General features: G+C 30.6%; 4 protein-coding genes across 6 annotated transcripts; all 4 read right to left on the reverse strand.

Moving 5' to 3' along the window:
• Positions 1–8,066: 8,066 nt before the first annotated feature.
• On the reverse strand, positions 8,067–10,814 carry LOC114915465 (putative disease resistance protein At4g19050). The gene is made up of 2 exons (XM_083069614.1): positions 9,315–10,814; positions 8,067–8,825 (listed from the first exon to the last, which is right to left on the reverse strand). The coding sequence occupies exons 1-2, from the start codon at positions 10,812–10,814 to the stop codon at positions 8,067–8,069; spliced, it is 2,259 nt and encodes a 752-aa protein (XP_082925740.1).
• Positions 10,815–11,337: 523 nt separating this feature from the next.
• LOC114915463 (uncharacterized) lies at positions 11,338–15,381 on the reverse strand. The gene is made up of 2 exons (XM_029270268.2): positions 14,725–15,381; positions 11,338–11,916 (listed from the first exon to the last, which is right to left on the reverse strand). The coding sequence occupies exons 1-2, from the start codon at positions 14,825–14,827 to the stop codon at positions 11,492–11,494; spliced, it is 528 nt and encodes a 175-aa protein (XP_029126101.1). The 5' UTR covers positions 14,828–15,381; the 3' UTR covers positions 11,338–11,491.
• Positions 15,382–18,501: 3,120 nt separating this feature from the next.
• On the reverse strand, positions 18,502–28,608 carry LOC114915464 (uncharacterized). 2 transcript variants are annotated; one of them, XM_083068231.1, is made up of 7 exons: positions 27,297–28,608; positions 26,886–26,951; positions 23,909–23,963; positions 22,936–23,224; positions 20,509–21,786; positions 19,120–19,870; positions 18,502–18,896 (listed from the first exon to the last, which is right to left on the reverse strand). In XM_083068231.1, exons 5-7 carry the CDS (start codon positions 21,394–21,396, stop codon positions 18,877–18,879), a joined length of 1,659 nt encoding a protein of 552 aa, XP_082924357.1. In that variant the 5' UTR covers positions 21,397–21,786; positions 22,936–23,224; positions 23,909–23,963; positions 26,886–26,951; positions 27,297–28,608; the 3' UTR covers positions 18,502–18,876. The 2 variants fall into 2 exon arrangements, with proteins under 2 accessions (XP_082924357.1, XP_082924358.1); XM_083068232.1 differs by having other exon boundaries at positions 26,886–28,608.
• A 22,852-nt stretch (positions 28,609–51,460) lies between these two features.
• On the reverse strand, positions 51,461–63,817 carry LOC145954270 (putative disease resistance protein At4g19050). Of its 2 annotated transcripts, XM_083068233.1 has the most exons (6): positions 60,379–63,817; positions 56,277–56,316; positions 55,304–55,592; positions 53,317–54,594; positions 52,022–52,772; positions 51,461–51,799 (listed from the first exon to the last, which is right to left on the reverse strand). In XM_083068233.1, the coding sequence occupies exons 1-6, from the start codon at positions 60,479–60,481 to the stop codon at positions 51,780–51,782; spliced, it is 2,481 nt and encodes an 826-aa protein (XP_082924359.1). In that variant the 5' UTR covers positions 60,482–63,817; the 3' UTR covers positions 51,461–51,779. The 2 variants fall into 2 exon arrangements, with proteins under 2 accessions (XP_082924359.1, XP_082924360.1); XM_083068234.1 differs by lacking the exon at positions 56,277–56,316 and having other exon boundaries at positions 60,379–62,584.
• Between the last annotated feature and the right edge of the window lie 8,272 nt (positions 63,818–72,089).

A 72,089-nucleotide genomic window follows, 5' to 3' on the forward strand; every position in this document is an offset into this window, starting at 1 on the left:
GATTAACCCAATATGTCTCAATTAGCCCTTCTTTCCAAGTGTAATGGCTTGAAAAAGAATTATATCTAACCAAGGATTAACAATCAATCAAGAGAGAGTAGAGACCAAGAAATTAAAACTGAAAAGCACAATTAGAACAGGCTACACTCTTATAGGAATTAATGTGACAAAACAAAGAGAGCAAAGAAGACACAAAGCAACAATTAAAGGCTAATTTCAAAAGCTAGCACACAAAAGATTAGTCCTAGGAATGGCACTAGAATGGATTACAAAAACCAAAAAAAAAAATTGTGCAATTGTTGAGTGTTTAAAAGTCTTTTTCCAACCACTGGACAGCAAGCAAACCTCAAGAAAAATCATACAAAAATTTCAAGGCCAAGTGCTACTAGTGATGTTTTGTTTTCACCTTTCTTTTTCTCTGTTTTTCTCTTTTGTTTTTCTTTTGTTTTTCTTGTATTTTTGTCTCTTTCTTTTCTTTATTTTATTTTAATACAGAGAATTAGAACTTAAAAACAGAGGCCACACAATTAATAAAGAGGTTTCCAAGTGGTGGAGAAAAGAGAAGTAAGAAGAGTAGAAGTGTAAGTGTACTAGTCAAAAATTTCAACACAAATTGTTACTAGTTTTGGTACTAGTTTGTTCACATCTTTTGTACACTTTGATTTTCGTTTTCAAAACACTTCTAACTCTGTTTTATTTTTTCAAAACAAGCACAAGACACACAAGGAATTGCTGGTCACAAATTTCTAGGAAACAAATAGCAATTGAAGTTCACAAAAATTGACTCTAGAACATGTTAGGTCTAATAACATGCATTGGAATCATTTTATGAGCACTCTAAGATTTATTAATGTTCAGCCAGCAATGACACCATACAAGAACATATATCAATTCATATAGATTCAAAAATAAAAAGGCACAACAAGGATTTAATGACAAGTAAAACAACTACACATGACTCTAAGAAAAAACTAGAAGATTAAGAAATGTAAAATGCTTGTATTCTTGTTTCTTTTTGGGAATTTCTTTTTAGTCCGAAATTAATAGGAGTCCAATAGAAGATAAAAGCAATCCTAAAAAATTTAAAAAGACATACAAAGAATACCTAAGGCACACACAAAGTTTGATTCACAAGAATTTAGAACATGAACCAAAAACAAGCAAGACAAAGTGAGTGTGTTCTATAGATTTATAGATGTGACACAAGAACCACTCAAGGCACACAAACTCAAGACAATAAAAGGAAATACATGTAGGAACAATATAGACACATTTTTATATGTTTTTGGACGAACAAGAATGAAGGACAAAAGCTCAAGAACGAATTTACCAAGGAAACCTAGCTCTTGATACCAAATGATGGAAACTTGTTTGGAGAATTCGGATTGATGTGAATCCTCTTCAAGTTCCGCCCTAGATCTTCGGCTCCTTGATTCTTCCTAAGCTTTGCTAAGGTCTCCAATGGAGGAGGAGACCTTAGAACCACCACGGTTTGGTGGAGAACACTCCCAAGAGGCGCCACTCCTTGATGAAGAGATAAGCCACTTCAATTCTCACCACACTCTTCTAGTGAAGGCATAAGAGAATTGGATGAATATCAAAGAGGTTTAGGGACTTTTAGAAGAGAGTAATCTGAACAATATTTCAGAAATGAAATCTCAATATATCCAAAAGTGTTTTACAAAGAAGGAAAAACGAAAATATAGGAGTAGGAAGCTTGGAGAGCAAGCTAGCCTTAACCATGGTTCACTAGGAACCATGGTGAGGTCTAACTAACCATCCATGGTCTAGAGGCTTGGAGAGCAAGCTACTCACTTAGCTTGCTTGGTAAGGAAGCTAAGGAGAAGCTTGTACTTCAAGCTTCTAAGCTTGAGTGTGAACAAGCAATGTGAACACAAATCAAGGTGGGCGGCTCATGGACTTTATTTTACTCCAACCGGTTTTGAAAAAAATGTTGATTTGGTTTAAAATTTTGCCTAGGCCAATCTCTAGGCCCAATTGCTAGTAACACTCTCTAGCTTGCTAATGCCACTCCCAATCCTACTACTAGAAAACTAAGAAAAGAGTGTATTTCTAGATTAGGTTAAATGGAGTCAAAGTGTCCAAGTAACCTACCCTAGAAATAATATACAAGAACTAATAAAAAGAAATAAAGTGTCTCACAAATACAAAGGCAAAAATACACCTATACAAGTATCTACTATATACAAGGTACAAGAAATCAAACTATACAATGAATGTACAATAGAGACTATGAGACTAAAAAGAGGAATCATACTCAATACGCATATTGAGCATAGGTCTAAGAAGCACCTGCTCTCTAGAAGCCTCCTCTAGCCTCCTAACCATGGACCTAGTTAAAGGCCCAATGGTCTTCAAGTGTGAGCCTCCTTAGATCAACCTTCACCCTTCTTGGTCTTACCTCTTCCAAAGGGATCCTTGGGGATTAGATTTTCATCATACTTGTTTGATGCTTGAAGCTTTGTTTTGTCTTGTCTATATGAAGCTTTTGTTTGTCATCTTGAATTGTCTGATGCATATGCTTGTTCTTGAACTAGCCTTTTGTCTGTCTTGGGATCATGCATAGTCTCAATGCTTGATCAACTGTCTTCATATGCTTAAAGCTTCGTTTTACATGTACTTATGTTCTTGTAAAACACTAACACACTTGTTAAAAATAACAATATGTATTATATTTGTCTCATTCAAAACCTTTTTGGGAATTTCTTCGTCTGACTTAACAAATGGAATGAAATACCTAAAACAAAGAGAAAGAGAAATAAAGAATTCGTTCGATAAAAAAGATCAGGAAAGATTATTAATGCTATGTCTTAATACTAAGGCTTACTACGTTTGAAAAGGCAAATAGCTTGTGCTTAACATAGAATATTTCTAAGTTAATGAAAATATTTTTCTCTCAACAATCATGTGAAAAATCGTCTTCGTCTAACTAAGACCAAAATTTTCTTACAAAATAGTAAAATAATTAAGCTTTATTCAAAAAATGTGTTTCTCATCATCAAAAAGAGGGAGATTATTAACTCAAAAGATGATTTTAGATCTCTCATGTTTTATAAGTTTTAATGATTACAAACACTATATTTTTTTATTAAGAAAATGTGTTGTAAAAGACAAATTAGACAAAACATACAAATTGTTCCTAACAATCACTATTTGTTGTGATTGACGATTTTAAATGTTCAATTGAATGCTTTATATATCAACATATTAGAGTTGTTGCCTTGGAACTCACATTCTGTTAAAAGTGTATAAAAGCATGAAAAGTAGTAGAACAAAGGACACATATCCTAGATTTTATGAGAAAGGCATTGAAAAAGAACTGCATTCTTGCCTGCATATTCACTTTGTTTCCTGTTGTTCCCACTATGCTACTCTGCTCTAATAAGTAGTTTGATCTATCAAAAATAAAGAGTATGTTTGGGTGAAAGGCATTAATTGAAGCATTTAATACACCAATGGATACTTCCTTTCTATAAAGATCAGAAGAAGGAGTAAAATAAAGGAAATGTATGAATTAGACTCAAGAAGTTGCAATGGTCATTTCTTTCAAAGCTAGTATATAAAAAGTTCTAGAACTAAAAAAAGAATAAGATACACACATAAAGAATAGAAGTGTAAATATAGAAAAATACACATCTCTTAGAAATTCTTCTTTAAGAGTTTTCTTGTACTTAAACGATTTGTTGTAATCATGTCTAAAAGAAACGACAAATAAAACCTTGTAATACCTTCATAATCATTTTTATAAGGTAGAGCCTAAAAAAGCTTGACTGAGAAAGAATACTTGGGGTTGAACTTGGAGAGACTTGTATCTAAAAGAATAACTGTGATTGAGTCTAGAGAGACCATGTCTATAAAAGAATACTTGGGTAGTGGCTTGAAGAGGTCAATCAAATAACACTTGTTTGAGCCAGAATTGGTTTAGTAAATGAATACTTGTAACTTTGTTGAAAGTTAGTGGAACACAATCTGGTTAGATTGAGAATTGGATGTAGTATCGATGGTTGAGGTGAACTAGTATAAAACATTTTATTCATTGATTAATCTTATTGAGTCTTCGTTTGTTGTAGTATTACTTCACATACTTGAAACGTATAAATTTTTTATATACATTATTCAACTCCCTTCTGGTATCTATCTTTTCTCCACACTAGCTCTAACACAATCACTACAAGAAAAACGCAAATTTTCAGCGGACATAATCCATCAAAAAAAAAAAAGAAGAAGGAATATTCGTTAAAAATTCTCTATTTCTGACAGATGCAAATCCAATTGGAAAAAAGGGTATCAAAAAAAAATCTATCTGAAACAATTTAATCCGTCGGAAGTTTCTAACAGATATATCTATTAGAAATTGTTTGAAAATCTTTATATGATTTCGACGGATTTATCTGTCAAAAATTTTTTGTTTAATTTTAATAAATTTATTAATGTAACACAGAAGGTTACCCATCCCTATATTACTCCAAGTCAAGTACGCTTAACTGTAAAGTTTTGATGAGATAAGCTATCGAAAATCTGATGCATGTTGTTAGTATAAGTAGTATAAATTAATTCATTTAAGTCATCCTCAACTATACAATCTCATACTTATACTATCTTTGGATATATATCTCTCATTCTAGTGTGTCCGAGTAGTTATAAAAATATAATAATATATAATAATTATATTACCAATAATAATAATTATATTATATTTAATTAATCTTTATTTATATATATACACTTACTTTAATAATTAACAATCTACTTATTTTTATTTAAAATTAATATTATGATATAATTTAAATTATTTATTATAAATTTAAAAGTTTAAATAATAATTTATATATTTTAAAATGAGAAGGGTTATAATAACACTAGTGTAACTTTTACTAAGTATTAAACTACTCAATAACCTTATATTAAATGTGAATTTTGTAAATCCAACCGTTAGATTAAAAGTTCATATCACTTTATATGTTTATATCAATTATTTTTATTAAAATTGAACAACAACTTAAAGGTAATCAAATTGTTCATATTTTAGTATATTTTGAAATGTATATATTACATCAATTTTATTTTACAACAATGAAGTATCAAATCATCTTGAATTAATATAAAATTTTGTATATATGATCTAAGAGTAAAATACTTTTAATCTAACGGTTGAATTTACAAAATTCGCATTTAATATAAAGTTATTGAGCGATGTAATACTTAGTAAAAGTTACACTCGTGTTATTATAATCTTTCTCTTTTAAAGTATTATTTTTATAAATTAAATTTTAATATTTTAAATAAATTATTAATTAACTTAATATATTTCTTCATCTTAAATCTAAGATATAAAATTCAAAAAAAGTATTTATTCTTATTTTATTTTCTAATTATCAACCATTAATAAAATACTAATTTAAAATCTTATCTAATTATATCATAATATTTTCATATCAAATTTAAAACCAGATATTAGTTATACAAAAATATCAAGATCATATAGTAAATTCTCAATAAGATTCTAGTTAAATAATTTAAAATAATTAATTTTTTAACTATATTGTTTGCAAATAATTTATTCCAAAGCTAATCATTTTTTTAACTATATTGGATCATGAAGGTTATCTATAGGGTAGTGAGATTGGCTCCTCAATCCTATTGTTTGTCTTTGAATGCATAAGGGACTAAACCCAAATCTTGTTTGTAATTATAATGTGTATCTTTGATTCTCTTACTTTCTAAATTATGTTGTAATTGTGTTTTCGATATGTGAATTTATCTCTAAATGTGAATTTGTGAATGCTTGTGAGTTCTTAGAGGAACTTTAATATTTTTTAGATTAAGTAAATTATGGGAGAAACAAATACAAATAGGAAACCCCTTAAATAATAATGAATTAATTAGGCTATAAAGACCCTTTTCTATTATGTGAATTTTTGTAAGTTGTGAAACTTAATATGAGAGTGATTTGCAAATAACTCAGAAAAGGTTTTTACTGATATCATATTGAGCGAAGGCACCCCACATTAGGTGTTGTCATGTGCCTACAACTAAAAAATGTGTAATTGATTAATTAATGAGATTATCCTTGATTAATAAAACATGTGAATTAATTGATTGAGATAAGCAAATTATATGTATAGTGTGGAAAATTGAGAAAGTATGTGATGCCAACATAAGTCCCTAAAATTGTGAGATATGTGATATGTGACAAAAGTGTAAGTGATTGTGTGACTATGCCTAAGTATATTTTAGTAGTGTGAAAGTATAGGTGAATGGTCTAGTAGTGATGTGGCTCATGTAATCTAAAACTGTATAAATGTGAATTATGTGACCTATATAGAGTTTGTATGACATACATCATTTGCATCATGTGTTTTGTGATGGATGTAAAATATGCTACTAGGGAAGATCGCCTTGTGTAAAAGCTTCAGGATTCATGACCTTGGAGATAGTTAGGTTTGGGAGCTCCAATCTTGCCACATTATGTGTGGGGGGTGAAACTTGGCCAATCTAGTTATTCTAACATGACACTGGTGTATTATCACCTTGTGTATAGTGTTGTGATGGCTTGACCCAACATAATCTCCTAGGCTATTTAAACTTCAATCAAAGATAAAGTGATTTTACCGATGCCACACACATATAGTTTTTGGAGAGTCTTGTCCATTGCATGATCATAGCATATTCATTGCCTTTTAATTATGAATTGGATGGATATTGAGATGTGTGGAACAAACCTTGTTTCATGTGATTAAGTATGTTGTTTAGTGTGCCTAGATTATTAAGAATTAGAAATATGATTAATGATATTTGTGGTTGTTTTATATGCATAGTTATATATGTGTGACTATTTCATCATTTCTACACTGGTAGCTAGAGGGATTCTCACTCTTCTTTTCTTTCGGTGTTTTGTTTTTTTGTGTATGTGTAGGTGAGTTTAATTATGGATGAGTTTAAATTTTATGCTTGAAATGCTATGATAGGAAATAACATTAGGGCATTAGTTAAGAACTATTTTTCCATTCTTATTGTGTTTTGAACTTAAGTTTCTTTCCTTAGAAGATGTTTCTATATTAGTTGATATTCTATGTAATTTACTTTAGTTTTAGTCTTGTTATTTTGGAGATTTGAATGTGATACCTTTATCCTTAAGTTTCCATTTAAAAAACAAAGTATTTAAGAAAACTAGTATTATATTCTTGAATTTATATATGAGGGGTAGAGGGTGTCACATAATTGACATCAATCTACTTGAAATCTAGATCAAAAAATGTAATTCATAATTACAAATTATGAAATTAGATCTATAAAAGAAGAGAAAAAGATAAAGAATTTGTATAGAAAAATTAAATCATAATTAAAATCAAAATTTTATCAAAAACCTTGAAGCCTTGAATTGATTAAGTAGATTAGCTAAGTATTTCCATCAAAGTATTGCAGCAAAATCAAAAAGAAAATATGAGAGAAATTTGCAAAAGAGATAGGGGGAGAGAAAGAAAGAGAATTGAGAGAAACTTACATGAGAAACAAGTGTAAAATCTAAAAAATGAGGATTATGTCTACAACTCAAGCTACTAACACTTATTTATAGACATTGAAGTTATTGAACCTAAATCCAGTTAATTACAAACCCAACCCACTAATTACATATGTTTAAACTTCTAAGTTTTACTCTTAATGAGAATTCCCACTCAAGTGTAGAGGTAGAAACTTGAAATGCATTTTGGCGCCTTAAACCGTTAGAACTAGCTTTGGCTTGTGAGTGACACTTTTGTAGATCTTTATCATAGCCTTTCAATGATAGCTAGATTATCAAATTTCAACTTTAGAGGCTCAACATATGATCTGTGAAAGACAATTTGTCAAGGAGGGGAAAATTATGAAAATTAACTAGAAATTAGAATTTAAAACATTCAAGGCCACTAAAGTGAATCACAACCAAATTACCAATTTAAAACACTCATTAAAGCCAATGAGAACAAAACAATGCAAAAAATGATGTACAAATATGCCCTCATCAATGTGTTTTATAGGAGATATTTTTTAAATATTATTAGAATTTACATACTTGGATTGTCGTACATATATGATATGGTATTATTCAAACTTCCAAGCCAAATTTTCTTAGCAAATGTTATATGAACTGATCTCAACAATGGCGTGTTGAGATTACCACTTGAAAATGTTTCCATACTTGGAATATTTATTGCCCTCACTATTTGTAAGTTAGGCCAATTCAAGGTTTCATTTTGCTGATAAAAGTTAACTAACTTTGGAAGATCTTTGAGTACAAGACATTCCATTGAAGGGAAAATGGTAGACACATTTTCATGTTTTGCATTGGATATTACCTCTTCAATTTTCTTACAGCTCTGCAATTTGAGTAATTTGAGGTTTCTAAGATTTTTAACAGAAGAAAGTGAGAATAAACTTTTGAGAATACCACAGTAGACAATGTAAAGAGACACCAAATTGGTGAAAAATGGAACTTGAGGTTCCTTGTTCCATAAACATTTCAATCTGCTTAAGTTACTCAATGTTAATGCCTTGAGTTGAGGAAGCATTTCTTGGATATTATAATCTAGTTTGTCATCTTCGAGGTTAAATACCTCAATCAATAACTCACATTTGTCTAAAGTTAATTTTTTCAAGTTGATGAATTGCCTGATCATGCTAGAAGAGATGGAGCTCAACACTTTGTTTTTGCTCAATATCAAATTTTCCAATTCACAAAATGATTTGGAAGGGCTATTGTAGTGCAAGAGCTTCTCAACATCCTTATTTATTATATAAAGTTCCTTTAATTTATCCAATGACAACTGCAAGAAACAAATAATGATTTCAATGCTTAAGAACAAATATGAATACAATACTTTAAAATATAGTTTATGTATATAATAAAACTAACAAAAGTGGACAATATTGCACTATTTCATGCCATTCAAATATATCACTCAAATCCATACTTCCAATCCATCATTTGTACAAATATTAAATAAAACTAATATAAATAATATATATAGAGAGAGACACACATATTCACATAGGTGTGTGTTGGGGAGATTTATCAACTAAGAAAGTATATTTAAGTTATATAATCACATGCGAAAAATCAAGATGGTCACTTAAAAACATCACATGACTTATTTGTTTTTTTAAATCTTGGCTATTCATGATAAAATTGAATGATTAATGTTATTTTCTTTTTATTTTGATGTAGAATTTAATTTCACTAGATATATTCCCTACATATTTATCATATACACACACATGCTTATAAATATCAAAAATTTTAATTCGAAACTTACAGAATTTGGAAAGAAATAGCTTGACACACAAGATTCTTGAAGATCTTTCAGCTCATTGGACACTTCAACAAAAGTCATTAGTGTGGGGCAATTTTTTATTTTCAATATTTCTAAGGATGGAAATTCAGATGCAAAAGGAAAGACAATCGAGAGGTTTATTAGGTTTTCAAGGAAAACAAACTTCAATTGAGAAAATGTAGCGTTTCCTTCTTCTTTATCGAACATGAGGATTTTTTCCAAGGCCCCACAGTTAGAGATTTCCATATGTCTTAGCATTAGAGATATTGGTAACCAATCAATGGACTCACATTGGCTCACTCGTAAGATTTGCATCTTTTGACAGAACCTAACAACTTTCTTGTTGATGATGTGAGTTAATTTGGGTAGATTAGTCAAAATCAATTCATCAAGATGTTGTAGCAACTCTGTATTGGAATAAGATATTTCTCCATGAATGTTGAATATCATTTTCAATGCATTACATTGACTAACCATGAGCTTCTTCAAATTCCCCAACTCTTGTAATGTCCTAGAAGAGACAACACAAATCAACTTGCCACAACTATCTATCTTGACTTCATTCAACTCAGAGAAAGACTCCCCTTCAATTGTGAATGATTCATCTGTTGTTGCAAAACCAGATGTGAATTCTTCCAACATAGGGCATTTTTCTATCATTAGAGTTTTCAACCTTGGGAATTCTACATGGTGGTAAAACCTGATCAAACTTGAGAGGGACTTGAATTCCACCTTGCTCAATGTTGGGAACTTAATTGTTTTAGTGATACCATTATCAACAACGGTCTCTAACATTTCACACCCCTCTAACTTTAATTCATTTAATTGGGAAAGTTTCTCAGCTGCAGAAGGAGTGAATAGGTATTTCAAAGAGGAGCAACTTTTGATGTGTATAATTTGAAGATTTTCAAGGACAAAAATTCCTGTTGGATCTTTGTTCCATATGTGTGCTAGCTGATGTAGTTCTATTAATACCATCGTCTTCATTTGTGTGAAATATTTACCTAATTCATTTAATTGGGAAAGTTTCTCAGCTGCAGAAGGAGTGAATAGGTATTTCAAAGAGGAGCAACTTTTGATGTGTATAATTTGAAGATTTTCAAGGACAAAAATTCCTGTTGGATCTTTGTTCCATATGTGTGCTAGCTGATGTAGTTCTATTAATACCATCGTCTTCATTTGTGTGAAATATTTACCAAATCCATTCTCATCCGGCATAAGTTCCTCGAGGTCAAACAAATGTTCCAATGTTTTGCATTGCTCAATGATGATAACTTGAAGCTTTTTTGATCTCTTAATCAAAAGTGAGAGAAATTTATTTATCCTTTCATCGCAACTTTTTGCTGAGAATGATATCAAGTTGGTGAAATGTGAAGGTTGAAGATTATCTATTACCTTGCTTAATTCCTCAGTATCGCCAATATTGTACTCGATAATTGTTGAGAATAAATCCTGTAAGATTGTGCATGCTCTTGTTATCATCTTCGCTCAACTTTTATAATTTTTAATTCATGTGTAGTTTCGCCAAAATATAGATATTATAATATTTATTATTTTGACTTAATTACAATTTTTCTGCCTTTTACTCTAAAATATTTGTGATTATAATCATTTAAGTTTTTTTTTTTTTAAGTTATGTCTCTAATTTTAAAATCAAGTACATTCAATCTTTATGTCAATTTTCATATTTTTCAAAATACTTCAAAGTTTATTACGCTAGGATTTAAAATAATGTTAAAAATTTAGAAAAGAAAACATTAGTGTAAAATGAATTAAATTCGAAGGATTTGTAGATTGTAAAAACATTCGAAGAAGAATCACTTCGAATTATTTATTTCATTTAGTTTTGGGTTAAATTTGATGTTCTAAGATTGGTAAGTTTTAAAATAAAAGGATTTCAATATTTTGAAAGAAAAGCAAAGTTTGAGTATTTTAATTAAGTAGAAGAAATTAATTAAAATAAAATTTTCTTAATGTTAAATACAAAGGAGTGTATTCACTAAAACAAAATAATTTTATCAATATACATAATTTAGACCAAAAGCAATGAAATTTATAATTATGTCTGAATTCTTTTTTATTGTGTACTTATATTATATCTATGTTTGTATTTTTCGGTACTTAACAAAGTGTTTTAGGAGAGGAGAACTGACCAAAAATTAAAAAATATGGGCAATCTTTGTATCAATATTGTCTTCACCTTGAACTTGATCGTCTAAGATGAGTGACTTCAGTTGTGAGCTTTTTATTGTTCCCAAACCGAACTTCTTCAAGTTGGGGCAGTGATTCACAATCACATGCTCCAAAGATGGCAGTTCGATAGTTTCACCAGATGATAAACTCCTCAAGTTTGGTAAGTCCTCAAAATGTAGTTTATTTGTTTCAGAAAATTTGGTTGGGATTGTGGCTTCTTTGGCTTCTTGAAGTAGTCTAGACGCTACTCGTACCATAGGCAACTCTTCCACACTAATCAAAGGCAACTCTTCCACACTAATCAAAGGCAACTCTTCTTCTTCATCACTATAAAGATACGGTACGTCTCCATTTCCGCCTCCATTTCCGCCCCGGTATACAGGAACAATGCCTTCATCAATAGAAAGCAACCATTCAAGACTAGTTAATTACTTTTGAGATCGTGGGGATGTTAAAAATAATATTCTACTCTTTCGTGATAAAAATCACTGTAATTATTTTAATTAATTTTAAAAAATAAAATAAAAATTATGACATTAATTTGGTTTTTCTAACTTATCATTAAATTATCATGGTAGAGATGAAGATATTATTACCCTATAATGTATATCAAAATTTATGAGTCATTGTCAATAAAATTCATAACCAATAATTGAAGAGTTCAAGAGGTGAAAGTAAACATCTATTTTTCAACTTTTCTCCTTGTTATTGAACAATTAGAGATATATATACTCACAATCCTTATAGAAATTGCAAAATACTTAATAAAATGACCATCATTATTTTTTTTCTCTAAATTATGACTTATAATAAAGACAAAAAGAGTATAAAATGTAAAAAAATAATTTTTTTAAAAAAAAGAGAAAAATAAAATACAACAAAGTAAAAAGAGCATTAACCTTAAGGTATCTAATATTGTATTTATTTAACCATCAATAACATCCACATACTCATTGATGATCATATTTCTTTCTATTATAGTGGGGCTAGCTACTCATATGTAAGCACACATATTTTTCCATCCTTGGATTTCACAAGTAACACTCACGCAGTCTGGGATCACGTTATAACATCCCAATTTTTCATAAAATTATATTAATATTATGTTATATAATTATTTAATATTTTAGATATGTTTATTAAATAATTTGGATATTATTTAATTATCTATATGAATTTTATTTTATTATAAAGTTTGATTTATAATTACTATTTTAATTAATGGAGTAGGAGTTATTTTTAGGATCAATGACTAACCGCATAAACTAATACAAGACTTTTCAATGTGCTTTAGTTTTACTTACACACTTTCTAGAAAACTTTCCGGAAAGTCATTCATCTCTAAATTACCCTAAGTCAAGCACGCTTAACTGTGGAATTCTTATGGGGTGTGGTTTATTTTATTGAGTTGTGATATTTGCATAAGAAAAAAAATGGTTTATAATATCTAATGATTTTTATAAAATAAAACTTTAATTAGATAAATGTATTCATTTGTTTTAGTATCTTTTCTACATATTATCCATAATAATATAAATATAAGTAACCTAAATATTAATTAAGATTAATATATGTAATTTGGAAAGGGGTCATAAAATAATTCTATCAAAAATTACTCTCCAAGGATAAATCTTGTTAATATTATCATATCCAATAATTCATAGTGTATATTGAATTTCAACAATCTAACAATTAAATTAAAAAAATTTAATAAATAAACCAATTCTACAAAAGTTTATAAAATTTAAAAACTATTTAATATTTCATTATAAAATATTGTAAATTTTATATATTTATTAAAAAAATTTAATTTAAAAGTTAAATTGTTAAAATTTAATATAAAAATAAGTTATTAAGTGAAATAAATCAAGATTAACTAAAAAAGTGAATCCCTGTTTATATGTGTGGCCTTTATCCAAATTTACTTTTAAGTTTCGCTCATCTTGAAAAAGGCATCACTACCGCTAAGGAATCAAATGTGTATATATTTTTATTCAAAAATATTATTACTCATATAACAATCCGATGACTAAAGCACTTTCATTTTGAACTTTTGTTTGCTAGATTGTCTTCTTTGTTCTATAGTGTTTGCATATGCTCAGATTACATAGAATTAGGTTTTAATTATTACTTTTACCGTTAGATTTTAAGTTAATCTGGGTTAACTTCTGTTCCACATACACGTGTGCATATATATATATATATATATATATATATATATATATATATATATATATATATATATATATATATATATATATATATATATATATATATACGTGCACTAATATCAACATGTCAATTCATTTTTTTTATTAATAATTATAAAAAGTATTTTATATTGATTTAAATTTGTATAATAAAGTATTAGATAATTTTAAATTTTTTCAAAATTTGAAGACTTAATTTATATATTAAAATTTTTTTAATTTAATAACTAAATTATTATAATTGAGATATAAAATATGAATTATTAAATAAAATAAATCTATTAAATTTATATTGATTTAAATTTGTATAATAAAGTATTAGATAATTTTAAATTTTTTCAAAATTTGAAGACTTAATTTATATATTAAAATTTTTTAATTTAATAACTAAATTATTATAATTGAGATATAAAATATGAATTATTAAATAAAATAAATCTATTAAAACTTATTCTTGTGGATCTTTCTTATATATAAAGATCCACTTATAATAAGAGTAAGTTTTATTAGAAATATTTTACTTTATAATTCATTATTTACGATAAATTTCAACAATTCAACTATTAAATTTAATATTCTTAATGAATAAACGAGTTTGCAAAATTTTGTAAAATACGAATTCATTTAATGCTTTATAACATAAATTTAAATTAATAAATATATATAAAATTATATTATACATTGTTTTGAATTGAAATATTAAATAATTTTAAAATTTTATAAAAAAATTATACACTTAAATCTATATGATAAAGTTTTTTAATTTAATTATTGTATCTTTGAAATTTATTATGAATTAATTATGACTTATTGAGTACATGAATATATATGTATATATGTATGTGTGGTTTTCTGAGTTAAACTGAAAAAATATTTATCAAAATTTACATGTAAGTTGGCTCATCTTTGAGCGGCAGAAAGCAGAATGCATATTAATAGGTTTACTCAATAAATATTATAAAAGAACATAGTGGTTCAAGAATTCTGACCTTTTATGACAGTTCGTAATATAGTAGCCTTGACGCGTCCCCTAAGGGGGGGTCTAGCTTTAGCAGTGGGATGACCGGGAGGTCTAATAGTGACATGTTCCATTCTATAAGTGTTGAAAAATTCTGACCTTGCGTTAGATCTAACTTGATGGGTGTTCCTTCAACATTTTCACGTCTTCCTCTTATTTCACTCGGAGGTCTAATAGTGATATGAATGTAACTACAACACAATCTATCAATGTCCTTGCTATATATTATATATATGTCTGAATCTTCACTTCAAATCCAACAAACTTCTCTCTCTTCAAATAAACTTGGACTTCCTTTGTTAATTAGTCTTTTACCCTATATGAGTTAATAAGGATCTTATCAACGATTAACATAAAAGTACTTACTAATTTATTAGTATTGTGTTTATTAAAATCATAATAAAATTATATTTAAAATCACAATAAAATTAAAATATTGGAAACACTGTATTAATTTACTTTTATTTTATTCTTTAATTAATGTCCTTCAATTACTAAAAATACAAAATTCAATGCCCTTAGAATTGTACTTTTTCCATATTTTTCATTAACCACGATAATCCTCATTTAAGTTCTAGGTTTAGGCTTGTATTACATTTTTAGTTTAGTTACATTTTTATTTATCTTATAACTTTAATTAGTTCGAATTGCTTTGATCCCTTTAGTTTTTTCTTTCACGAATTTCTTCCCTGCTATCTTTAAAATTAAAATCAATTTGACGTCTTTCTTGGTTGTTTTATAATGCCAAGAAATTACAAGAACATGATATCTTTCTTGATCGGGACTTGAATGCTTAATTAAAAAATTAAATGGATCAGGTTACTTGCTTCTTAACATAAACCTGGTGTCAAAAACAAAACATAAGAAAACCTTGGTGAAAAAAAAAACATAAGAAAACCCCACTGTCAAAAAAATATATGAAAAATCTTGCTGTCAATAAAAAAGAAGAAAATCTCTACTTTTAAGATATGTAGTTCCAATGAATGCGTACTCATTTTCATTAAAACCAAAACTTTTTTTAATTGCTATGGGTTAAAAATAAAATGTTTAGTCTTGTTTTATATTTTGTTGCTTAATTACTATTTTTGTCATTGTTTCTTGGTTCAAGACTTATATTTGTGTTTTTATTGAGTTTTATTGGGAATATATAAATGACAAAGAAATTCTTTTATTTTTATATATTAACAATGTTTTTTTTTTTATTCTTTATTTTTTTTTTCTCTCATTTGGCTTCTTAAACGCTTAGTTTGTGATTGGATTCCAATCATCTACACCTCAAAAAAGAAAATAAAAATAGTGTTCTGAAATTCGGATCAGATCGATGGATTGGATTGATCTAACCGAACCCAACAAATGCTACCAATGCCAAGCAGATTTAGAAGATATATAGGAGTCTGCAGATGGTAAATATATTTAAAACCATTTATTTCTAATTTGATTTATTTTAAAGAAGTTAATCATCGGGTTGTTAAATGCATGATTTGCTTACTTTGCAATTTGGAAAAGAATAAGATAATACATGGCACCCTTGCGTCAAAGACATGGATTTGCAAAAGTTTATTCCTTAAGTAATTTAATCAGCCTTTCTTTGTTGTTTTATAATATCAACAAATCATGTCGAGGCAAGCACATGATGTCTTTTTTGATCGGGACTTGGACGTTTTAAATAAAAAACTAAATGGATCCAATTACTTTAATTAAAAAATTTAATGGATCCGATTACTTACTTCTTATCTTAAAAAATAACTTGTGCTAAAAGAAAACATAAAATTCTCTGCTGTAAAAAAATAAGAAAAACTCTACTTTTAAGATATTGTAGTTCCAATTAATAAACCCACTTGGTTGAAAGACTTTATTTATAAATATATAAAATAAAATAAAAACAATAATTTTGATAATTTTTTTTTGTATTTTGTTTTTTTCTAAAAAAGTTTTTATTATTGGTTCACGTGTAATATCATAATAACTCTTAATTTATTATATATTTGGCCGTTGGGTTTATGAAATGAAAGTTAATATATTTTTTTAGTTTTCTTATTAGTCTCAAATAGCCTAGCTCTAGGTCATCTTACCCATTCCCTGGTGTTGGACAGCTTCAACCCTAACATACGTGCAATTTTAATTTAATGCATCCATTAAGTTAAAAATTCACTATTAATTTTGTTAACTGTTTCTTGGTCCACCAATACTTGAATTTGGCTCTAGTTTTTCTGTAAGTTTTGATGGGAATATATAAAAGACAAGAAAAATTCTATTTCTTTTAATTTTTTTAATTTCTACTCTCATTTGGCTTCTTAAACAAATAATAATATAATATGTCCAAAATGATTTATGTATCAAGCTGTATAGTTTCCGGGGTTAAGCTTGATTTGTTTTGTCATCAACTTTCACAGATTGCCCCCCAAAATCCTACCAATGCTAAGCTGATTTAGATGATTGTACGTAGTCGTGATATATCTATCGATGGCAAATAAAATACTTTTAAAACCATTTTATTTCTGAAATTCTTATATTAAATATCTAGTTGTTGGCTTTCAAGTCTAAATGTCTTATGGCGATGTTTCATCAGTATCCCATAGACTCCAACCTACCCTGAGAACAAAATATCAAAGACTAGAGTTTTTATAGCAATATTATTAATTGAAGATATATTTTGTTATATAAAAAAATATGTATAGCGAATTTGGTCAATTCGAATCGACGGCTTGCTTGGTTTTATGGTGAAAATTGGAATAAAATAAATAAGAAATTCAATCAAATTATAAAAGTTAATCCGAATAAAGATTTATTCATTTTCTTAGGTAGTTTAAGAACCCATTGGTTCGAGAAATGATGTACGATAAACATTATAGTACTTTCCACATTACAATGCATAGTGACAGGTAGCAAAATGCATGGTTTTGTTGGTTTGTTACTTTGCAGTGTACCCGTGCGAGAATAATTATTTGTTCTCAGCCGATGCCTTTAGTTTTTTTTTTTTTTTTTTTCCTTTTAAACCGATTATCTGTATGCGTCGAGGGGTGTGCCCTTATAAAAGGTACTCCAACGCTCAAATACGTTATTTTGTGTGATAAATATGAATTATGAATAGTAATTTTACCTCAAGATATGAACTATTTATATTGATGTTAATGGACTCTCATCTTGATGGGTCATAAGTTAGGGTTACCAACTAGGTAATATGTCGATAATTGATTTTAGTCATTTTGTCTGTATGCGTCGAGGGGTGTGCCCTTGTAAAAGGTACTCCAACGTTCAAATTAATTATTTTCGATTTTTTGTTTTGTTATGTAAGTGCAGGTGATAGTTAGGAACTATTTTTCCATTGTTATTGAATTATGAGCTTAAGTTTCTTTCCTTAGAAGATGTTTTTGTATTAGTTGATATTCTATGTAATTTACTTTAGTTTTAGTCTTGTTATTTTGGGAATTTGAATGTGATACCTTTATGTTTAACTTTCCATTTAAAAAATAAAGTATTTCTGAAAACTAGTATTATATTATTGAATTTATATATAAGGGGTAGAGGGTGTCACATTATTGACATCAATCTACTTGAAATCTAGATCAAAAAATGTAGTTCATAATTACAAATCATGAAATTAGATCTACAAAAGAAGAGGTGAAGATGAAGAATTTGTATAGAAAAATTAAATCAAAATTTTATCAAAATCCTTGAAGCCTTGAATTGTTTAAGTGGATTAGTTAAGCATTTTCATCAAAGTGTTGCAACAAAATCAAAAAGAAAAATAGAAGAGAAATTTGCACAAGAGATAGGGAGAGAGCGCAAAAGAAATAGAATTGAGAGAAATTTGCAAGAGAAACAAGTGTAAAATAAATCTAAAAAATGAGGATTATTTACACAACTCAAGCTACTGACACTTATTTACAGACACGGATGTTATTGGGCCTAAATCCAGTTAATTACAAGTCCAACCCACTAATTACATGTTTAAACTTCTAAGTTTTACTCTTAATGAGAATTCTCACTCAAGTGTAAAGGCAAAGTTTTGAAACGTATTTTGGGGCCTTAAACCATCAGAACTAGCTTTGGCTTATGAAAGACACTTTTATAAATCTCTATCTTAACCTTTCAGGGACAACGAGAACTTTGAATTTTGAATTCAAAGGCCCGAGATATGACCTGCGAAAGACAATTTGTCAAGATGGGGAAAGTTAAGAAAATTAACTAGAAATTAAAATTTAAACCATTAAAGGCCACTAAAGTGAATCACAACCAAATTACTAATTTAAGACACTCATAAAGGCCAAATGAGAACAAAATAATGCAGAAAAAGATGTACAAATATGCCCTATCAAAGTGTTTAATAAGAGATATTTATTAAATATTATTAGAATTTACATACCTGGATCTTTGTGCATATATGATATGGTCTTATTCAAACTTCCAAGCCAAATTTTCTTAGCAAATTGTATATGAACTGATCTCAACAATGGCATGTTGAGATTACCTCTTGAAAATGTTTCCATATTTGGAATATTTATCACCCTCACTATTTGTAAGTTAGGACAATTGAAAGTTCCATTTTGCTGACAAAAGTTGACTAGCTTTGGAAGATTTTTGAGTACAAGGCATTCCATTAATGGGAAACTGATAGACATATTTTCAGATTTTTCATTGGATATTACCTCTTCAATTTTCTCACAGTTGTACAATTTGAGTAATTTGAGTTTCCCAAGATTTTTGACATTAGAAAGTGAGAATAAACTTTTGAGAGTACCACAGTGGACAATGTAAAGAGACACCAAATTGGTGAAAAATGGAACTTGAGGTTCCTTGTTCCATAAATATGTCAATCTTCTTAAGCTACTCAATGTTAATGCCTTGAGTTGAGGAAGCATTTCTTGGATATTATAATCTAGTTTGTCATCTTTGAGGTTAAATACCTCAATCAATAACTCACATTTGTCTAAAGTCAGTTTTTTCAGGCTGATGAATTGTTTGATCATGCTGAAAGAGATGGAACTCAACACTTTGTTGTTGCTCAATGTCAAATTTTCCAATTCACAAAATGATTTGGAAGGGCAATTGTAGTGCGAGAGCTTCTCAACATCCTTATTTATTATATAAAGTTCCTTTAATTTATCCAATAACAACTACAAGAAACAAATAATAATTTCAATGCTTAAAAACAAATGTGAATACAATACTTAAAAATATGGAATGCGTGTATAATAAAACTAACAAAAATGGACAATACTGAACAATATCATGGCATGCAAATATATCAATCAATCTCATAATTTTAATCCATTATTTGTATAAATAACGAATAAAACAAATATAAATAATATATATATATAGAGAGAGAGAGAGAGACAAGTGCGTGTTAGGGAGATTTATCAAGTGAGAAAGTCATTTTTATAAGTAAATGAGAAAGTATATTTAAGTTATATAATCATGTGTGAAAGATCAATGTCACTTAAAAATATCATGTGACTTTTAAAAAGTCAGATGACTTATTTGTTTATTTAAATCATTACTATTCATAATAAGATTTAATGATTAATGTTCATTTTTTTTTATTTTGATGTAAAAAGTTATTTTCAAAACACACACACACACACATACACACACACACACACACACACACACACACACACACACACACACACACACACATATATATATATATATATATATATATATATATATATATATATATATTTATTTATTTATTTATCGTATACACATCATGCTTATAAATATAAAAAAAAATTAAATTGAAACTTACAGAATTTGGAAAGAAATAGTTTGAAGGATGAGATTCTTGAAGATCTTTTAGCTCATTGGACACTTCAACAAAAGTCATTAGAGTGGGGCAATTTTTTATTTTCAATATTTCTAAGGATGGAAATTCAGATGAAAAAGGAAAGATAATCGAGAGGTTTATTAAGTTTTCAAGGAAAACAAACTTCAATTGAGAAAATGTAGCTTTTCCTTCTTCTTTATTGAACATCAGGATTTTTTCCAAGGCCCCACAGTTAGAAATTTCCATATATCTTAGCATTAGAGACATTGGTAACCAATCAATGGACTCACATTGGCTCACTTGTAGGATTTGCATCTTTTGACAGAGCCTAACAACTTTCTTGTTGATGATGTGAGTCAATTTGGGTAGATTAGTCAAAATCAATTCATCAAGATGTTGCAAAAGCTCTGTATTAGAATAAGATATTTCCTCATAAATGTTGAATACCATTTTCAATGCGTTACAATGACTCACAATGAGTTTCTTCAAATTCCTCAACTCTTGTAATGTTCTAGAAGAGATAACACAAATCAACCTATCACAACTATCTATCTTGACTTCATTCAACTCAGAGAAAGACTCCCCTTCAATTGTGAATGATGCACCTGTTGTTGCAAAACTAGATGTGAATTCTTGCAACATAGGACATTTTTCTATAATCAAAGTTTTCAACCTTGGGATTTCTACATGGTGGTAAAATCCGATCAAGCTTGAGAGGGACTTGAACTCCACCTTGCTCAATTTTGGGAACTCAATTGTTTTAGTGCTACCATTATCAACAACGGTCTCTAACATTTCACATCCCTCTAACTTTAATTCATTTAATTGGTAAAGCTTCTCAGCTACAGAATGAGTGAATAGGTATTTCATAGAGGAGCACCTTGTGATATGTATAATTTGAAGATTTTCTAGGACAAAAGTTCCTGTTGGATCTTTGTTCCATATGCTTGCTAGCTGATGCAGTTCTATTAATACCAACCGCTTTAGTTGTTTGAAATATTTACCATATCCATCCTCATCAGGTGTAAGTTCCTCGAGGTCAAATAAATGTCCTAATGTTTTGCATTGCTTAATGACGATAACTTGAAGCTTTTTTGATCTTTTAATCAAAATAGACAGAAATTTATGTATCCTTTCATCACAACTTTTTGCTGAGAATGATATCAAGTTGGTAAAATGTGAAGGTTGAAGGTTGTCTATTACCTTACTTAATTCCTTAGTATTATCAATATTGTAGTCGATAATTGTTGAGAATATATCCTGCAAGATTGTGCATGGTCTTGTTATAATTTTCACTCAACTTTTATATTTTTTAATTCATATATAGTTTCACCAAAATATAGATATTAATAATATTTAGGCTAAAACCCTATTTTGGTCCCTTATATTAATTGTTTGTTTCAATTTAGTCTCACTTTTATTTTTGGTTTCAATTTGGTCCCAAACTAATTAATTGGTTTCAATTTAGTCCCAAATTAATTAATTGGTTTCAATGTGGGACTTCCATCTAAATTATTTAAACAGAGTTAACTTTTGGCCACGTGGATGCCACGTAGATACATACGTGGATGCCACGTGGATGACAATTTTTTTGAAAACACCTGGACCCAGAACGGCTCATTCTGGTTGCATTCTTGGTGTGTTAATTTTGTAACTGAAACGGCCGTTCCAGATGCAAAAATTAACACACCACCAGTGCAGCAGAACGGGCCGTTCTGAAACCAATTAATATATTTGGGACCAAATTGAAACTAATTAATTTATTTGGGACCAAATTGAAATAAAAAATAAAAGTGGGACTGAATTAAAACAAACAATTATTATAAGAGACCAAAATAGGGTTTTAGCCTAATATTTATTATTTTGACTTAATTACACTCTTTTATTTTGCCTTTTACTCTAAAATATTTGTGATTATAATCATTTAAGTTTTTTTTCTAAAGTTATTATGTCTCTAATTTTGAAATCAAGTAAATTCAATCTTTACGTTAATTTTCATATATTTTTTTTATAAATACTTAAAATTTTATTAGATTTAGGATAAAATAATGTTAAAAGTTTAGAAAGAAAACATTAGTGTAAAATGAATTAAATTTGAAGGATTTTGTGGATCGTAAAAACATACTCCAAGAAGAATCACTTTCGACTAATGTTTTTTTTTTTTTTTTTAAGTTTGGGTTAAATTTGATGTTCTTGTTAAATTTAAGTAAAAGGATTTCAATATTTTGAAACAAAAGCGGAATTTGAGTATTTTAATTAAGTAGAAGAAAATTAATTAAAATTATACATAATTTAGACTAAAAGTAACGAAATTTATAATTAACTGTGAATTCTTTTTTATTGTGTACTTATAACTAAATTTTATTTTTCATTACTTAACAAATAGTGTTTTAGGAGAGGAGAACTAACCAAGAATTCAAAAATATGGGCAATCTTTGTATCAATGTCGTCTTGAACTTGAACTTGACCGTCTAAGATGAGTGACTTTAACTGTGAGTGTTTTATTGTTCCCAAACCGAACTTCTTTAAGATGGGGCAACGGTTCACAATCACATGCTCCAAAGATGGCAATTCCACAGTGTCACCAGAAGATATACTCTTTAAGTTTGGCAAGTCCTCCAAATGAAGGTTATTTATTTCAGAAATTTTGATAGAAAGTATGGCTTCTTTCACTTCTTTAAGTGGCGACAATCGCACCCTGGACAATGTCTAATAAGTTTTAGGACTAAGACATATTTTTTTATTTATGTTTTATTTTCATTTAATTAATAAATTTTTTAATTAATAAATTTTTTAATTAAATATTAAAAATTAAGAAGTTTCATCATCTAATGATAACTACTCCAATCACTATTTTGGAGTGTACTTTATAAACATATATTATATAAATTTAATAAATTAATTTTTAATATATTCAATATTTCTAATGAAACACTAATTTTTTGTTAGTAATTTCTAAAAATTTTAAATTAGAGAAAAAATTCATCATCACTATTATAAAATTAAGACAATATTTTTTTTTTCAAAATCTGATTTATTGAAATTCAAATAATTTTCTTAAAGTGATTTCATATTTTAAAATATTTTATAATATGGTATGAATATAATAAAATAAATTAATTTAATATTTATACAAAATACTTAAAACTATAAGATATTTTTTTAGAGGAACCAAATCAACAAGATATTCTTACGATGTTATCTCAATTATTTTTATTAATTTTTTATATATAAATTATACTATTATTATAGAAATTAATTCTTATATTCATTTTGGTACCATTTTTTTATTGAAATTCAAAAAAAAATGTAAAATAACTTATAAATAATAATAATAAAAAATTACAAATTAATATGTTGGGCCGACATTGAAGAAACATACCTTTGTTGAAAGTTAGGAATTAAAGATCTCAAGGGGTCTTCGTAACGACGATACCCTTCAAGAATAGAAGCCAACCATCCAAGACTAGTCAAATTTATTTGTGAATGTAGGATGCTAAAATTAATATTAATTCATGTTCTTATTATAAGATACTTATAATTAAATAATGTATACTAATATAGGTAGTTATTATTTTAGTTGGATTTATAAAAATATATGATGTTTTACTCCATCCATCCACAATAACTATAATTTTAACATTTGAAAATATTTTAAAATGAGTGACGTTCTCACTTTTTAATATAATATTAATATATTTTTTTTAATTTGTACCCTCATATATTATTCAACAACCACAACTAAAAAATTTTTAGAGAATAGACTATTTTAGTTAAAAATATATTAAAAAGTGATACCCATATTATAAAGATGACAATGTGAGTTGAACTTGGTAAGTCTACCTATTTATTTTTGTGGGTTAGGTTGAGAAAGTAAACCCACCAACTCACCTAACCCATCAACTCAATGTGTCAACTTGTAAACCCACTTTATTTTATTTTGTGTTTTTAAAAGATAAATTTGTAGTGAATTTATGTTGGATTAGTGTTTTTATTTTATAACTTAAATTTCTCTTTCCAAGTAATTATTCTTATTTTATATGAAATAGAAATATATTATTTTAATCACATGTATCTTACTAGTACATTTTCTTGTATAGTGTTTGATTTTAATAGAAATATATATTAATTTTACCTTTTGCATGAAAAAGTTTAACCCTTTTAATCAATTTCATAAATAATATAATAAAATTATAGGATGAACTCATATATTGAACAACTTTAGTTGAGATTTATTTTTAAAATGGGGTGTGTTGAAGATGTATCAACCTATCAACTCATCAATTCTAAGTAACCAACTCATTAAAATAAGTTAACATGGCAACTCATTGTTAAGTGAGTTGGGTTACATTTTTCTAACTTGTTTTTTTTTGTGGGCCAACCCGCCTCACCCTATTTTGGGTGAATTGACACTTTTACTCACCCCCTAATTTATTATTGTCTTTAATATATGTATAGAAACTTTAAACTACAATCATGGTAAGATGGATGAATATTAGTTTGATCCTTCTTACTTATTATTAATTATCACAAGAGATATGATGATATTATCCTATAATCTATATCAAAGTTAATTCACCATTATTAATAAAATTATTTGATAATCATAGAGTTCAAAAGGTGAGAGATAGCAAGCATATATTTTTCAGCTTTTCTTCTCATTATTCAATAATAATAAACACATATACCACAATCTTTAATAAGGAAAAAATATGAAAAAAAAATAATTTATAGAAATTTTAAAATAACTTATAAAAAGGACTAAAATTTCTTTTAAATTTTACATCATAATAAAGACTAGAAAAATATAATTTAAAAAAGAGAGAAAATCAAGCAAAAAAAAATGGAAAAATAAAATACAAGAAAGAAAAGAAGAAAAAAAAAAAAAGCATCACCGTTAAGGAATCAAATGTGTATAAATTTCTTAATTTTATATTTGTGATCATAAATTTCTTTCTCTAATTTAAAAATTTTAAAAATCGCTAACAAAACAAATTAATGTTTCATTAAAGATATTAAATATGTTAAAAAAAATTAATTTCTTAAATGTGTGTAATGTATGTTTTAGAATACGTCACAAAATAGTGTTTGCATGCGTTATCATTGTGTGAAATATTGAAACTTCTTAATTGTTAAATTTAATTAGTAATTTTACTAATAAAAATAAAAATAAAAATTATTTAATTAAACAAGAGTAAATTTTAAATAAAAAATTTGGCTTAGATGTAAAGTTTGTTAGAAACAGTCCTCGATCACACCAAGCTTGAATGGACAGAGAAACGAGGGAGGCTACCAAATTGTCTCACACGCTGCGAAACATGATTATTTGGTGTAATTCATTATTCAATTACACAAAATTAGGTTTTAACTATGACTTTTACCATTAGATTTTAAGCTAATTTCGGTTTAACTTGTGCCTCTCATCCCCTACACCCCCTTCCACTATTTATTTAAATTTATATAATAAAATATTAAATAATTTCAATTTTTTTTCTAAAATTTAAAGACTTAATTTATACATTAAAAATTTTAATTTAATAAAAATTGTTAAAATTAACGTAACACATAAATTATTTAGTAGAATATATAACTCTATTAAAATTTATTCTTATAGATTTTTTTATATATAGAGATCCACTTACAATGAAAATAAATTTTATTAGAGTTATTTTACTTAATAATTTATTATTTGCATTGAATATCAATAATTTAACTATTAAATTTAATATTCTTTATGAATAGATAAGTTTGAAAAATTTTGTGAAATATGAAATTCATTTAATACTTTGCAACATAAATTTTAATTAATAAATATCTATAAAATTATATTATACGTTATTTTAAACTGAACAATTAAATAGTTTTTAAATTTTGTAAAACTTTATACACTTAAATCTATATAATAAAATTTTTTAATTTAACTCATGTATCTTTGAAATTTATTTTGAATTAATTATAATTTATTATATATATATATATATATATATATATATATATATATATATAGGAAGCATATCAAGTGAGAGCAAATTTATTATAAGAGATGACAAGGTTAAAATATAACCTTTAGATTAATTTTCTCTCACTTAATATACTAAAATTTAGGAATTCGTAAAATTAATTTAAAGATTATATTTTAACTCTTTTATCTCTCATAATAAATTTTCTCTCACTTAATACGTTTCATATATATATATATATATATATATATTTATGTGTGTGGTTTTTTGAGTTAAACTGAAAAAAATATTGATCAAAATTTACTTGTAAGTTTAGTTAATTTTTGAGCGGCAGAATGCATATTAATAGATTTAGTCAACAAATATTCTAAAAGAACATAGTGGTTCAAGAATTCTCACCTCTTTCTACAAATGGTCTGAAAAAGCCTACGACTTCAGTATATTGACGTCTTAGACGTGTTTTTTCTATAAATGACAAGAAAGCTCTCTCTTAGGAATTTTGTATTTCACTCGGAGGTGAAAAGACAGGTGTCATAAGAGCATATGTAATAGGTTAGTTATAAGTAACTCTCTCTTTGTCATATCAACACTGATTTACTTTATGAATTGTTTAAATTTTAATAAAATTATTTGTACAAATAACTCTACTAAAATTTAAACAATCCATAAAATAGACCAGTACTAATTTAATAATAATATAATAAAAAAATTACATATAAACAACCCTATTATAAATGCTCTAAGTATTGAATGCATGTTAATAAATTTAGTCAATAAATATTCTAAACAACATGGTTCAAGAATTCTCACCTCGGAAATCCAGGAAAGCGTCACTGGCTTCAGAATAATTTTGAATTTTTCGACGTTCTCTTTCTATACATGACGAGAAAGCGGCTTCTCTGTCTTCAATGTCTTCATCTTTTTAATTATTGAATATTTAAAAATATTTTTAAAATTATTAATTATTATTTAATATTAATTTTTAAAATTATTAAATATTTAAAAATTAACTAATATTTATTTTTATAAAATTTAATTTAAAAATTTTAACATATAAATATATTTTTAAAATTAATTTTATCATAATACAATTAAATTATTATCTAACCTAACAATTTAAAATTTAAAAAATTTAAATTAACTTATTCAAATAAAATATTTTAAAAATAATAAAAATTAAAATAATTCAAATACCAATAATTCAAAAAAATTTAAATTTATAAATTTTTTCATCCAAACACAACAATCATCACCTCGAAAAATCAGGAAAGGGTCACTGTCTTCAGAATTTCGAAATTTTCGGCGTGCGCGTGCTATAAATGACGAGAAAGCGTCTTCTCTGTCTTCAAGTGCCATAACTCCAAAAGTGTTGAATGTACGTAAACTGCAAAGCAATGTATCAATGTCGTTGCTCTATATATTTCTGAATCTTTGCTTCAAATCCAAGAAACTTCTCTCTCCTAAAACAAACTTCTCCTTACTTTATTACTCTTTTACCCTATGAGTATTTTTTTTTTCTCTCTTTCTCCTCAATTTGTTATTATTATTTATTCGATATTTTTTTTATTGCGAGTTTATAAAATATATCGAATTATTTTTTTTTATTTTTGAATTTAGGATTCTTAATTTTTAATCATTATTTTTCATTTTTCATATTATATTACTAACTTTTTATAAACTAAAATTAGGTGAATGATAACTGTACCTTCCCGGTAAAAGTTCGACTAGACCCTCACTCGTCTAATATCCGATTGGTCTTCCAGGTCACAAGCCCTCTCGCCTTATCGGCTCAGGACTGGAAGGCAAGTGTACCTTCCCGGTAAAATTCCGACTAGGCCCCCCACTCGTCTAATATCCGACTGGTCTTCCAGGCCACAAGCCCTCTCGCCTTATCGGCTCAGGGCTGGAAGGCAAGTGTACCTTCCCGGTAAAATTTCGACTAGACCCCCCACTCGTCTAATATTCGACTGGACCGTCACAGCGTGCAGCAAATCGGCTCTAACCCAATTACATGCACCCACGAGGGCATTCGCCATTTTCCCGACAGGTCTCCTTGTAGTGGCCTTGTCAGTAAAATCCCGACTTGACTAACCACCACTCACCCCCAGGGCTTCGAGATAAGAACGATTAAGGGAGATCCCGATAATCGCGGGGCCCACGAAGCCCATAACACAAAAGTATAAAACCCAAAACCCTAGAGCTAGGACGACAGATTACACTTTTGAATGCTCTGGCTTTGAGGCTTGACCTAGGGAAAAACCCTAGTCCACCCCTTGGCCGAAACATTTTGGCGCCCACCGTGGGGCCACGGTAAAACTCTTCCTACGCCCCAAGTCACAAGAAAAAACCTACACTCTACTATGGCGAGAGGCGGCACATCCAACCACGACCCACAACACCCTACCATGGAGGAGATGATGGCGTTGATCAATGGCTTGAGAGAGGAGCGCGACCCAGAGAGAGAGAAGGAGAGGAAGTTTCCTGCACAAAAACAGAGTGGGCTCTGTGTTTTCGTCGGTGTGAGGTCTTGCACCGTTGGATCGAGCTGATTTTTGGACTGTAGGTTCCAGAAGTGTGGTTCTTCATTCTGACCGTTCAGATTATTAACCGGAGGCCTGGTTTGGGAGGAAACAGCTTCATATCAGTAGGTGAAAGTGTTCTAGCGCAAAACAGGACTGGTACTGTGTTTTAATCGGTGTGAAGTCGTTCACCGTTGGATCGGGCTGATTTTTGGACTATAGGTTCAGGAAGTGAGGTTCTTCATTCTGACCGTTCGGATCGTCAATCTGAGGTCTGGTTTGTCAAAGAACAGCTTCGTATCAGCAGGTGGAACCGTTTGACGGGAAACAGGATCCTAGTCAACATCTAATGGACTTTCGTGCCCATATGTTAATTCGTGGAGGAAGCATGGGAGTCTGCTGCGAGGGTTTTATGCTACAAAGGTTTTTAACGAGGTAACATCAAATAATAAAAATCATTATTTTCAAATTGATTGACTCGCAGGAAAACTCGTGATTGTCGGCAAAAGTCCGGCTGGGCGAGTATAAATAACTCGATTGATGAAACTCGTGATTGTCGGCAAAAGTCCGGCTGGGCGAGTATAAATAACTCAATTGATGAAACTCGTGATTGTCGGCAACACCGACTGGGCGAGTATAAATAACTCGATTGATGAAACTCGTGATTGTCGGCAACAGTATGACTGGGCGAGTATAAATAACTCGATTGATGAAACTCGTGATTGTCGGCAAAAGTCCGGCTGGGCGAGTATAAATAACTCGATTGATGAAACTCGTGATTGTCGGCAACAGTCCGACTGGGCGAGTATAAATAACTCGATTGATGAAACTCGTGATTGTCGGCAACAGTCCGACTGAGCGAGTATAAATAACTCGATTGATGAAACTCGTGATTGTCGGCAAAAGTCCGGCTGGGCGAGTATAAATAACTCGAAGACCAAACTCGTGATTGTCGGCAAAAGTCCGGCTGGGCGAGTATAAATAACTCGATTGATGAAACTCGTGATTGTCGGCAAAAGTCCGGCTGGGCGAGTATAAATAACTCGAAGACAAACTCGTGATTGTCGGCAAAAGTCCGACTGGGCGAGTACAAAAAAAAAAAAAAAAATTCGAAGACTATAAGTCTCCCATTCTTTTGTTTGGTTTTTGGACGACTTCTCGCATTAAGGTTCAGCTTTTAACTTAGATAAATTTTGACATTTTCCTAGTCGGTATTTGGACGACTAGATGATTTGATATTCATTTTTAACTTAGATAAATTTTGGTGTTTTCCTAGTCGGTATTTGGACGACTAGATGATTTGATATTCATTTTTAACTTAGAAAAATTTTGATATTTTCCTAGTCGGTATTTGGACGACTAGAGGAGTTGATATTCATTTTTAACTTTGAAAAAGTTTGGCGTTTTCCTAGTCGGTATTTGGACGACTAGATGATTTGATATTCATTTTTAACTTAGATAAATTTTGGTGTTTTCCTAGTCGGTATTTGGACGACTAGATGATTTGATATTCATTTTTAACTTAGAAAAATTTTGATATTTTCCTAGTCGGTATTTGGATGACTAGAGGAGTTGATATTCATTTTTAACTTTGAAAAAGTTTGGCGTTTTCCTAGTTGGTATTTGGACGACTAGATGATTTGATATTCATTTTAACTTTGAAAAATTTTGATATTTTCCTAGTCGGTGTTTGGACGACTAGATGTTTTCCTAGTCGGTATTTGGACGACTAGATGATTTGATATTCATTTTTAACTTAGAAAAATTTTGATATTTTCCTAGTCGGTGTTTGGACGACTAGATGTTTTCCTAGTCGGTATTTGGACGACTAGATGATTTGATATTCATTTTTAACTTTGAAAATTTTTGATATTTTCCTAGTCGGTATTTGGACGACTAGATGATTTGATATTCATTTTTAACTTTGAAAAATTTTGAATTCCTTTAGGCAAAGGTTCAGAAAAAACACTCCTTTATCATTAAGTCACACTCGTCTCACCAAGGGAAAGAATAACAACACACAAAGCGACAAAGCCTGAAAGCTAAACTTGGTAAAAAAGACAAATTATTGATACGCAAAAGTCAGTCAATTACACAGAGAATTGAAACTAGAAGGCTAAACAAATGCAAAAGGCAAGTGTACCTTCCCGATAAAATTCCGACTAGACCCCCCACTCGTCTAATATCCGACTGGTCTTCCAGGCCACAAGCCCTCTCGCCTTATCGGCTCAGGGCTGGAAGGCAAGTGTACCTTCCCGGTAAAATTTCGACTAGACCCCCCACTCGTCTAATATTCGACTAGTCTTCCAGGCCACAAGCCCTCTCGTCTTATCGGCTCAAGGCTGGAAGGCAAGTGTACCTTCCCGGTAAAATTCTGACTAGACCCCCCACTCGTCTAATATCCGACTGGTCTTCCAGGCCACAAGCCCTCTCGCCTTATCGGCTCAGGGCTAGAAGGCAAGTGTACCTTCCCGGTAAAATTCCGACTAGGCCCCCCACTCGTCTAATATCCGACTGGTCTTCCAGGCCACAAGCCCTCTCGCCTTATCGGCTCAGGGCTGGAAGGCAAGTGTACCTTCCCGGTAAAATTCCGACTAGACCCCCCACTCGTCTAATATTCGACTGGACCGTCACAGCGTGCAGCAAATCGGCTCTAACCCAATTACATGCACCCACGAGGGCATTCGCCATTTTCCCGACAGGTCTCCTTGTAGCGGCCTTGTCGGTAAAATCCCGACTTGACTAACCACCACTCTCCCCCAGGGCTTCGAGATAAGAACGGTTAAGGGAGATCCCGATAATCGCGGGGCCCACGAAGCCCATAACACAAAAGTATAAAACCCAAAACCCTAGAGCTAGGACGACAGATTACACTTTTGAATGCTCTGGCTTTGAGGCTTGACCTAGGGAAAAACCCTAGTTCACCCCTTGGCCGGAACAATAACTAATAATTTTTATTATTATATAATATTTATTGTGATGTGTAATGTTATTTTTATAAATTATTTAATACCTTTATATTTTCTTTTACTAAAAAATGTGTTTAATCTTGGTAGAATTAGGAGTTTTAATTTTCATAATTTTAAAAAAATTATTTTTCATCTTTCTAAAATTTATAAATATTTTTTTCCCTCATAAAATAAATAAATTTTTATTTTATCATTATAAAATATTTTTCTTTGATTTTCATCGTTATAAAATTTAAAGTCACTTTGTTTTACAAATAACAATTATTTTAAAAATCTAAATGAACTTTTAGATATTAAGATGAGATCACTAATAGTAATATGTAATATATAGTAGGATGTCCACTTAATCTTTAATAATAAAAAAATGATTAAAAAGGATCACACAAAAATAAAGATAAAAAAAATAGTTTCAATTTTGGAGGGATGAAAAACAAAGAAATTTTTTACAGAGACTAAATTTAAAATTAGCTAATTTTGTAGTGCTGAAATTTTAAAGCCTTTTTATTTAATTTTTAGTTAAAATTTAATTTGTAATTTTCTAATTTTTTAAACAAAATAACATCTTGTAAATGCTGAAATAATAATACATTTAAACACTTCAAAATTGTATAAGTATTTGTTAATATGTATATCTAAATGTAACAACTTATTGAATTTTAAACACTTATAACATAAATTTTCATTACATAAAAGTTTATTAAATAAAATATTAAATAAGTTATTTGTCCAAATAAATTCTTAATAAAAATCTTATCAACGAGAAACATAAAAGCATTTATTAGTTTATTAGTATCGTGTTTATTAAAATTATAATTAAATTATTTTTAAAATCACAATAAAATTAAAAATATTGAAAACACTGTTTATATCTTTTTATTTTATTCTTTAATTAATGTCTTTCAATTACTAAAAAAAGAAAAATTCAATGTCCTTAGAATTGTACTTTTTTCCATTTTTCATTAATTAGAAATAAAGTGACTTTTATCACAATAATCCTATTTTAAGTTCTAGGTTTAATCTTGTATTACATTTTTTAGTTTAGTTACATTTTTTTTTATCTTATATACTACTTTAAAGTTCGAATTGATTTGATCCCTTTAGTTTTTTCTTTCACAAATTTCATCCCTACTACTTTTAAAATTCAAATCAATTTGATGTCTTTCTTGGTTGTTTTATAATGCCAAGAAATTATCTCAAGGCAAGCACATGATACCTTTCTTGATCGCGACTTGAATGCTTAATTAAAAAATTAAATGGATCCAGTATTACTTGCTTCTTAACATAAACCTGATGTCAAAAACAAAACATAAGAAACACCTTGGTGTAAGAAAAACATAAGAAAACCCCACTGTCAAAAAAATATATGAAAAATCTTGTTGTCAATAAAAAAGAAGAAAATCTCTACTTTTAAGATATGTAGTTCCAATTAATACGTACTCATTTTCATTAAAACCAAAACTTTTTTTTAATTGTTATGGATTAAAAAAAAAAGGTTTAGTCTTTTTTATATTTTGTTGCTTAATTAATATTTTTGTCATTTTTTCTTGGTTCAAGACTTATATTTGTGTTTTTATTGAGTTTTATTGGGAATATATAAATGAAAAAGAAATTCTTTTATTTTTATATTTTAACAATGTTATTTTTTTATATTCTTTATTCTTTTTTTCTCTCATTTGGCTTCTTAAACGCTTAGTTAGTGATTGGATTCCGGTCATGTGCAACTTAAAAAAGAAAATAAAAGTAGTGTTATGAAATTCGGATCAGATCGATCGATTGGATTGATCTAACCGAACCCAAAAAATGCTACCAATGCGAAGCAGATTTAGAAGATAGGAGTCTGATGGTAAATACATTAAAAACCATTTATTTCTAATTTGATTTATTTTAAAGAAGTTAATCATCGAGTTGTTAAATGCATGGTTTGCTTACTTTGCAATTTGTAAAAGAATATGATGGTACATTATGGCACCCTTTCGTCAAAGACATGAATTTGCAAAAGTTGATTCCTTAAGTAATTTAATCAGCCTTTCTTTGTTGTTTTATAAATATCAAGAAATTATCTCAAGGCAAGCACATGATGTCTTTCTTGATCGGGACTTGGTCCTTTTTATTAACAAATTAAATGGATCCGATTACTTACTTCTTAACTTAATAAATAACTTGTGCTAAAAAAAGAAGAAAGATAAAACGCCCTGCTGTAAAAAAAAAATAAGAAAAATTCTACTTTATTGTAGTTCCAATTAATAAACCACTTGGTTGAAAGACTTTATTTAAATAATAATAATAATAATAATAATTTTCATCATTTTTTTGTATTTTTTTTTTCTTTCTAAAAAAGAGTCTTTATTATTGGTTCACGTGTACGACCTTGATAACTCTTATATTCGACAAATGATATATGATAAACATTATAGTACTTAACACATTAGAATGCAATGGTTTCTTACTTTGCAAAGGAATATGATGATGGCAACCTTGCGTCAAAGTCATGGATTTAAATAAGTTGTTTTACTAAGTAATTGGCCTTTCTTTTCTTGGTTGTTAGACCATCTTCAATAGGATTGATTATAAGCATGTTAAGAAAAAGGAAAAAAATAAGATTGATGTGGCAAGTGAAATTACTTATAAGCAATTTTATTGGAAATACTAATACATTATCTCAAGGCAAACACACAATACTTTAACACATTATCTCAAGGTAAGCAAACAATACTTTCGTTGTTGAGAGTTTTAGTATCTCAAATTATGTGATAAATAAATTTAAAAAATAAATTTAAAACAACAAAAATTTTAGATTAAAAACTAATACAAGATGAATTAATAAAAAATATTAATTAAAAATAATTAAAAGGTTAATTTTCAATTCAAATTTTACTTATATGTGATAGAATTACAAAAAATAAAAATAAAAATTTATAATAATATTATAAAAATATTAAAATAAAAAAGAGAAATAATAAATAATACAATTGAAAAACTAATTTATACTATAAATTCAAAAAACTAAAACCAAAGAAAAACTAAAATATATTGACAAAATATTAATATTAAACTATTTAATTATAGTAGATGCTACAGTAAGATAAAACATTAAAAAATATAAAATATAGAAAATTTTATAAAAATAAATTATTAAAACTATTAAATTAAGATAAAAATGAAAACAAGTAACAACATTGAAAAAAAAAAATTTGGACTGTTCTGGTACTCCTCACTTATACTGGTTAACAACAATGAAAAAAAAAAACAAACGTTGGACTGTTCTGGTACTCTTCACTTATAATGGGTACCATAAAATTTTCCATATATGATCGAATCTGCAATTTTCTTCTTAACATAAGAAATAAATAACACCTTTTCAAAACATTTTTACATAACATCCACGAAAAGAATTTTATAAAAGGTTATGTAAAACATGATAGCGATAGAAAAATATTGCACAAACAAATTTATGTTAGTTTACTCTTTAACAAGAGTTATGTAACACCATATATATATATATATATTTATTTATTTATTTATTTATTTATTGTTATAATTATATATATATATTTATGATATAAGTGGCTAGGTATATTATTTTGTGTTGTTTAAACTATTTTTCTTGTTGTGGAGCATAGGTTAGTGTTGAAATGACCTCATGTAAAAGTTAGTATTGTAACATCCTAAATTTTAAATTAATTAAATTTTAATTAATTACTATTTTTATGAAAATAATTTATATCATTTTATTTAGTAATTTTATAAAATTGCAGTAGATTCTAAATAATAATAATTATATTTACGAGAGAAACTTGAGTCTAGTAGTTATTTATATTTATATTCTAGAGAGCAGAAAATAAATTAGTATTTTAAATAATTATAGAAGTTGAAACTGTTTTATTTATTATTATTATTTATTTATTTACCATTTTAATTAAATAGAGGGGGATGGGCGGGTGAGTATGGGCTTGGCCCAGTCGGAATTATTAGAGGGGTTTGGGGGTAGTCAGTTACCTAATATTCATTTTAACGTCAGAAGCTTGAAGGAAGAGGGGAGAGGAGAAAATTCTTGAAGGAAGGCGTAAAGTGTTCAGATTGCTCCGTCGTCCTTCTGTTGGCCTTCGTTCATCCTTAAGGTACGGGGGAGATGGGTTTCTTCATATGTGAATATAGGGGTGTTCGGGTAGTGAGGGCAATCCCTAAGTCCCTCTAGGAACTCTATTTAATATTCTGAACGATTATCTGTGCAATCGATGTTCTAAATTCTTAATTCATTTGGAAGAACTTATTTCTTGAATTGTCTTTGAATTCCATTGGGGCTTTCTTGTTAATTCTTTATCCTTAAATTTGATGACTTGAATTTTATGTGTTAAGAAGAGTTTAGATTTTTTTTTTGTAAAACCAATGGAAACCAATTTTTGAGGCTTGAGATGTGTATGGATTGATTTGGAATGTATGAAGAATATAAATGGAGTTAAACTGAACCAACGGGGTGTAGAAGTAGTGAAAATTGGTAAAAACCTTGTTGAAACTCGTAAAACGCTGGTTTAATTTCACAGAGGGGGGAGTCTGGGCAGAGATTTGGGCGCTCAGCGCCAGTTTTGGGCGTCGGGCGTCGGGACTCCGACATACGTTTGTAATTTTGCGATATCTTCCTGTGTAGTTATCCAAATCGAGTACCGTTTGTTTTGTTAGAAACTAGACATCTGGGGCTACCTTTTAGACACAAGAATCGTGTAAAAATATTAATATTTGATCAAGTTATGTGAGTTGCAATTTGAGCCTTCCAATCTGTGTGCGAACCACAACATCAATTTTTGTGAGCCCTGAATGGTAACCTAAACGACTTTATTAGGATTTGTGTTCTTCATGAAAGTTGTAGATATTGATGTTAGGATTCTAATGGAGTTGGGATCACTTAGAAAGGATATGTATATCTCGAGTTATGGTTAAATTATTAACTGAATGTCATAGATATTGTGATGTGTGTGAAGAATTATGTGAAATTTGTGATCTATGATGTTGATAACTTAATGATAGGTACCTAGCATGTGAGGATGATATTGCATGGATTGTTATTGACATGTGATGATGTTATATAATGGAGATGCATTAATTATGAGTTACGTGGGATGCATGAGTTGCATGAGATTTATAAGTTGCATGTGGTGCTTGAGAAGCCAGACGTGGCTATATTGCATTGGACCCTGGGCCCAGAGAGGGGTTGAGACAGGGGGGACCATGACGGGAGGCATTCCATGCGTGGGCCGTTGGGTGTTTAACTGCGCAGCTCACTGGCCACAGAGGGTTTAACGGTGGGTGGATTGCCTTTGCACGGGTCGCTGGGTGTTTAACCGTGCAACATACCGGCCCTGGGAGGGTGTGAGAACGGTATGCCCGCATTGGCAACAACTAAGGGAATTGACGAGGTAGGCCCATTGTGCGGAGTGCCAAGTTGAGACTCTTAGGAGAGGAGATGTGTATGAGCATATAGTGAGCATGTGTATGAAAACTTGTATGATTGAAAAAAAAATGATGTTTGGTAATTATATGAGATGTATTTGTTGTTTATATTTAATGATGATATTTTGGTGCACGGTGTGGGGTGGGAATTGGGTAGCTCTATGTTCATATATGATGTTATCTATCTCTCACCGTCCTGTTTTTATGTGGTTTTCTTTTAGGTGAAGATGAAGGCACTCATAGTGTTGAGTTCTAAAGGGAAAGGGTTCTGCTCTGATAGGATGTGACATTGGGGCATGAATTTAGGATGCTTTAGTTATGAATTGTTATTTGTCGTTTGAGGAGACTTATTTTTAAGAGTTTTATATTCACCTTATATTTGTAAATTTTGGATCCTTTTCATTTTTCTTTAGAGACCTTGATAATTTTCTTTTAAGAGTAAAACTTTATTATTATTATTATTATTATTATTTCTATTTATTTCAAGACTTGTGAACCTATGAGTTTTTATTAAAATATGTGGACCCTTCTTGACGTTATATTTATTGAATCATTCTTATTGTTGTTACTTATCTATTATGGGGTAGAAGGGTGTCACAAGTATAACGACCCGCTATGACTGTTACACTTCATGTAATCACCAACGTTGTAAAGCCTAATTCTAATACCCAAATTATACAATTTTATAATATTTTCGCAATTATATCATTAACAATATCTATATATTTATTTAATAAAAATAAAAGTAAAGAAAAGAATATCTTGTGAATTTAATACATAACATATCGTTCTAAAATATTTAGAATAACGTATTATTTTACACATTATTCCTTTTCCTTACTCTTTTAATACAATATATATATTCATAACAGAAAGAAAATTACAATTAAAATAATATGATTGACAAGTAAAGTTATAACAGATCCATCAAATAGCCTCCGTATTCCAATTTCCTTCCACATAGGACAGCAGTAATAATAACAGCAAAATGATCTGGAATCTCAAGTTGATCCATCTATTTATAATATATTTAATTAAAAAAAACAAAGAAAAGAAAGGAGTAAGAACAATATCCAATAAATACAATAATTCGAACGAATAAACATAATTATTTATAAATAAAATTTTAACATATATATATATAAATATATATTTATACAGATTAAATATTAGATTTTCTTGATACAATAAAATTTGAATTATACTTGTAGTGACTAGTCAGGATAAATGAGCATCATTATAACACCAACCAAAAGATATTCCACCTCCATTTCTTACTCATTTAAATCCCCAAGGTTAAACCTCCAGCTACAAATAATTCAAACTTTATCGTCTATGGCCATAGAGTATTAATTATCTTTAAAATGAGTAAAAGACATTTTAACAAATTATATTAATCATAAAAAAAATTACTCAAAATAGATTTAAGAATAATCATAGAATAAGTAATAGTAATTAAAGGTTAAACAAATAGATGAGGTTAGAATCACCCCACTAAATAATAGAAATAACATAAATAAATAAACAGGGTAATTAAAAGTTAAGGAGTTAGATGAAGTTAGGAACACCTCACTGAATAAATAAATAAATAAAGTAATTAAAAGTTAAGGAGTTAGATGAGGTTAGTAACACCTCACTGAATAAATATAACAATAATGAGGTTAGGGTCACCCCACTAAATAATAGAAATAACATAAATAAATAAACAGGGTAATTAAAAGTTAAGGAGTTAGATGAGGTTAGTAACACCTCACTGAATAAATATAACAATAATGAGGTTAGGGGCACCCCACTAAATAAATATAAGCAAATAGATGAGGTTAGAGATACCCCACTAAATAAATATAATCAAGTAAATGACATAAATAAATATACATAATAGTATATAAAATTTTAAAAAGATAAGGTTCTCCTCCCCCTTACCTAGATAAGTAGGAGTTGAAACTAGTGCAATATCTCTCTAAAAACTTGGGCAGAATCTCTTCCTCTTTCTCCTTAAACAAGGCACTAGAGCAGAACCTCCTTTTCTTTCTCCTTCTCTCTCTCTTACTTTCTCTCTCTATTTCTCCAGAATTTCCTTCTCTTTAGAATTCTGAATTTTCAAAACCTTAGGCTCCTATTTATAGAAATTTTGAAGTTACTATGCACTATGCACTATTCATTAAAATAATATTATAAGTTACTATGCACTATTCATTATTATAATATTATAAATTACTATTCATTAAAAAATAATATAATAATTTGAAACAAACGTAAGTGCTTACGTTCTTGTTTTTGGAAATTACTATTTATTAAAATAATAATATATTTACTATTCATAAATACGTAAATACGTATATGTGAATAGTAAAATACGTATATATAAATAGTAAAATACGTATATAAAAATATGATAAACTTTCTAATAATCTCAATAAATATTTAAAATCAAAATAACCTGTTTTATTTAATAAAATTTGGGATATTACAATTCTCCCCTACTTACAGAAATTTCGTCCTCGAAATTTTTATTGCTTAAAATAGATAAGGATAATTTTTTCTAACTTCTTCTTCGAGTTCCCAAGTAGCATCTCCAGTGTTTTATTCCAAATGACTTTTACCAATGCAATCTGTTTGCCTCTCAACTGCTTGATCCTCCTGTCTACGATCTGTACAGGCATTGTTTCAAATGTAAGGTTATCCTTTAATTGTACTGTATCAGGCATTATTATATGAGAAGGGTCAGAAATATATTTTCTTAACTGAGACACATGGAAAACATTATGGAGATTAGAAAGAAAAGGTGGTAGAGAAATTTGGTAAGCAACAGGACCTATTTTTCTAAGGATTTGATAAGGACCAATAAATCGAGGAGTGAGTTTCTTTGATTTCATTACCCTACCAATACCAGCTGTTGGTGTAACTTTCAAAAATACATGATCACCTTCCTGGAATTCAAGAGGTCGTCTTCTTTTATCAGCATAACTTTTTTGTCTGCTTTGAGTCATTCTCAATTTTTCTTGAATCATTTTGATCTTTTCCGTGGTTTGTTGCACCAATTCAGGACCCAAGATTAAATTCTCTCCTGTCTCAAACCAACACAAAGGAGTTCTACACCTTCTTCCATATAAAGCTTCATAGGGTGCCATACCTATGCTAGAATGGAAACTGTTGTTATAAGTGAATTCAATCAGAGGCAAATATTTGTCCCAACTACCAGAATTCTCTAGCACACAAGCTCTCAATAAATCTTCTAGGGATTGTATGGTTCTTTCTGATTGTCCATCTGTTTGAGGATGATATGCAGAGCTAAGATGAAGCTTAGTTCCTAATGCTTGATGTAAACTTCCCCAAAATCTAGAAGTGAATCTAGGATCCCTATCAGATATTATGCTAGATGGTACCCCATGCAACCTTACAATCTCTCTTATATACAGTTCAGTCAATTTTTCTAGAGAATACCTAATGTTGATGGGTAAGAAATGAGCAGATTTTGTTAGTCTATCCACAATAACCCATATGGAATCAAACTTATGAATTGTTCGTGGTAAACCAACTACAAAATCCATTGCTATACTGTCCCATTTCCATTCAGGTATATCTAAGGGTTGTAACATTCCTGCCGGCTTTTGGTGTTCTATCTTAGCTTTTTGACAAATCAAACATGTAGCCACATATTGTGCTATTTCCTTTTTCATTTTGGGCCACCAAAACATTCTTTTGAGATCTTGATACATCTTTGTTGCCCCAGGGTGTATGCTCAACTTGCTCTTATGTGCCTCACCTAAAATTATTTTCTTAATTTCTGAATCATTGGGTACACATATCCTATTATTAAATCTCAAAACTCCTCTTTGATCTAAATCGAACTTTTCACCATCCTTTTGACCTATCAACCTCTTTTTCTTCTGAATGAATTTATCAACTACCTGAGCCTCACCAATTTGTCCATGTAAGTCACTAGTAATTTGAACCGCATGCAATTGTATTTTATCTTGACTTACCGTAGTTGATAAACTCATGTCTCTAAATTTTTCTATCAAATTCATCTCTTGAATCATTAATGAGGAGACATGTAAGGATTTTCTACTCAGTGCATCAGCCACAACATTGGCTTTCCCTGGATGGTAATGTAATTCATAATCTTTCAAAAATTCCATCCACCTTCTTTGTCTCATATTCAGTTCCTTTTGATCAAACAAATATTTTAAACTTTTATGATCACTAAAAACATCAAACTTACCACCATACACATAATGTCTCCATATTTTGAGTGCAAAAACAATGGCAGCTAGTTCTAGATCATGGGTTGGGTAATTCCTTTCATGAGCTCTCAATTGTCTAGAAGCATATGCTACTACCCTTCTATCTTGCATAAGAACACACCCTAATCCCATTTTTGAGGCATCGCAAAATATGACAAATTGTCCATTAGGATTGGGTAAGGCTAAGACTGGTGCAGTAGTTAATCTTTTCTTAAGCTCCTGAAAACTATTCTCACATTTTTATGTCCACTCAAAGGGTTGTCCTTTCTTGGTGAGTTGAGTTAAAGGCATAGCTATTTTAGAAAATCCTTCAATGAATCTTCTGTAATATCCTGCCAAACCCAAAAAACTACGGATTTCTGTTACCGTCTTTGGAGGTTCCCATAGTAGAACTGCTTCTACCTTAGATGGATCCACAGACACTCCATCTTTGGAAATCACATGTCCTAAAAACTTAACCTCCTCTAACCAAAATTCACACTTAGAAAGTTTGGCATACAGTTGTTTGTCTTTCAGGATTTGGAGAACAGTTTGAAGGTGTTCTTCATGCTCTTCATGAGTTCGAGAATATATGAGGATATCATCTATAAAGACCACCACAAAATGGTCTAAATACGGACGAAAAATCCTATTCATATAATCCATGAACACTGCAGGTGCATTGGTTACTCCAAAAGGCATTACTTGATATTCATAATGACCATACCTTGTTCTAAATGCAGTTTTCTGTATGTCTTCTGCTTTCACTTTGATTTGATGGTATCCTGATCTTAGATCTATCTTAGAAAATACAGTGGCTCCTCTTAATTGATCCATCAAATCATCTATCCTAGGAAGAGGGTATTTATTCTTTATGGTAAACTTATTTAATTGCCGATAGTCCACACACAGTCTAAAGCTTCCATCTTTCTTTTTGACTAACAAAACAGGAGCCCCCCAAGGTGATACACTAGGGCGTATGAATTGTTTTTCAAGTAACTCCTCTAATTGTTTCTTCAACTCAGCTAATTCAGAAGGTGACATCCTATAGGGTGCCATTGAAATTGGTCCAGTTCCAGGTATTAAATCAATCGAAAATTCAATCTCTCTGTCAGGTGGCAAACCAGGAATATCATTAGGAAAGACTTCAGGAAAATTTTGAACGACAGCTATATCTTTCAAGTTGACTTCCTCTTTAGCTTCCATAGAGGATAAGATTAAATATCCTTGAACTTTACCCCAAGGAAACTTGTTTATTGGTTTAGATAATGAAATCGATAGGTCCTTAGGATCAGAAAATATTATAGACTTTTCTGCACAATTAAGAAGAACGTGGTTGGAAGATAACCAGTTCATACCTAAAATCACATCTAATTGTGATAAAGGTAAGCAGATCAAATTTACAAGAAATTTTTTATCGCCAATAAAAATAGGACAGTCTGAACAAACCTTATTGGCAATTACAGATTTGTTTGTAGGGGTTGAAACAATCAAATTATTCTCTAAAGAAGAAATTGGTAATTGGAGGTATTGAACACAATTATTGGAGATAAAAGAATGAGTTGCGCCTGAATCATATAGTACATTTAAAGTTTTGCCTTTAATGAAATATTTACCTTGTATTAGATCGTTGTTTTGAGCAGCTTCAATTCCGGTCATGGTGTAAACTCTTCCAGTTGTAGAAGGTCTTGGTTTGGATCCGGAAGTATTCACGTGCGTCTTTGGTTGTCCACACTCAGAAAATACATGACCAGGCTTTCCACACTTGAAACAAACAGGTCCTTTGAGATGACAATCTTTAGTATAATGACCCTGTCCACACTTAAAACACTTGGCTTGATTATTAATGGACCTACTGGAATTTCCTGCAAATTGAGAAGATTGGGGTTTCCATTGTGGTCGAACATAAGGTTTTCTTTCATTATCCCTTTTCTTACTAAATTGAGGGCCAAAAGATTTTGGTCTATTATCCTTATTATGATCAAAACCTTCCAAAAATCGACACTTGTGTATTAATGTGGGAAAATCAGAGATTTCCAATATCCCTACTGCCTTTCTTAATTCTGATCTAAGTCCATCCTCGAATTTAATACACTTCATCCTCTCATCAGGGTGATAAAAGAAAGTAGAGTATTTTCCCAATTCCTCAAACTTAGAAGCATATTCTCCCACTGTCATATTCCCTTGTTTTAACTGCATAAATTCTATTTCTTTAGCCCTCCTAACATCATTAGGAAAATATTTTTCAAAAAATTTGGTTCTAAATACTTCCCATGTAATGATTATTCCCCCTCCTTCTAATAATCTCCTGGTACTATCCCACCAATATTCTGCTTCTCCTACTAACATAAATACTGCATAATTTACTTTTTGGTTGTCAGGACAGTTCATAGCTCGAAATATTTTTTCTATTTCTTTAATCCATAATTCAGCTTTTTCAGGATTGTATCCTCCATCAAATTGGGAAGGGTTATTGCTTCTGAATTCTACAAGTCCTTGTGACTCTCCTGTTCTTCCTGGTGGTTGATTCCTTAACAAGGCGGCAACCATGTCCCTAATAGCTTGTACAGCCTCTGTTAGTTCGGTATTCCTTCTTCTTGCCATCTGTAATTTTATAGATCAGTTTATAATAGAAACATGGTTAGCACATTTCCCCAAGTTACACATGGAACGTTGCTCTGATACCATTTAATGTAACGCCTAATTCTAATACCCAAATTATACAATTTTATAATATTTTCGCAATTATATCATTAACAATATCTATATATTTATTTAATAAAAATAAAAGTAAAGAAAAGAATATCTTGTGAATTTAATACATAACATATCGTTCTAAAATATTTAGAATAACGTATTATTTTACACATTATTCCTTTTCCTTACTCTTTTAATACAATATATATATTCATAACGGAAAGAAAATTACAATTAAAATAATATGATTGACAAGTAAAGTTATAACAGATCCATCAAATAGCCTCCGTATTCCAATTTCCTTCCACGTAGGATAGCAGTAATAATAACAGCAAAATGATCTGGAATCTCAAGTTGATCCATCTATTTATAATATATTTAATTAAAAAAAACAAAGAAAAGAAAGGAGTAAGAACAATATCCAATAAATACAATAATTCGAACGAATAAACATAATTATTTATAAATAAAATTTTAACATATATATATATAAATATATATTTATACAGATTAAATATTAGATTTTCTTGATACAATAAAATTTGAATTATACTTGTAGTGACTAGTCAGGATAAATGAGCATCATTATAACACCAACCAAAAGATATTCCACCTCCATTTCTTACTCATTTAAATCCCCAAGGTTAAACCTCCAGCTACAAATAATTCAAACTTTATCGTCTATGGCCATAGAGTATTAATTATCTTTAAAATGAGTAAAAGACATTTTAACAAATTATATTAATCATAAAAAAAATTACTCAAAATAGATTTAAGAATAATCATAGAATAAGTAATAGTAATTAAAGGTTAAACAAATAGATGAGGTTAGAATCACCCCACTAAATAATAGAAATAACATAAATAAATAAACAGGGTAATTAAAAGTTAAGGAGTTAGATGAAGTTAAGAACACCTCACTGAATAAATAAATAAATAAAGTAATTAAAAGTTAAGGAGTTAGATGAGGTTAGTAACACCTCACTGAATAAATATAACAATAATGAGGTTAGGGTCACCCCACTAAATAATAGAAATAACATAAATAAATAAACAGGGTAATTAAAAGTTAAGGAGTTAGATGAGGTTAGTAACACCTCACTGAATAAATATAACAATAATGAGGTTAGGGGCACCCCACTAAATAAATATAAGCAAATAGATGAGGTTAGAGATACCCCACTAAATAAATATAATCAAGTAAATGACATAAATAAATATACATAATAGTATATAAAATTTTAAAAAGATAAGGTTCTCCTCCCCCTTACCTAGATAAGTAGGAGTTGAAACTAGTGCAATATCTCTCTAAAAACTTGGGCAGAATCTCTTCCTCTTTCTCCTTAAACAAGGCACTAGAGCAGAACCTCCTTTTCTTTCTCCTTCTCTCTCTCTTACTTTCTCTCTCTATTTCTCCAGAATTTCCTTCTCTCTAGAATTCTGAATTTTCAAAACCTTAGGCTCCTATTTATAGAAATTTTGAAGTTACTATGCACTATGCACTATTCATTAAAATAATATTATAAGTTACTATGCACTATTCATTATTATAATATTATAAATTACTATTCATTAAAAAATAATATAATAATTTGAAACAAACGTAAGTGCTTACGTTCTTGTTTTTGGAAATTACTATTTATTAAAATAATAATATATTTACTATTCATAAATACGTAAATACGTATATGTGAATAGTAAAATACGTATATATAAATAGTAAAATACGTATATAAAAATATGATAAACTTTCTAATAATCTCAATAAATATTTAAAATCAAAATAACCTGTTTTATTTAATAAAATTTGGGATATTACAAACGTAGTAACAGAACTATTCATATACTTAAGATTTTACATTTACTCTACATAGATATGAATATTATACCATATATATAAGTATAAGTGCAACTAAGAATAATTCTATAAATATATCATCTAATATAAAGAAACATAGAATCCTAAGTGTTGATCAAACACTATTATATAGACCATCAAAAGTAGTATAAGACAAGACTGCACTACTAAAATGGCTCGACAACATCTCCATCAAGCTTGCTCGAGCTAACCTTCCCTACTCTCATGAAAATCATGATCATCGCAGTCCAAATCACATGAAAAACACATAAGGGTAAGTTAGAGTCAAAAATATACTAGTATAGGAAAGAACACCTATACTAATCACCAACATTTAAACCAACCAAAACACCTCATGGTTTACAACATTCACCAAACAACACAACACCAATATGTTTAAAAGCTATACACAACACATATCAACAATAATATATTCATCCAATGCATATGAACACCAATCAACAACACATCATATGCATACACCTCAACTAATGTGTCTTCATGCATTTACCTATAGAGATCTCCTAATACACTTGAGTAGTCTAAGTGGCTTGACCTTATCGAACCAATCTAGTCGTTTTCACGCCAAAATGCACACTAGTACAAAATGGGTAATTTACGTCGGTTATTTTAAGCTTTTTACGACAGAAAAGGGTCTGATGTTAATGCGGGAGACGTGAATTTACATTGGACATTCCCTATAGCCGATGTAAAAAAAAGTTGTAAAACAAAAAAAAAACTAAAAATATTTATGTCGGACTATACCATATCCAACGTAAATTTATGTCGGACATGGAATAGTCTGACGTAAATGTATGCGTTTTTTATTAAATTTGTATTATTTTTGATACATCCGAAACCTGCATACAATCCAAAATATAAAACCTAACCTAGGCAGTCCAGAATACAAATTCAAATATAATTTATATTTGAAAATTGAATGAGTATATAAATCTTAAAAAGCATAAATTAAGATAATGTAAATCTTATTATCCTAAAAAAGCTATAGAACATATGTTTGTCAATGCTATCAAACTAGAAACATAATATCCAACTAACTAAACTTATAAATCTAACTATTATATACTTTGAAGAAAAAAAGTTGCACATTGTTCTCTTATCTTGATGATTTCATCTTCGGGCAATGGAGATGGATCTTGAAAGATTTGAAACATTAATTTAAGTGTCATTAATATGCAATGTTAATTATCATAAAGGTAAATATACTTAAATAAATTTTGATATGAATTACTTGCCCCAAGAATCAGTAATACCCGCAGAAACTATGGCTTTCATCCAATACATGATGTAATAGCCACATTCAAACGAGTCTTGTTGTTTATTACACTAAAATGAGAAACAAATAACTATTATTTCCAAAGTTGATAAATTCAAATATTATTGCATCTACTAAATAATTTGCTAACCATAGGGTATATGAAGTGAAATGTCTTTGATCTGGCTTTTCCACTTAAAATATTAGTTCTAGACACGATTCTAATTAATTGAAATAAAAATAGATGTTAGTCAATATATATTAGGGATGGCAAAATGGGTCGTGGCCCGCGAGCCGACCCGCTAGCCTGCCAAGTTTTGGCAGGCCGGGCCCAACATTCCAGCCCTCCAACCCGCCAAGCCCGTCCCACCAAGCCCGCCAACCCGGCAGGCCAAATAGCAGGCTGGCCTGTCCCAACCCGCGAACCCACATCAGTGATTTAGTGATTGGGCTTTAGTATAAATAATAGGTTATATATATAAAAAAAAAAGCAGGCCCAACAGGTAAAATATATATTCCAACTCATTCACTGCTATGCGGAGTGTGGCTTTAATGATTCCAAGTTCCAACTGATTCACTGCTATGCGGAGTGTGGCTTTAATGATTCCTTTTTGTATAATTTTTTTCTATTTTTTTATTTGAACATAAAATATATTTTTTTCCATTTTTTTCAAATTATATTTTGGGTAAGCGGGCTGGCCCGCCGGCCCGCCAACCCATCCTTAGGCGGGGCGGGCCAGCATTTTTAGCCCATTTTTCATTGGCGGGTCAGCCTAGCCCGGCCCGTTTTTGGTGGGCCATTGGCGGGGCTGGCCAAAACGGGGCGGGCTGGCCCATTTTTCCACCCATAATATATATACTTACAATTTTAAAACATAATGAAAAATTTTATTTACCCTTGTAATTGGCATTTCATTTCATGGCTTGATTTTCGATGTAGTGAACAAAACCACACCACAGTGTATTCCTTAGGAATGATTATCATTAACTGCCAATGAGACCTACATTGTATGAAAAACAAATTAGTTCTAAAATTACCATGATTAAAAAACCAATTAAAAAATTAACCCTTCAATGTATAGAGCCATTATATATGTCTTCCTGATTCACTCATCCATGTTCGCATATATTTCTAGATTTGGACCTAAGTGTTTCCTGATTTTTGGATGGATTGAGACTCAATAAATCCATATACTTGTGCTTGTTCTTGCTCCACACTCAATTTACCCATGTACCTAACACAATTAATTATTATAAGTTAAATGTAATTATTGTAATTTTAGACTCAAAAGAAAATATCACTTATATGGTCCACAAATGTATGATAGATATATTTAACATGGAGTTTCCCTCAACAATCTCTAATGCGTCGGGCAGGGATATGTATAGTGGAACATTAGAGCTATCAACTACAAAAACTATAATGTCCCACTGCAATTAAATTGGTTTCTTCTTTAATCGTGGTAATATGGTTAGAAGCCTAGATATGGGATCATCCTCAACTTTTGCGATATTAGCATCATCAATAACAGGTTCTCTCATGACCTCCTTACCACGATTGATCTAAAGAAAGAATCAAAATTAGTTAAACAATAATATAATTATAAGAATATAAAAGAGAAATAATAGAATTACCCTTGTCCGTGCTGAAAGTGGCATCACTAAACGTTTTGGCCAAGCTAAGAATGTGTCGGTTGCCTGCCCCACTAGTTGAACCTCTGTATTGGGCAAAGGCACTGGAACAGTATCATCTTGAACTTGGTCAACCACAACCCGTGTCCATGGATGGTTGAGCCACCCTCAAATACTCGACCAATTGTAACACCCTAGTTTTCATACTTTTTATGGAGGTTAATTTAGTAATTTTTATCAAATTTATTTAGGTTTTTTAGTAGCCTAGAACAGGTCATTCCCAAATTGGAACGGACAGTTCCAAGCTATTAAAAAGCTTGATTTTTAGTAGCCTAGAACAGGCTATTCCCATACTAGAATGGGTCGTTCTAGACTACCAGAATGACCTTTAACCCTAAATGGGAATGGGCCATTCAAAAGATGGGAACAGGCTGTTCCAGAGATGAGAACGGTTCGTTCCAACTATGGTCGTTATGGGTTAAATGTAAACCCAGAACGGGGCCATTCTGGATTTGAAATTTCACACATGACAAAGAGTCTAGAACGAGCCATTCTGGATTTGGAATGGGCCATTATGGTGACTCTTAATGCCTATAAAAAGAGCGCTCTAACACTCCCAAAAGCACACTTTTCATTTCTGACTTCTTTTCTTCTACATTCTCTGAAGACCAAGGAGAACCATGAGAAGGAGGTCAACCAGATTTTGCTCTAGCTTTGTCTTCGGCTTATCTAGGTAATGGGGAGTGAGAAACCTCACTCGGGGGTCTGGGAATAATTGTTGGGTAGTAGGATTGCCCCCAATCCCTTGCCTGATGCTTGCTTCTAGGAACAGGCAAAATATGAATGTTTTCTGTTTTGCTTTCTGATTTCTCTATTATACTCCTTATTGAATGAGATGTATGAATATGTGATTAAATTTGAAAACAGATAAATTTTGATGTGAATTAGAGTGCTCTGTGGGTTCTTTTGGGAAACCCTATGAAGTAAAATTAGGAATATGGTCTATGGATGATTTGAGGCATTATATGTAAAGTTGATGATGGCTTCATGTTTTGGATAAGTTCTTGGTATGATTTATGTACTATTTTGATGTATATGATAATGATAAGTTTCTTGTATGAAACTATGTGAATATGATATGAGAATATGAAAGGTGGACATATGATCTGTGATATGACATTGTGAAATAATGTGACATGAGATATGATGAGATATGAAATGTGAATGTTGAGTCAATGAAATTGTGAATATGTAACATGCATCATTTGCATTTATGAGCTAACCAGGTGTACCTTGGGTCACCACGTGATGTAACAAGCTAATTAGGTGTACGTTTGGTCACAACGTGATGTAACAAGTTAGTTAGGTGTACCTTTTGGTCACCGATGTAACCAGCTAATCAGGTGTACCTTTTGGTCACCAAGTGATGTAACAAGCTAACCAAGTGTACCTTGTGTCACCAAGTGATGTAACAAGCTAACAAGGTGTACGTTGGGTCACCAGTGATCAAATGATGAGAAATGTGATTATGAGACACGTGACTGGAGCCACATGCATTTATGAGTCGAATCCATGAGATCATTGCATGATGAATGATTGTGCATGTGTTACTGTTGTATGTATAATTTGAGTTTGTACCTCAATAATGTGTGGCTATGACTGTGCTTGTATGATTTGCGTGTGTGTTGCCTAACTATTATTTCTACACTTAGAATCGAGTGAGATGTTTCTCACTCTCTTGTTGTCCTGTGTATGTGTTTAAAATTGTGTTGCAGGTGATCATCAGCATGAAGATGTTGGTGATGAGGCTTAGACTTCAGTTAGGCCTGCTCTGATAGGATATGTGACATCGGGGCATAGCTAGGCATAATTAGGACTTCTTTATTGTATTTTGTTTTAGAAGAACTCATGTTTCATTTTTTCGCATTTGATCATGTTTTAAGTTTATGAATATGAATTCTCTACTCTCATTTTATTGGAATTTTGTTTAACCCAATAAGATATTTCTTTTAATTATTATATATTTATATTAGGGTAGAAGGTGTTACATTTAGTGGTATTAGAGCAGGTCGATCCAATCGGTCATGAGTTATGTACTTATCATGATTTTGTTGTGTACTCTGATAATGTTTTGTTTGTTGTACGTTGATGATGCTTTGCTTTGATAATGATGATGATGATGATGTTCTCCTTGTGTTCATATTGTTAAGTTTTATATTGTTAGATTATATTGTAATTAGAGGAATGATAGATAGTTTTAGCTAATATCATTATGACTGCTCTTCTTCATTCTTATGAGTGCTTAATTGTTTGATATTTGCAAAAGAGATAGGGAGAGAGAAAGAAAGATAATTGAAAGAAACTTGCAAGAGAAACATGTCTAAAATCTAAAAAATGAGGATTATGTCTACAACTCAAGCTACTAACACTTATTTATAGACATTGAGGTTATTGGGCCTAAATCTAATTAATTACAAGCCCAAACCACTAATTACATGTTTAAACTTCTAAGTTTTACTCTTAATGAGAATTCCCACTCATGTGTAGAGGCAAAAGCTTGAAATGCATTCTTGGGCCTTAAACTGTCAAAATTAGCTTTGGCTTGTGAGTGACACTTTTGTAGATCTCTATCTTAGCCTTCCAAGGACAGCAAGAACATCAAATTTCAAATTCAGAGGCTCAAGATATGATCTGTGAAAGACAATTTGTCAAGGTGGGGAAATTACGGAAATTAACTAGAAATTAGAATTTAAAACCTTCAAGGTCACTAAAGTGAATCACAACCAAACTACCAATTTAAGACACTTATAACTGCCAAATGAGAACAAAATAATGCAAAAAATGATGTACAAATATGCCCCATCAATGTGTTTTATAGGAGATATGTTTTAAATATTATTAGAATTTACATACCTGGATTTTTGTGCATATATGATATGGTATTATTCAAACTTCCGAGCCAAATTTTCTTAGAAAATGTTATATGAACTGATCTCAACAATGGTGTGTTGAGATTACCACTTGAAAATGTTTCCATACTTGGAATATTTATTGCCCTCACTATTTGTAAGTTAGGCCAATTCAAAGTTTCATTTTGCTGACAAAAGTTGACTAACTTTGGAAGATCTTTGAGTACAAGATATTCCATCAAAGGGAAAATGATAGACACATTTTCATGATTTTCATTGGTAATTACCTCTTTAATTTTCTCACAATTGTGCAATTTGAGTAATTTGAGTTTTCCAAGATTTTTGACAGAAGAAAGTGAGAATAAACTTTTGAGAATACCACAATGGACAATGTAAAGAGATACCAAATTGGAGAAAAATGGAACTTGAGGTTCCTTGTTCCATAAACATTTCAATCTGCTTAAGTTACTCAATGTTAATGCCTTGAGTTGAGGAAACACATTTTGGATATTATAATTTGGTTTGTCATCTTCGAGGTTAAATACCTCAATCAGTAACTCACATTTGTCTAAAGTTAGTTTTTTTAGATTGATGAATTGCCTGATCATGCTAAAAGAAACGGAACTCAACACTTTGTTGTTGCTCAATGTCAAATTTTCCAATTCACAAAATGATTTGGAAGGGCAATTGTAGTGGAAGAGCTTCTCAACATCCTTATTTATTATATAAAGTTCCCTTAATTTATCCAATGACAACTGCAAGAAACAAATAATAATTTCAATGCTTAAGAAGAAATATAAATACAATACTTAAAAATATGGATTGCGTATATAATAAAACTAACAAAAGTGGACAATACTAAACAATATCATGGCATGCAAATATATCAATCAACTTCATACTTCTAATCCATCATTTGTACAAATAATAAATAAAAATAATAAAAATAATATATATATATATATATATATATATATATATATATATATATATAGACACAAGTGTGTGTTACGGAGATTTATCAAGTGACAAAGTCATTTTTATAAGTGAATGAGAAAGTATACTTAAGTTCTATAATCATGTGTGAAAGATCAAGAAGGCCACTTAAAAACATCACCTGACTTTTAAAAAAATCATATGAATTATTTGGTTATTTAAATCTTGATTATTCATAATAAGATTTAATGATTAATGTTCAATTTTTTATGTAAAAAGTTATTTTCACTAGATACCTATATATTTATCTTATACACACATGCTTATAATAAGTATATAAAAAAAATATAAACCAAAACTTACAGAATTTGGAAAGAAATAATTTGAAGCACGAGATTCTTGAAGATCTTTCAACTCATTGGACACTTCAACAAAAGTCATTAGAATGGGACAATTTTTTATTTTCAATATTTCTAAGGATGGAAATTCAGATGCAAAAGGAAAGACAATCAACAGATTTATTAGGTTTTCAAGGAAAACAAACTTCAATTGAGAAAATGTAGTTTTTCCTTCTTCTTTAACGAACATCAGGATTTTTTCCAAGGCCCCACAGTTAGAAATTTCCATATGTCTTAGCATTAGAGACATTGGTAACCAATCAATGGAATCACATTGGCTCACTTGTAGGATTTGCATCTTTTGACAGAACCTAACAACTTTCTTGTTGATGATGTCAGTTAATTTGGGTAGGTTAGTCAAAATCAATTCATCAAGATGCTGCAAAAGCTCTGTATTGGAATAAGATATTTCTCCACAAATGTTGAATACCATTTTCAATGCATTACAATGACTAACAATGAGTTTCTTCAAATTCCCCAACTCTTGTAATGTCCTAGAAGAGACAACACAAATTAACTTGCCACAACTATCTATCTTGACTTCATTCAACTCGGAGAAAGACTCCCCTTCAATTGTGAATGATTCATCTGTTGTTGCAAAACCAGATGTAAATTCTTCCAACATAGGACATTTTTCTATCATCAAAGTTTTCAACCTTGGGAATTCTACATGGTGATAAAACCTGATCAAGCTTGAGAGGGACTTGAACTCCACCTTGCTCAATGTTGGGAACTTAATTGTTTTAGTGCTACCATTATCAACAACGGTCTCTAACATTTCACACCCCTCTAACTTTAATTCATTTAATTGGGAAAGTTTCTCAGCTGCAGAAGGAGTGAATAGATATTTCAGAGAGGAGCAACTTTTCATGTGTATAATTTGAAGATTTTCGAGGGTAAAAATTCCAGTTGGATCTTTGTTCCATATGTGTGCTAGCTGATGTAGTTCTATTAATACCAACGTCTTTATTTGTGTGAAATATTTACCAAATCCATCCTCATTGGGCATAAGTTCCTCGAGGTCAAACAAATGTTTCAATGTTTTGCATTGCTCAATGATGATAACTTGAAGCTTTTTTGATCTCTTAATCAAAAGAGATAGAAATTTATTTATCCTTTCATCGCAACTTTTTGCTGAGAATGATATCAAGTTGGTGAAATGTGAAGGTTGAATATTATCTATTACCTTGCTTAATTCCTCAGAATCACCAATATTGTACTCGATAATTGTTGAGAATAAATCCTGTAAGATTATGCATGCTCTTGTTATAATCTTCACTCAACTTTTATATTTTTTTTAATTCATATATAATTTCACCAAAATATAAATATTAATAATATTTATTATTTTTTACTTAATTACACCTTTTTTTTTGCCTTTTACTCTAAAATATTTGTGATTATAATCATTTAAGTTTTTTTTTTAAGTTATGTCTCTAATTTTGAAATCAAGTAAATTAATCTTTATGTCAATTTTCATATTTTTTTTTATAAATACTTAAAATTTTATTAGATTTAAGATATAAAATAATGTTAAAAGTTTAGAAAGAAAACATTAATGTAAAATGAACTAATTTCGAAGGATTTTGTAGATTGTAAAAACATATTCCAAGAAGAATCACTTCCAACTAATTTTTTTTGTTGTTTGGGTTAAATTTGATGTTCTAAGGGTGGTAAATTTTAAGTAAAAGGATTTCAATATTTTGAAAGAAAAGCGGAATTTGAGTATTTTAATTAAGTAGAAGAAAATTAATCAAAATCAAATTTTCTTAATGTTAAATACAAATGAGCATATTTAGTTCACTAAAAAAATTATTTAATCAAAATTATACATAATTCAGACTAAAAGCAACGAAATTTATAATTAAGTGTGAATTCTTTTTTGTGTACTTATAACTAAATTTGTATTTTTCATTACTTAACAAATAGTGTTTTAGGAGAGGAAAACTAACCAAGAATTCAAAAATATGGGCAATCTTTGTATCAATGTCGTCTTCAACTTGAACTTGAGCGTCTAAGATGAGTGACTTTAACTGTGAGTGTTTTATTGTTCCCATACCAAACTTCTTTAAGATGGGGCAATGGTTCACAATCACATGCTCCAAAGATGGCAATTCCACAGTGTCACCAGAAGATATACTCCTTAAGTTTGGCAAGTCCTCAAAATGAAGGTTATTTATTTCAGAAAATTTGATTGGAATTGTGGCTTCTTTCACTTCTTTAAGTGGCGACAATCGCACCCTGGGCAATTTCTAATAAGTTTTAGGACTAAGACATATTTTTTTATTTATGTTTTATTTTTATATAATTAAATAATTTTTAATTAATAAATTTTTTAATTAAATATTAAAAATTAAGAAATTTCATCATCTAATGATAACTAATCCAATTACTATTTTGGAGTGTACTTTATAAACATATATTATATAAATTTAATAAATTAATTTTTAATATATTCAATATTTCTAATGAAACACTAATTTTTTTTAGTAATTTCTAAAACTTTTAAATTAGAGAAAAAATTCATCATCGATCACTATTATAAAATTAAGACAATATTTTTTTTTTCAAAATCTTATTTATTGAAGTTCAAATAATTTTCTTAAAGTGATTTCATATTTTAAAATATTTTATAATATCGTATGAATATAATAAAATAAATTAATTTAATATTTATACAAAATAATTAAAACTATAAAATATTTTTTTTAGAAGAACCAAATTAACATGATATTCTTACGATCTTATCTCAATTATTTTTATTAATTTATATATATAAATTATGCTATTTTTATAGAAATTAATCCTTATATTCATTTTAGTATCATTTTTTAATTAAAATTAAAAAATTAATGTAAAATAGCTTTTAAATAATGATAAAAAAATTACTTATTAATATGTTGGGCCGAGCTTGAAGAAACATACCTTTGTTGGAAGTTAGAGTAGACTTGGTAAAGATGAAACTCTTCAAGTAAAGAAGTCAATTCCAAGATTAGTCAAATTTATTTGTGAATGTAGGAATGCTAAAATTAATATTAACTCATGTTCTTATTATAAGAAACTTATAATTAAATTATGCATATTAATATAGGTACACTACAAAAAAATTATATAATTAGGGGGGTTTTCTTCTTGCAGTTTCAAAAAACTGCAAAAAAATATTATATTTCTGGCAGTTACTTTAACCACCACAAAAGAATCATATTTTCAGCAATTTTAAATCGCCACAATCTTTAAATATTGTCAGAAAATATGAGACAATAAAAAATATATTTTTTGGCAACTAAAACCGCCAGAAAATGAAAACAAGTAAAAATAATAATAATCTTGTGGCAGTTTAAAAATCGTCAGAAACTTTGTATTGTGCATAATTAAAAAGAATTTTGTGGCGGTTTCAAACCGCTATAAAATGACAAACAAGTCAAACAAAACTGAAATTTTGTGGCGGTTTCAAACAGCCAGAAAATGTCAAACAAGCCAAAAATAATAAATTTTCTAGCACTCAAAACCAGCGTTTACAAAATATCCGCGGCAAAGGTTTTTGGCGACTGTAAATCTGGCGATTATTTATGACGTCATTAATGCGATTTGTGGCGATTTTTAACCCTAGAAACGGCCAAAATAACCACTACAAATCACACATTTTTTTTTGTAGTGGTAGTTATTATTTTAGTTGGTTTTATAAAAATATATAATGATGTATTCGCTCCATTCACAATAATTATAATTTTAATATTTGAAAATATCTCAAAATTAATGAGTGATATTCTCACTTTCTAATGTAATATTAATATATTTTTCTTAATTTATAATCTCATATATTATTCAACAACCACAACTAAAAAAATATACTATAAAATTTATTTCAGAAAATATACTCCTTAAGTTTGGCAATTCGACAGTGTCACCAGAAGATATACTCCTTAAGTTTGGCAAGTCCTCAAAATGAAGATTATTTATTTCAGAAAATTTGATAGGAATTGTGGCTTCTTTCACTTCTTTAAGTGGCCACAATCGCACCCTGGACAATGTCTAATAAGTTTTAGGACTAAGACATAATTTTTTTATTATAAACATATATTATATAAATTTAATAAGTTAGTTTTTAATATATCTAATATTTCTAATGAGACACTAATTTGTTTTGTTAGTAATTTTCTAAAATTTTTAAATTTGAGAAAAAATTCATCACCACTACTATAAAATTAAGACAATAACTTTTTTTTTTAAATCTTATTTATTAAAATTCAAATAATTTTCTTAAAGTGGCTTCATATTTTAAAATATTTTATAATATGGTAGGAATATAATAAAATAAATTAATTTAATATTTATACAAAATAATTAAAACTATATACTTTTTTAGAGGAATCAAATTAACAAGATGTTCTTACGATTTTATCTCAATTATTTTTATTAATTTTTTGGTATATAAATTATACTATTTTTTATAGAAATTAATCCTTATATTCATTTTGGTACCATTTTTTAATTGAAATTAAAAAAAATGTAAAATAAAATTTAAATAATAATAATAAAATTACAAATTAATATGTTGGGCCGACATGGAAGAAACATACCTTTGTTGGAAGTTGCAAATTAAAGATCTCCTTTCGTAATCAAGATAGGCTTTTAGAATAGAAGCCAACCATCCAAGACTAATCAAATTTATTTGTGAATACAGGGATGATAAAATGAATATTAACTCATGTTCTTATTATAAGACACTTATAATTAAATTATGAATATTAATATAAGTAGTTGTTATTTTAGTTGGTTTTATAAAAATATATGATGATGTATTTTCTTCATTACAATAACTATAATTTTAACATTTGAAAATATTTTAAAATAAGTGACGTTCTCACATTTTAACATAATATTATATTTATGTTTAATTTGTATCCTTATATATTATTCAACAACCACAACTAAAATAAGTTAGAGAATAGACTATTTTAATTAAAAAAATATATATATCAAAAAGTGATACCTTTATTATAGAGATGATAATGTGGGTTGAACTTGGTAGGTTGATCTATTTATTTTTGTGGGTTGGGTTGAGAAAATAAATTCACCAACTCATTCAATCCATCAACTCAATGTGTCTACTCGCAAACTCACATTATTTTATTTTGTGTTTTAAAAAGATAAATTTGTGATGAATTTATGTTGAATTAGTATTTTTATTTTATAGCCTAAATTTCTCTTTCTAAGTAATTATTCTCATTTTATATTAAATAGAAATATATTATTTTAATCACACATATTTTACTAGTGCATTTTCATGTATAGTGTTTGATTTTAATAGAAATATATATTATTTTTACCTTTTGCATGAAAAATTATAACCCTTCTAATCAATTTCATAAATAATAATAAAATTATAGGTTGAACTCATAATGCATATTGAAAAACTTTAATTGAGACTTATTTTTAAATTGGGGTGTATTCAAAGTGTATCAACCAATCAACTCATTCTAGTTCTAACTAACCAACTCAAGAATATCAACTAATGTGCCTACTTATTGTCAAGTGAGTTGAATTACATCTTTTTAACTTGTTTTCTTTGATGGGTTAACCCACCTCACCCTATTTAGGTGAATTGAACCTTTTTGTCACCCCTAATATATTATTATCTTTAATATATGTGTAGAAACTTTAAACTATAATCATGGGAAGATGGATGAATATTAATTTGATCCTTCTTACTTATTATTAATTATCACTAGAGACATGATGATAATACCCTATAATTTATATCAAAGTTAATTCACCATTTATCAATAAAATTATTGATAATCGTAGAATTCAAAAGGTGAGACATAATGAACATTTATTTTTTAATTTCTCTTCTTATTATTCAATAACAATAAACACATATACTCACAATCTTTAATAAGAAAAAAAAATTAAAAAAAAAAACTTAGAAATTGTAAAATACCTTATAAAAAGAACTAAAATTTTCTTTTAAATTTTATATCATAATAAAGAGTAGAAAAATATAATTAAAAATGAGAGAAAATCAATAAAAAAATAAAATACAAGAAAGAAAAGAAAAAAACCATCACCGTTAAGGAATCAAATGTGTATATATTTGTGTTGCAAAATATTATTTCTCATATAAAAATCTTTTTTATGACTAATGCACTTTTATTCTAAACTTTTGTTTGCCGTATTGTCTTATTTCCTCTATATTGTGTGTCTTGGTACGTGTTTGTGTGGATGTTGAGACAAAGCTAATGAGACAATTGCCTTAGGTCCTGCTCCAAGTTCTTTATATAATTTTAACACATAAATTATACAATTATATAAATAGTTTCTATATATATAATTTTAATAAAATTATAAAGTAATATATTTTCATATTTTATTATAATTGATTTGTTAACACATAAATTATACAATTATATAAAATTTATACATACACACACATAATATTATCATAAAACTATTAATTTGAAAAGTTATATTATATTTTAAATTTTATTTAACATTTATTTTAAATTTCAATAGAAAAAATGGTATCAAAATGAATATAAAGATTAATTACTATAAAAATAATTTTATACATTAATTCAAATTAATGTATAAAATTTGAAAATTATTTGATACTCTATTTCATTAATTCAAATTGACAGATAATGATAAAATCATTTTATACATTGATTCAAATTAATAAAACGAAGTATCAAATGATTTTCAAATTTTCTAAAAACTTTCCGATTTGATCTATGCGTTAAAAACTTTAATTTGAATGATTGAATCGTTAAAATTTGATATATAATATAATTTTCTATATAATAAAAGTTTTTAATTTAACTATTGTATCTTTAAAATTTATTATGAATTAATTATGACTTATTGAGTACATGAATATATATATATATATATATATATATATATATATATATATATATATATAAATAAAATATGTGTGTGTGGTTTTTTGAGTTAAACTGAAAAAATATTTATCAAAATTTACATGTAAGTTGGTTCAAGAACATAGTGGTTCAAGAATTCTAACCTTCTTGGACAGTTCGAAATATTCTAAACTTGAAGCTTCCCCTACGGGGGATTCTAGCTTCAGCAGTCGGAGGACTGGGAGGTCTAGCAGTGACATGTTCCATTTTATAAGTGTTGAAGAATTCTGAGCTTGTGTTAGATCTAACTTGATGGGTGTACCTTCAACATTTTCACGTCTTCATCTTATTTCACTCGGAGGTATATAATAGTGATATGAATGTAACTAACACAATATATCTATCAATGTCGTTGCTATATATATGTCTGAATCTTCACTCAAATCCAAGAAACTTCTCTCTCTTCAAAGAAACTTGGACTTACTTTATTAGTCTTTTACCCTATGAGTATTTTTTTTCCTCTTTCTCCAAAATTTGTTGTTAGCTAATATTTATTCAATAATTTTTAATTGTGATTTTGTAAAATATATAGAATTAATTTTTTTTTTTAATTTAGGGTTCTCAATTTTTAATTATTATAAACTAAAATGAGGTGAATGATAGCTAATAATTTTAAATACTTATAACACAAATTTTTATTACATAAGAACTTATTACATAAAATCTTAAATAAGTTATTTGTCTAAATGAATCCTTAGTAAGGATCTTAGTAAGGATCTGATCAACGATTAACATAAGAGTACTTAAATTAATATTGTGTTTATTAAAATCATAATAAAATTATATTTAAAATCACAATAAAATTAAAATATTGGAAACACTGTATTTAATTTTATTTTATTCTTTAATTAATGTCCTTCAATTACTAAAAATACAAAATTCAATGCCCTTAGAATTGTACTTTTTCCATTTTTCATTCATTAGTAATAAACTGACTTTAATCACAACAATCCTCATTTAAGTTATAGGTTTAGGCTTGTATTACATTTTTAGTTTAGTTAAATTTTTTTTAGCTTACAACTTTAAAGTTCGAATTGTTTTAATCCCTTTAGTTTTTTCTTTCACGAATTTCATCGCTAATATTTTTAAAATTCAAATCAATTTGACGTCTTTCTTAGTTGTTTTATAATGCCAAGAAATTATCTCAAGGCAAGCACATGATATCTTTCTTGATGGGGACTTGAATGCTTACTTAAAAAATTAAATGGATCAGGTTACTTGCTTCTTAACATAAACCTGGTGTCAAAAACAAAACATAAGAAAAACCTTGGTGTAAAACAAGACATAAGAAAACCCCACTGTAAAAAAATTATATGAAAAATCTTGCTGTCAATAAAAAGGAAGAAGAAAATCTCTACTTTTAAGATATGTAGTTCCAATTAATACGTACTCATTTTCATTAAAACCAAAACTGTTTTTAATTGCTATGGATTAAAAGAAAGGTTTAGTCTTGTTTTATATTTTGTTGCTTAATTACTATTTTTGTCATTGTTTCTTGGTTCAAGACTTATATTTGTGTTTTTATTGAGTTTTATTGGGAATATATAAATGACAAAGAAATTCTTTTCTTTTTATATATATATTAACAATGTTATTTTTTTTATATTCTTTATTTATTTTTCCTCTTATTTGGCTTCTTAAACGCTTAGTTTGTGATTGGATTCCAATCATCTACACCTCAAAAAAGAAAAAAAAATTAGTGTTATGAAATTCGGATCAGATAGATTGATTGGATTGATCTAACCGAACCCAAAAAATGCTACCAATGCCAAGCAGATTTAGAAGATAGGAGTCAGCAGATGGTAAATACATTTAAAATCATTTATTTCTAATTCGATTTATTTTAAAGAAGTTAATCATCGAGTTGTTAAATGCATGGTTTGCTTACTTTGCAATTTGCAAAAGAATATGATGATACATGGCACCCTTGCGTCAAAGACATGGATTCGCAAAAGTTGATTCCTTAAGTAATTTAATCTGCCTTTCTTTGTTGTTTTATAAATATCAAGGAATTGTCTCAAGGCAAGCACATGATGTCTTTCTTGATCGGGACTCGGACCCTTTTATTAACAAATTAAATGGATCCAATTACTTTCATTAAAAAATTTAATGGATCCGATTACTTACTTCTTAACTTAAAAAATATATAACTTGTGCTAAAAGAAAAGATAAAACGCCCTGCTGTAAAAAAAATAAGAAAAATTCAACTTTATTGTGGCTCCAATTAATAAACCCACTTGGTTGAAAGACTTTATTTTAAAAAAAAAAAGTTTCATCATTTTCTTGGATTTTGTTTTTTCTTTTTTCTGAAAAAGAAAATTAAAATATTGAAAACACTGTTTATACCTTTTTATTTTGTTCTTTAATTAATCTCTTTCAATTAATAAAAAAAGAAAAATTCAATGCCCTTAGAATTGTACTTTTTTCCATTTTTCATTAATTAGAAATAAAGTGACTTTTATCACAATAATCCTATTTTAAGTTCTAGGTTTAATCTTGTATTACATTTTTCAGTTTAGTTACATTTTTTTTTTATATTACTACTTTAAAGTTCGAATTGATTTGATCCCTTTAGTTTTTTCTTTCACGAATTTCATCCCTACTACTTTTAAAATTCAAATCAATTTGATGTCTTTCTTGGTTGTTTTATAATGCCAAGAAATTATCTCAAGGCAAGCACATGATACCTTTCTTGATCGCGACTTGAATGCTTAATTAAAAAATTAAATGGATCCAGTATTACTTGCTTCTTAACATAAACCTGATGTCAAAAACAAAACATAAGAAACACCTTGGTGTAAGAAAAACATAAGAAAACCTCACTGTCAAAAAAATATATGAAAAATCTTGTTGTCAATAAAAAAGAAGAAAATCTCTACTTTTAAGATATGTAGTTCCAATTAATACGTACTCATTTTCATTAAAACCAAAACTTTTTTTAATTGCTATGGATTAAAAAAAAAGAAAAGGTTTAGTCTTGTTTTATATTTTGTTGCTTAATTAATATTTTTGTCATTTTTTCTTGGTTCAAGACTTATATTTGTGTTTTTATTGAGTTTTATTGGGAATATATAAATGAAAAAGAAATTCTTTTATTTTTATATTTTAACAATGTTATTTTTTTTTATATTCTTTATTCTTTTTTTTTCTCTCATTTGGCTTCTTAAACGCTTAGTTAGTGATTGGATTCCGATCATGTACAACTTAAAAAAGAAAATAAAAATAGTGTTATTAAATTCAGATCAGATCGATCGATGGATTGGATTGATCTAACCGAACCCAAAAAATGCTACCAATGCGAAGCAGATTTAGAAGATAGGAGTCTGATGATAAATACATTAAAAACCATTTATTTCTAATTTGATTTATTTTAAAGAAGTTAATCATCGAGTTGTTAAATGCATGGTTTGCTTACTTTGCAATTTGTAAAAGAATATGATGATACATTATGGCACCCTTTCGTCAAAGACATGATGTCTTTCTTGATCGGGACTTGGTCCTTTTTATTAACAAATTAAATGGATCCGATTACTTACTTCTTAACTTAATAAATAACTTGTGCTAAAAAAAGAAGAAAGATAAAACGCCCTGCTGTAAAAAAAAAATAAGAAAAATTCTACTTTATTGTAGTTCCAATTAATAAACCCACTTGGTTGAAAGACTTTATTTAAATAATAATAATAATAATTTTCATCATTTTTTTGTATTTTGTTTTTTTTTTTCTTTCTAAAAACGAGTCTTTATTATTGGTTCACGTGTACGACCTTGATAACTCTTATATTCGACAAATGATATATGATAAACATTATAGTACTTAGCACATTAGAATGCAATGGTGTCTTACTTTGCAAAGAAATATGATGATGGCACCCTTGCGTCAAAGTCATGGATTTAAATAAGTCGTTTTACTAAGTAATTGGCCTTTCTTTTCTTGGTTGTTAGACCATCTTCAATAGGATTGATAATAAGCAACTTAAGAAAAAGGAAAAAAATAAGATTGATGTAGCAAGTGAAATTACTTATAAGCAATTCTATTGGAAATACTAACACATTATCTCAAGGCAAGCACACGATACTTTAACACATTATCTCAAGGCAAGCAAACGATACTTTCGTTGTTGAGAGTTTTAGTATCTCAAATTATGTGGATAAATAAATTTTAAAAATAAATTTAAAACAACAAAAATTTTAGATTAAAAACTAGTACAAGATGAATTAATTAATAAAAAATATTAATTAAAAAATAATTAAAAGGTTAATTTTCAATACAAAATTTACTTATATGTGATAGAATTACAAAAATTAAAAATAAAAATTTACAATAATATTTGTTCTGGCCAAGGGGTGCACTAGGATTTTTTCCTAGGTCAAGCCTCAAAGTCAGAGCATTCAAAAGTGTAATCTGCCTTCTCAACTCTAGAGTTTTTGACTTTATAGTTTCTTGCTTACGGGCCTCCTTGGCCCCGAGAATGTAGGGATTTCTTCAACCGTCTAATCTAGAGAATATTTTGTCATTAAAGATGAGATTTTGTCCCTGATATCGGATCAATATCTATGTGAGAGGGTCAGATCAGATTTTGGCCGAGTTACCCATGTGGAGCAGACAAGTCAGACTCTGACCGAGCGCACCCATGTAGAGGGGTCAGATCAGATTTTGGATGAGTTACCCCTGTGGAGCAGACAGGTCGGACTCTGACCGAGTGCACCCATGTAGAGGGGTCAGATCGGATTCTGACCAGGAACGAGCAAATTCGGGTAAGGACCGATTAGCCCATAATGAGGTCGACCGAGGTCATACTCAGTCTTTCTCAGGTAAAAGTCGGGTCGGATTCCGACCCAGACGGTCCACATGCCCTTCAGCCCTGAGCCTATAAGGCGAAAGGGCTAAGACGCCTACTCTTGTGAAGTATCTAGAGAGACGACCGAGACACGTGTGGGACATGTTCCGACCCGGACGGTCCACATGCCCTTCAACCCTGAGCCTATAATGCGAAAGGGCTAAGACACCTACTCCTATGAAGTATCTCGGGAAACGACCGAGACACGTGTCGGACATGTTCCTATCAGGACGGTCCACATGCCCTTCAGCTCTGAGCCTATAAGGCGAAAAGGCTAAAGCTCCTACTCCTTTGAGGCATCTCTTGAAATGACTGAGATTCGTGTCGGACATATTCCTGGACGGATTCCTACTGTAACAGCCCAAGCAACCCGCATGAGGATATTGTCCGCTTTGGCCCACGGCCTCACGGTTTTGCTTCTGGCAATGACACGCATGCCACCCCAAAAGGCCTCCTAACAAGGAAGGTATCCACACCCATATATATGGCATGCTTCGTTCTCCTTCCTAACCGATGTGGGACTTCACAATCCACCCCCCCTCAAGGGAGTCCAGCGCCCTCGCTGGCACACCGATCCGGGCCCCGGCTCTGATACCAAATGTAACAGCCCAAGCAACCCGCATGAGGATATTGTCCGCTTTGGCCCACGGCCTCACGGTTTTGCTTCTGGCAATGACACGCATGCCACCCCAAAAGGCCTCCTAACAAGGAAGGTATCCACACCCATATATATGGCATGCTTCGTTCTCCTTCCTAACCGATGTGGGACTTCACACCTACCGAGCTCGCTTCGACTAGGAGAGTGCGTTTGACTAACCGTTCCCGCTGAACCCTAGCAATCCTCCCTTTTGGGTCGCCCTAATATGTTGCCTTTTCCCCTTCTTGAAAAAGTGGGGGAGGCATTTATTGCAACGCCGCCTTGTCAGGGCATTAATTGAGCCCTCCTCCACGCGTCATTAATGTATGGAGGGGGTTAATCCCAGGGTCCTTTAATGTCAGAAGGCGTAACGTTCCACGCGTGCGCTGCTTGGGTTTTGACGCACCCTTTCCCTCAGGACGCAGCGTTTTGGTGTGGCTTCTCGCATACACCTCTTGCTGCCTATAAATGTAGGCATGTCAGGGGTGTAGGACGTTTACTTTTTTCCTCCCATTTCTCTCTTTTGGCGTCTTGTCTCAGTGGTGCGTCTTTGTCCGCCTGTATACTCCGGCGGTTCGCGGTGGTCTACAGCGTTCCAGTAGCCTTTGTTGAGTGGGGAAAGGTTGTTTTTTGGCTTTAGGTACGCCCATCTGAACCATTTGGCCGTTTCTGTTTATAGAGAAATTTTGTTTCCCCCTTAAGTTAGAAATATTTACTAAAATGGCGTTGATAAATTATGGAGAAACCTATAAGTGGGCTAGGGACGACGTGCTCCGCTGTGAGTCTTCTATAAATTCTTGGGCCGCCTTGGATAGTTTTTGTATGGAACATGTAGTTTGTGGTGAAGATAATATTATCGTTTGTGAACCTTGCGTAGACCACGAGCCTGTGTGTATTAGGGGGGGTCCTAGTGAGTGTTTCACCTTTTGCTATGCTACTTTGATTTCTAAACTGAAAGTGAGGTGGCCCTTGACCAATTGCGAAAAAAGGGTACTTTATTCGTTGAATGTGGCCCCTACTCAGCTTCACCCAAATAGTTGGGCCTTTGTGCGCGGATTTGAGGTATTGTGCAAAGGTCTAGGCATAATTCCGACCTCTGAGAAATTCTTTTACTTCTTTGAGAGTCGTGCAAGCAAACGTAGTAGTTGGGTCTCGGTCCATGGGGTTACTGGTCGGGGAATCCTAACTTTATTTCAATCGTCCTATAAGAACTTTAAAAAGTCTTATTTCCGAGTGCGTTGTACCCCGGGTAATAAGAGCATACTTGAAGGATATCCCTTATATTGGAGTCAACAAACAGTGACCTACGGTGGACTCCCAGCCGAGAAATTTTCCGTGGTAGATCAAGAGAAGATTAAAAAACTCGAGGATCTCAAAACTATTTTCAACACTATCAAACTCTTCGACTTAGCAAATAGGCCTAATGAACTGAGAGTCTATATAGGTATTCGGTCCCTTGCTGATCACGTTATAAATTGTTTGTCTCACACTATTTATATTCATTTTTCACTAATGTGTATCTTGATGCAGCGAATATGGCCAGCCTGAGCAATCGGGAATTAAGGAAACTTTGGAAATTGCAAGAGGCCTCTAAAGAGGTTGGAGCTACTGTGGTCGGTGAGAAGGCGAGAGATGCTGGCATCTCGCTCTCGAAGGGTGTAGTCGGCGAGACCTCCCATAAGCGCCGTCGAGAGACCGAGGAGCCTGTTACCCTCGTGAACTTGGAAACCGAGATTGGTGGAGATGAGGCCGAGAAGGAACTAGAGGTTCAATCGGCGGAACAAACCATTAGCATGTGCATAGGCGAGAATTGGGAGCCCTTGGATCATGGGAATGAGCAGGGGAGAGTCCCGTCTTTTTGGGACGAGAAATTCAACCATTCCTCCCATATCCGTGAGACCGACCTGCTGGAAGGGGACAAGGGTGATTTGGAAAAGATAAGCGCCTTTTCTATCGCCAAAGGTGTGGAGTCTTTAACGAATCACCTCTCAGCCTTGTCCCTCATTAACGAGGACAAAATTCGTGGTATGGCAAGGGAGATTAAGTTGCAGGGGAAGAAAATCAGCACCCTGGAGGAAAGTGTCAACAAAGGTAAGGCCGATTTGAGGTGGGTCGTCAACGAACGGGACAAGCTGCTAGATGGGCGACGCACTTTCGAGGAAGAGCGGACCGCATGGATAGCCGAGAAGGCGGCCATGGAGAAAGATCTTGAGGAGGCTCATCTTGCGCGAGACAAACATGCCGACGCTGCCCAAGTCTTTAAGAGTGATGTGGCAACTATGAGAGCGGAGGTGGAAAGCTTGCAATCTGATCTTCAGGCTGTCAAGATGGACTCGCTTAAGAAATTCACACAAGGCTTCGATGCTGCCGCTGCTCAAGTGAAGTTTTTGTATGCCGACCTCGACCTTGAAGGCATAGGTTATTTCAAAGAAGTCATTGACGGGCAACTCGTTGATCCCCCCGAGGACGATTGAGCAGCTTACCTTGTAATTTCCTTGCTTTTTGTATAAGTTTGAATGTTTCATGTTCTAGGCTTAACTTTGTCAGTTTAAGGTGTGTTACTGGCTGACTTTTGGTGTTTCAAAAATTTGATGTTTCCTTTGCCAAGTTCTGCTTGTGCGCTTTGTTTCCTTGTTTCTGTTTCTAAGTCCTGCTTGTGCGCTTTTATTGCCTTGTTGATCAAATTTTTTCTAAGTTACGTTGAACGTTTTTAGGAACCAAGTCGCACGAAACTTGACTACAATACTGTGGAGATTTTTGTCTAGGTTAAACGTTGATTTTCGCCAAAACACATCGGCCAAACTTCGATCGCGATAAAATGTTTTTCTAAAATTGATGTTTGATGTAAGTAGTTGCCCAATTTCCGATTCAAATGATGACACAAATTTGTCTAAGTTAAAAATTGAACCTTGATGTAATTGGTCGTCCAAAATCTGACTTGAATAATGACACAAATTTGTCTAAGTTAAAAAATTGAATCTTGATGTAACTGGTCATCCAAAATCCGACTTGAACAACGACAAATTTGTCTAAGTTAAAAATTGAATCTCGATGTAATTGGTCATTCATATGCCGATTTGAATAATGACACAAATTTGTCTAAGTTAAAAAATTGAATCTTGATGTAATTGGTCACTCAAAATCTGACTTGAACAATGACAAATTTGTCTAAGTAAAAAATTGAACCTTGATGTACTTGGTCGTCCAAAATCTGACTTGAATAATGACACAAATTTGTCTAAGTTAAAAAATTGAATCTTGATGTAACTGGTCATCCAAAATCTGACCTGAACAACGACAAATTTGTCTAAGTTAAAAATTGAATCTTGATGTAATTGGTCATTCAAAATCCGACTTGAATAACGACAAATTTGTCTAAGTTAAAAAATTGAATCTTGCTGTAATTGGTCATTCAAAATCCGACTTGAACAACGACAAGTTTGTCTAAGTAAAAAATTGAATCTCGATGTAATTGGTTGTCCAAAATCCGACTTGAACAACGACAAATTTGTCTAAGTTAAAAAATTGAATCTTGATGTAATTGGTCATTCAAAATCTGACTTGAACAACGACAAGTTTGTCTAAGTAAAAAATTGAACCTTGATGTACCTTGTTGTCCAAAATCCGACTTGAACAACGACAAATTTGTCTAAGTTAAAAAAATTGAATCTTGATGTAACTGGTCGTCCTGATGCCGACCTTAATAATGACAAAAATTTGTCTAAGTGGGAATATAAGACCTCGACCATATAATCATGTTTGAACATGTTTGACGTTGACAACGAAATTTTGAGGACGAATCGGCTAAGCGTAGTCGTCGGTTGTTTTTCCCGATTTTTTGATGCAGCTTGCGAAATTTGTCTTCGAGTTATTTATACTCGCCCAGTCATATTTTTATCGATCAATCACGCGTTTTGTCTTCGAGTTATTTATACTCGCCCATTCGAATTTTTACCGATCAATCACGAGTTTTGTCTTCGAGTTTTTTATACTCGCCCAACCGTATTTTTACCGATCAATCACGAGTTTTGTCTTCGAGTTATTTATACTCGCCTAGTCAAATTTTTACCGATCAATCACGAGTTTTATCTTCGAGTTATTTATACTCGCCCAGTCAGATTTTTACCAATCAATCACGAGTTTTGTCTTCGAGTTATTTATACTCGCCTAGTCGGATTTTTACCGATCAATCATGAGTTTTGTCTTCGAGTTATTTATACTCGCCTAGTCGGATTTTTACCGATCAATCACGAGTTTTGTCTTCGAGTTATTTATACTCGCCCAGTCAGATTTTTACCGATCAATCACGAGGTTTGTTCTTTAAAATAACACACGTTAGGAGTCATGAAAGAAAACAATGAGATGACATTTCTTAAAATTGAAAGGGTGGTGGCTCGTTAAAAACCTTCTCAGCAAAAACCCCTCATATTTTTACGGGGACAAAATACTGAGTTAGGAAAAGAGTGCACCTAATACAAATGGATACAGAGACTAGCTATAGTAAAAGCGCAAATTTGCAGCGTTCCACGTCCTTGGTATCATCCCTCCATCCAAGGTCCTCAGTCGGTAAGCTCCTTTGCTGACCACTTCATCAATTTTGTAAGGGCCGACCCACTTAGGTGATAACTTGTTCCTCATTTGAGTTAGCTGAGCACGCTTCAAAACAAGGTCTCCCACAATGAAGTCTCTCGGAACGACCTTTGTGTTGTACTTGAAAGCTGCTCTTCTGTGGGCTACCACTTGGTTTATCCTTGCTCTTTCTCTTGTTTTGGCGATCAAGTCCAAGTCAACTCGCCTTCCCTGGTCGGATTCCTCTTCAGAAAAAGTTGTGGTACGTACTGAGGGTTTCGTGATTTCAATCGGGATCATAGCGTCTGTTCCGTACACTGAGTTGAATGGAGTGTCTCGAGTTGATGAATGCACTGTTGTGTGATATGACCATAGTACCCGGGGAAGCTCCTCCACCCATGAAGCACCTGAGTCTTGGACACGCCTCTTTAGCCCTGCGAGAATTATCTTGTTGGCCGACTCTGCCTGGCCGTTGGATTGGGGATGTTCAACGGAAGTGAACGTCATTCGGATGTCGATCCCTTGACAGAATTCGCGGACTCTCGCACTCATAAATTGTGTCCCGTTATCTGATACGAGCACCTGGGGAACTCCGTATCTGCATACTACATTCTTCCAATAAGAACGTCTTTACCTTCTTCGCTGAAATGGTTGCCACAGGCTCCGCTTCAATCCATTTGCTAAAATAGTCCACAACCACTATCAAGAATTTTAGTTGCCTTACGGCTATCAGAAACGGACCGAGAATGTCAATACCCCACTTGTTGAATGGCCAAGGAGACAAAATCGAGTGGAGTCGCTCGGCTAGGGAGTGGTGCAAAGTTGCATGCCTTTGACATCCATCACATTTTTGAACCCAATTGACACAGTCATTTCTCAGACTCGGCCAAAAGTAGCCTGCTATCGCCACTTTGTACACCAGAGCTCGTCCTCTGATATGACTCCCACACATTCCGCTATGTACCTCGTCCATCACTCTTTGCGCTTGTGACGTGGTCAAACACCTTAGAAGGGGAAAGCTGAAACCTCTTCGATATAATCTTTCATTGATGACCACGAATCTGGATGACTCCCTCTATATCAATGAGGCCTCCTTCTTGTCCTTTGGCAATTCCCCTCGAGTCAAGTATGCAATGTACGGTCCCATCCATGAGTAGAGTTTGTCTTGGACGAAAAGAACACTCCCTTGTGGCTCGTTAATACTTGGCTGCGCTAAGGTCTCTTGGATGACCGACCGAGTGGCTCCCGGCTTCTTTGTGCTGGCAAGCTTGGAGAGCAGATCGGCCATCGAATTTTGCTCTCGCGGTATGTGGTTAAGCGTGAACTCTCAGAAATTCTCTGATAGGAGCTTAACTTTTTCCAAGTACTTAGCCAATTGAGGGTCCTTTGCTTGGAAAGTGCCTGCTACCTGCCCCGTGATCAATTGAGAGTCGTTTCGTGCCGACAAACTCGCCGCCCTCATTTCCTTTGCCAATGCCATGCCAGCCAACAATGCCTCGTACTCGGCCTGGTTATTGCTTGCTCGAAATTTGAAGCGCAATGATTGTTCCAACAAAATTCCTCTCGGTCCTTCCAAGACGATTCCTGCTCCACTTCCTCCAAGGTTTGATGCTCCATCCATTGACAAGATCCACTGCGTCTCTCCGACCTCACCCTCATCGGCGGGCGCGGTCAGCTCCATCACGAAGTCGGCTATTGCTTGAGCTTTGATTACTCCTCTTGGCTCATATTTGATGGAATGCTTCGATAGCTCTATAGACCACTTCATCAT

This window comes from Cajanus cajan, chromosome 2, assembly GCF_000230855.2.
Source record: "Cajanus cajan strain Asha chromosome 2, NIPB_CcT2T_4, whole genome shotgun sequence".
Classification (NCBI taxonomy): domain Eukaryota; kingdom Viridiplantae; phylum Streptophyta; class Magnoliopsida; order Fabales; family Fabaceae; genus Cajanus; species Cajanus cajan.

Excerpts from the sequence above, each read along its gene's own strand:
- LOC114915465 (XM_083069614.1), bottom strand. The coding sequence starts at position 10,814 with ATGATAACAAGAGCATGCACAATCTTACAGGATTTATTCTCAACAATT. Across the intron at positions 8,826-9,314 it reads GCTATTTCTTTCCAAATTCT|TTGTCATTGGATAAATTAAA; the intron begins GTAAGTTTCGAA and ends TGTTTCTTGCAG.
- LOC114915464 (XM_083068231.1), bottom strand. The coding sequence starts at position 21,396 with ATGAAATACCTATTCACTCATTCTGTAGCTGAGAAGCTTTACCAATTA. Across the intron at positions 19,871-20,508 it reads ACTATTTCTTTCCAAATTCT|TTGTTATTGGATAAATTAAA; the intron begins GTAAGTTTCAAT and ends TGTTTCTTGTAG. Across the intron at positions 18,897-19,119 it reads ATATATGCACAAAGATCCAG|GTCATATCTCGGGCCTTTGA; the intron begins GTATGTAAATTC and ends TGTCTTTCGCAG.
- LOC114915463 (XM_029270268.2), bottom strand. The coding sequence starts at position 14,827 with ATGGAACATGTCACTATTAGACCTCCCGGTCATCCCACTGCTAAAGCT. Across the intron at positions 11,917-14,724 it reads ATTACGAACTGTCATAAAAG|GCATTGTTCCTGTATACCGG; the intron begins GTCAGAATTCTT and ends CTATTGATGAAG.
- LOC145954270 (XM_083068233.1), bottom strand. The coding sequence starts at position 60,481 with ATGGAACATGTCACTGCTAGACCTCCCAGTCCTCCGACTGCTGAAGCT. Across the intron at positions 56,317-60,378 it reads ATTTCGAACTGTCCAAGAAG|AGTTTCATCTTTACCAAGTC; the intron begins GTTAGAATTCTT and ends CTTTACTTGAAG. Across the intron at positions 55,593-56,276 it reads TACTCTAACTTCCAACAAAG|GGTGCGATTGTCGCCACTTA; the intron begins GTATGTTTCTTC and ends GAAATTGCCCAG.